General features: G+C 40.6%; 2 protein-coding genes across 2 annotated transcripts; both read right to left on the reverse strand.

The window, feature by feature from the left end:
- Nucleotides 1–928: 928 nt before the first annotated feature.
- Nucleotides 929–3,260, reverse strand: LOC122815116 (gastrula zinc finger protein XlCGF26.1-like). The gene has a single exon (XM_044087362.1). It carries the CDS (start codon nucleotides 3,245–3,247, stop codon nucleotides 1,310–1,312), a length of 1,938 nt encoding a protein of 645 aa, XP_043943297.1. The 5' UTR covers nucleotides 3,248–3,260; the 3' UTR covers nucleotides 929–1,309.
- LOC122815969 (zinc finger protein 181-like) lies at nucleotides 3,248–59,234 on the reverse strand (the record flags this gene model as incomplete). The annotated part of the gene is made up of 4 exons (XM_044088853.1): nucleotides 59,120–59,234; nucleotides 18,275–18,401; nucleotides 7,514–7,636; nucleotides 3,248–3,639 (listed from the first exon to the last, which is right to left on the reverse strand). Coding segments are annotated over exons 1-4 (654 nt in total), but the record flags the coding sequence as incomplete, so codon positions are not given.
- Nucleotides 59,235–72,089: the final 12,855 nt, after the last annotated feature.

Below are 72,089 nucleotides of genomic sequence, written 5' to 3' on the forward strand. Positions count from 1 at the left end.
ACTATAAACTATCTGCATAATTTTCACTATATAATTTGTATAATGCTAGAAGACACATTATTGTTCTAAAGTTCTTAGAACTGCTTGTGGATTCACTCTTAATGAGTAATACTGATTTTCCTGCTGTTAACCAAGTCAGTGTCTGTTCAGGATATGTATATAGGTAATTTTTACTTAAGGCTAAATCTTGGTGTAAAGATGTTAACACCTTTAGCTGTAAGTTAAGCACTGCACGTGGACCTCCAGTTTTCTGTTTAGAGGCTTTTTGTTAATTTTTATCTCAATTTCTCTGGCTGTTACTTCATCCCATTTCATGTCATATACATTAGAGCTCCTTACTGTTTCTTGTAATTCTTCTCTCCATTCAGCATCTTTGTTATACTCAACATACTTCTCCAGAATATACCTGCTTCCTTTTTTTTTGGCAGCGTTTCTATTTCTTTCGCTTTATTTCCCAGTTTGCTAGAAGACTTTTTTGGGTCATCACTGAACTACTTATTTTGTACATTTCCTTTACATGTGTATCATCTACGTTTTCCCATTTGGGCTGATATTTTCAGTTTATTGCTGGAAACAGTGTATGATAAATCCTGCTCTGTTTTGATATTGTTTGTTGTTTTTAGCATGTCTATCTTTCCAAGGATTCCTGATGATATCTTTCAACACTGACACTTCTTGCCTTTGCTGCTTTTGTTTTCTCTATTAAATGTTTCCATGGTTACATTCTCTCTTCCTTTCCTTTGTTATTCTACATTTTTATGTTAACACTTTATCCCATGTTCATTTAGCTGCACAGTAACATATCCTACTTCTGGTACATCACACACATTTCTCCTAATAGTCCTGATTACTGTGTTCATCTATTTTACCAGACTTCTAAATCTTTGAATCTTATTTACTTTCTGTAATATTTTACTTTCATCTATCTTAATATGTCTAGCTGTCTCTCAGGGCTAAATCTTTGTTTTCCGGTTTCTCCCCAGTGTAGGTGTCATTGTGGTATTTTCCAGTTTCTCCCCAGTGTGGGTGTCCTTGTGGTATTTTCCAGTTTGTCTCCAGTGTTGGTGTCCTTGTGGTATTTTTCAGTTTCTCCCCAGTGTGGGTGTCCTTGTGGTATTTTCCAGTTTCTCCCCAGTGTGGGTGTCCTTGTGGTATTTTCCAGTTTCTCCCCAGTGTGGGTGTCCTTGTGGTATTTTCCAGTTTCTCCCCATTGTGGGTGTCCTTGTGGTATTTTCCAGTTTCTCCCCATTGTGGGTGTCCTTGTGGTATATACCAAATGAGTCTTCGGTCTAAACCTTTTTGCTCATATTCATTTATGTGGTTTATTCCTTCTGTGGATATTCTCATGGGCTGTGAGATGGCTTCTCCTTCTAAACCTCTTGTCACACATTTCACATTTATATGGTCTATCATTCGTGTGGATTGTCTGGTGGTATGTGAGGTACTGTTTCAATGTAAAATCCTTCCCGCATGTTGTACATTTGTATGGTTTCTTTTCATTATGAGTTTTACTATGGGAATTCAGAAGCCACTTGTTTGCAAAGCTTTTGCCACATGTGCCACATTCATGTGGTTTCTCCTGGCTGTGGGTTTTGTTATGATATATGAGGTGAGACTTCTGTTTGAAACCTTTGCCACAGGTTGCACATTTATATGGTTTATTCCCACTGTGAATATTCTGATGATCTGTCAGGTGACTTTTCAAGATAAACCTTTTGTCACATGTTTCACATTTAAACGGTCTACTATCTTTGTGGGGTTTTGTATGGTATGGAAGGTTGACATTCTCTCTCTTTTTAATTTCTCCATTGCAGATTTTCTCTCCACTGTGGATTTTCTCATGGACTGTGAGCCTGTCCTTCCTTGCAAAACACTTTTCACATGTGGTACATTTATACAATTTTTCACCGGTGTGAATTTTCTCATGGACTCTTAGTACATCCTTTCTTGCAAAACTCTTGCCACATGTGGTACATTTATATAGTTTCTCTCCAGTGTGTGTTTTCTCGTGGTATGTGAGATGGCTCTTCTCTTTAAAACTCTTGCCACATGTTGCACATTTATATGGTCTGTCGCCAGTATGGATTTTCTCATGGCACTTGAGGCTTCCCCTTGATGCATACCTTTTGTCACATGTTGCACAATTATATGGCTTCTCCCCAGTGTGGGAGATCTGGTGAGAGGAGAAGGAATACTTCCACTGAAAACTTTTGCCACATATTGCACACGTATAAGGTTTTTCCCCAGTATGAGAAATCTGATGAGCTTCAAAGGAACGCTTCCATTGAAAACTCTTGCCACATGTTGCACATGTATATGGCTTCGCCCCTGAGTGGGAGATCTGATGATTTGTGAAGGAATGCTTCCACTGAAAACTCTTGCCACACACTTCACATTCATATGGCTTTTCTCCAGTGTGAATTTTCTCATGGGCTATGAGCCTGTCCTTCCTTATAAAAGTCTTGCCACATGTGGCACATGCATATGGCTTTTCCACAATGTGGGTTAACTGATGAGCTATAAAGGAGCGCTTCCACTGAAAACACTTGCTACATACTTCACATTTATATGGCTTCTCTCCACTGTGGATTTTCTCATGGACTGTGAGCCTGTCCTTCCTTGCAAAACTCTTGCCACATGTGGAACATGTACATGGTTTTTCCACAATGTGGATTAACTGATGAGTTGTTAAGGAATGCTTCCAGTGAAAACTCTTACCACATGTTACACATGTATATGGCTTCTCTCTATTGTGGGAGATCCGATGAGCTGCAAGGGAATACTTCCAGTGAAAACTCTTGCCACACACTTCACATTTATGTGGCTTTTCACCACTGTGGATTTTCTCATGGACTGACAGCCTGTCCTTCCTTGCAAAACTCTTGCCACATGTGGCACATGCATATGGCTTTTCCACAATGTGGGTTAACTGGTGAGCTGTGAAGGAGTGCTTCCAATGAAAACCCTTACCACATGTTGCACATGTATATGGCTTCTCCCTGCTGTGGAGTTTCTCATGGTACGTGAGTTGACTCTTCTTTTTAAAATGCCTGCCACAGATTGCACATGTATACACTTTACCTCCAGTCCGGATTTTATTACAAAATGTAAGGTAGTCTTTCCATGTAAAACTACTCTCGCACAGATTTGGCTTTTCACTATTTTGGAATTTCTCCTGGACAGCAAGGCATGCACTTTTCATAAAAGTCTTGTCATATGCTGAAAATTTATGGTGTTTTTTTCCCATATCAGCATAGTTTTCTATTTCCAGACTATCTCTATTACTCCACTCTTTAATTTCTTCAAACATTTCGCAATTTTTAATACTAGCGTGGATCTCATCTGTAGATCTCAGCCTAATATGCGCTTGACCGTATGATACAAATTTTTCAGAAAATGATAAACTGTCTTTACAATAATCATTTGTGCAGAGTTTCACCATTTCATGGGTCTGCATATGCATTTTGAACTCATTCTCCTGGTTTTTCCACCTGTCATATTCCATACTTTTATGGAATCCATCTTTCTTCCAAATTAATTCATGCCTTGCAGCAGACATCTGATCTATGAAGTTCTTCACATTTTCAGAACTGAGAGGCTCCTTCTTTGCACTCTTACTGCATTGTGTGCCCCTGCAGACTTAAAGAAACAGTTAACAGTTAATGACCTCATACAGGACATGACAATTATCTACACAGAATGTAGTTTATTTTCATATTAGGATTACAATATCATCTACGTGCAATGCAACATCACGAGAGGAATGTATTACCCATTTAAGCATGCTATACCCTATTTGTCTAGTATTTTATATGCAAAAATATAAGCTCTTCCAGCTGAGTGGGCTAACACTGAGACATAAGCAATCATAATGAAAAGTAACCCTGTCTCTACTGATACTGCATGATTTTTTGCAAATAACCTTTTCTAGAAAGTTAGGAGTATGGGAAATTCTAACAGTCACTGCAGTAGCTCTATATGTTGATGTTGCATCCTTTTTCTACATCTAAGCAAAAATGTTCAGCTGTACACAAATGCTTACTTTGAGCAGGCATGTTTAATATATTTTTGTTGTGCCGCATGGATTTTGTAATTAGTTTATGTGTAGCATGAGCTGAAAAAGGCTGAAAATTACTGTTCTAGAACAAGAACTGCTGCAAAGTTGAGATTTGTTCAAATTGAGAGAAATACATTTGTACACAAGTGTGACAAGTACCATACAGTTACATGAATTTTTATTTTTTCCATTTCATAACTCTCACATTATTCAAATACCACTACCATCAACTTAACATATAAACTCTATAAAACAGTGTTTTGGCTGTTCTGAATCTTTACATATCCTAACTGCAAGACTGTACACATATAAAATTCCAGAAACCTTCTGTGATGTGTCATTATCAAATGTATGCTCACTGAATGCAAAACAAGAAATGTAGATAGTGGTAAAATCTTCTTCCTTTAGCAATTACTAAGTGTGTTTGCTAGACATATTCAGGACTTCATCAGAATGCCAAGTAACTTACTCCTGACATTTTTAAACATAATACAAATCACATGCTTTTTATTTCAGCTAAGTAGCCCACATATATTAAAACACATCCTAATACATACTTAAAACATATTAAACCCATCATATTTTACTCAGCCAACTACTTTTTAATTCAGATTTTATAATAAACAGTTCAGCCAGTCCAGGTGTTATACAAGTACCCAGACATAACCGGCATTGCCTTTCCATCTGATGTCCCTTATATATATTTTTCCACCTCTCTCATTTACTTTGTCAAGAAAAAACATCTCTATAAGTGTTGAATTGATTAGAGTGTCTAAACAATGCATTGTAACCATTTTCCATTATTACCATATACATATGACCCTGATTCTTAGGAGATAGCCGTGCCCATTTTTCTTCTATAAAATGAAGGACTCCCATCACACTTAGCTAAATATACAACATTTTCTGAATGACAGATGTAGTTCTACCTTCCTCCAAAGGTTCTACCTGTCTGTTTGTGGAAACAGCATGTACTACTTAAAATAGGTTTACAGGCTTTACAAAAATCACAGGAAACTATTCATTCTGGATTCCTTAAATGTTTTCTGTAGTTATGTCCTCGTACTTTTAAAATTACTTCCCTTTCTGTAGGTATACCAAGGTTCTTCTACAATCACTCATAAAATGCCATTGGTTCTTAATATCCTCCAATTACTGATCTAATTACATTTTGTAGTACAATTTAAAATCATTCTGCATTCATGTTCCTTTTCTGCTATTACTTTTCCCCTTTTAAGTTCATCTTCAGTCAATGCTTTACTCTTCTATGATCCTGTTTACACTTTGTTCAGGATGCTCTCTATTTAGGAACATAATTTTAGTTCACGTTTACCCAAGTTGTAACCTTCCTTGTCTGTTAAGCTTCGTGTTCCTACTAGTGCACTTTCTGCACTATTTGTAACACTTTTAGCCACTATACATGTGTACTTTAACAGCATAAAAAGTTCCTTTCAACAAGTTTCCTTTCCTATATATTTTACTCATCAATCTATTATTTTTCTTAAACAGTTATGATCTAAAAATGTATGTACATTCATTTTTAACCTAAGAAATTCTGACAACGTATTAAGAAATTCATAAAACATCTTCTAGCATATCCTTTGTATTGCAACGGCTGAAACTAAAACAATTCTCTTTTCCTATTCAGCCATAATCAGGTTTGGGTAGCTGGGTGCCCTAATAGCACCGAATGCCACCAATGCCTTCTGCCTGCAGAGTTCTTTATTAAATATAAAACAACTGCTTTTGAAAATAACTTCCATTATCTATATTAACATTATACATTTCCCTTCACCTACAGTGTAAGCCATTTTAACCATTGCTGTACTAGCCATAACATACTAGTACATAGGATTCAGAATTTTACACTTAGCTAACACCATAATGTTTCCAATTTACTTATTTATGTCACAATCAGTTTCGTTAAAAATTGGGACACTGGATATAGTGGGGTACAGCTACAATAAAGGGGTGCTGCTAGTTACATCATATGCATATCATGTGTTCAGGTCAACCAAAATTTGTAGTAAACATTTTAAAAATTCAGTATTAAGGCTAAGTCATGCTTCATTACTTTGGCATTCTGGTATACTCTTAAGTAACATCTTACAATGTCACTTACGCAAATCCCGAGACGTGCACACTATGTATACAGAGATTTGTAGCTGTAAGCAGAGACAGGACATACAGTGTCATATGTACACAAAAATGTATTGTCATTCCACACAACATAGCAGTCATACTTGTTCAACAGCCAATGGTGGGTTAGCATCATTCAAAAAAGTCTCCTAACATTTCAGGATGATGGCCATAAACCCGGCTTTCAGCTCTCCTTCTTAGCATTGCCAGATGACACGATATGACAAAGAATGAAGCTAATGGTCATAAAAGAATAAGTGCCCAAAAAATATAAAAATGTGCACAGAGGTTTTGCATTAAATCACAGCTTTTGCCACTCCATCAAACGTATAAATTACCAGACCTCTCAAATGCCAGTGGTTTTCAGGGATGTACTTGATTTTTACTCAAATTTTAACTTTGTCCCTCTGAATCCATCCTAAAACTAGTGACTTTTAATGAAAAGATAGTGAATTACACTTAATAAATAATTACAGTAATTAGAGTTATAAACAGTAATTAGAGTTACAGACTCATTTTACTTCAGAAAATATATTTGAATTCACATACTCTTATCCTGCCAATATCTCAAGTCAATAATTGTAATATTTTAAAAGTGATCCTGGTTGTCCCTGATTATTTCTGGATTTGTCTCTGATTTTCTTGAGATTTGTCCTAGATTCAGCCAGAGCTAAGCTGGGCCTCTCTAAACAGTGTCGTCCCCATCCACAACCAGTGTACAAGTTTTGGTGAAATCACAGAATGAGCTGATTTTACTTTATTACTACTGAGTGTTATCCAAAAACAACAGTCCCAGCACTGAACTCTGACTGCTCATCTGGGTTTCTACACACAGCCCTTGAACTGCTATCTTTGCTTCCACGCAGGCAGTTTTCTGTGCATCCATCCATTCTGGCCGCAGCTGGAGATCATTTAATTTCTGTCACTATGTACTTTGAGGTTCACTTGCAGATGATTTACTGCACTTCTGACACACAACATCCAAAGTTTCTTCCTTGCTTCCCCTCACTGGAGAACTAGTCACTGAATTGGGGCAACTTTAGTCGTCAGAAGGGTGGTCTGCAAAGCCATGCTGATGGTCACCTGTAAAAACTGCAGTCTGAGATGCTATAAATCTGTCTTGCACATCCTTTCCCATAATCTTCCCTGAACACAGGTGATACTAAAAGCCCTTTAATCACAGTCTCCATGTTTAAACACACATTCGTTGTACAATTCAGCAAACTCATTAACAAGAGGTATTTCATCTTCTGTCACCTGATATATTCATTCTACATTTGTTATCTCACACAATTCATAATCCAGTCCTCTACTTACTGCTAGAGTAATCATCAGAACTGCTCTTCTGAGGTATGGTCACCGTTCCTTCCACAGAATTAGGTAAGACTTCCTCTTGTTTTTCAATCAGTAGCAGTAGTTGTTCCTTTGGGATGTTGAACCCTGCCAGGATAAATGACAAATTATTATCCTAAAACTATCATCCTAGGACTTGCTGTTATGTTAATCCCATCAATTTATTTTAAAACATGTGTTACATAGTGAAATACACTTAGACTGATACTCCATCCAATATGCTTAGAAAATCAGACAGCAAAGCTTTGAACCAGAACCTCACTCACAAAGCATCCACATCAAGAAAATATATACAGCATTAAACAGTCACCCTTTTAAGTAATACTTTCAGCACTGTTAACCCTTTATTTAAGGGTTACATCCTTTCAAATAAATAACAGTAGCTCAGCACTTAACATATATGTTTGATACTGAGAATATTAAAAGGCAGTAGGCTTTATCCTGACACAAGCTGCTTGAATGTAGTGTTCCTGTACTGACAATACACTGCACTACGAGGATGCTACCCTCCTGAGGTACCAACATTGGGATAACACATTAAATCAAGGTAGCATCTGCCTGAAACAGTGGTAGCTCAGGTAAAGGTAAAAGATCCCATGGGAATTATCAAAAAGAGTAGCGGAATTTCTTGGTGGTAATACAAAATTACCCCTAGAAAGTATGAATACCACAGTGGTCTTCCCTGAAAATGGGTCATGCCTAGTAGGACTAAAGTGAGGAACAACAGTACATAAAACTGTAGCTTAGCACTTTTATAAATGTATCTAACCCATCTAAATCCGAGATTTAAATGCTCTAAAACTTTATTATAACAGACACTGCTTCGGAGATGCAGTTATTAACTCAGTAGTACTGCAGATTGGTTTTGTTGTATATTCCCATTTTCTCTGAGCACGTCCATGTAGAAACTAAGCGTTGTTTGGAGCTGGCCTCCTTATGTGAGTAACTTACAAATTAGGGACAAGCAGTACAGAAAAGAGCAGGGTGTGAGAAACAAATCACACAGTTTGTGTAGGATACACTGTAAAGTAGATAGTAGACACTGTTTATCACTGTTCTGCGCACTCTCATCCATACTTTAATGCTGATAGGCATTATGTGAAATCTTGTGCTGTTAAACAGAAACAAAAAGTGCAACTGGCTAGTGGGGATTCTATTACTCGTTTGTTATCTGTGATCAATTTGGTCATAAAAGGAGTGCCATATATTTATATACATATATATATATATATATATATATATATATATATATATATATATATATATATATATATATATTACACACATATACACATAAAAATGCATTTGTGTCCGTGTACTTAAAATAATCCAACAGCATAACATCACTAGCAAAAATACTGATAGAAAAATGTAAACACAAAATACTGACAAAATGTAACCACATTCAAAGCCCCCCCCATACACACCAGTGAGGGGTTAACTCCCCACAACCCATGCTAATAATACATACAGACTACAAAGTTGCACAGTACTGGAGAAAGGGCATAAAACCCTTCCTTTTTAATTTCTCCAAATCTTTTGGGTTTCTAATTCTATGACGGGAATGAACCCCATTCCGAAGTCAAAGTACGATTAAAGTTCATGAAATTAGTATTGTTTCAATCTTTGATGTCAGCCAGTAGTGCTCTTCGCAGTACCCATAATATGCCCAGTAAAGTCTCCTTCTGCAATTTGTATGGGGTTACATGGACTGGTAACATATTTAAATATGACTGTAGATTATTTTTTACAAAACCCATTGCTCCTACTACTACTGGAACTGTCTGGGTATCTTTCTTCAACATTGCTCTCATTTCTGCCTGCAAATCCTGATATTTTATGACTTTGTGTTTCTCTGTACACAAGACATTGTAGTCACTGGGCATGGCGATTTCAATGATCAATGCTACTCTTGTCTTTTCTTGGACCACTACATCCATTTTTCTAGCATCTCTCTTTTGAAATGTTGGTAAGGGGTGATCCCATGTGATATAAACTTCATCATTTTCCTATGATGTTTTGTGGCTTATGTTTCCAGTGTTATTCAACCACTTCAATACCATAATGTTTTCACAATCCCCAGTGCAGCAGTCTTGCCACATTATTATGCCTTTCAGTATACAGTCCTTCTGCCATTAGTATATCACAACCAGCAACAAGGTGTGCGACTGTTTCTAATTCGGTTTTACAAAACCTACATTTCTCTCTCTCTCCCACATGTTCAATGGACTTTGCAAACCTGAGTGTATGTAGCCCACTATCTCATGCTGCCAAAATTAACCTTTCCTCTCTTGGTTTGAATTCGCCTCTCCTTAACTGTTCTTGCATTTGTTCCTGATCAACATGAGGTTCTTCCAGAAGTTTTCTATACTTGCAACTATATTTATGCATTTTCCACATTTCTTGCCTTCTCATCTGCTCCTTCACCTTATATTCTTTCTTTTGTTTTTTTTGGCACATTCAGTTGCTGCCTGATTTTTATCTACTTTTGGTTTGATTTCCATTCCTACTTGACGCCAATATGCTTCTACTAAATTAAGCAGAGAAGTCATCTTAGATTTATTCTCCTCATGTTTCAAAAGTTTCACTACATTTGGATCTTGTGAGGTCAGCAGATATGTGTGGAGTCCCATGATTGCAGATCTACACATGTAATCAATTTCAAGGAGGCCCATCAATCCTTCGGAATGGGGAATATGTAATCTTGGTATACACTGACTTTTATAAATCATTTGGTGAGGATGAAACATCCTTCTTGTTTTCCTATCTAATCTATCCAACACATTTTGGGGCCAGTCAACACTCCAAAACTGTAAGTTAGGACAGGAAGAGCAAATTGGTTTATAGCTTGGATTTTGTTCCTAGATATCAGTGCTGTTTTCAGAATTAATTTAAGTCTTCTAAAGTATTCTGCACTAAGTTTTATTTGCATTTGTTCATGTTTTATCGTTGATCCTTCATCAATTCCCAAATATTTATACACTCCCTCTTGCTCAAGTTCTTTTATATCACATTCTTGTCCCAAATTGATGTTTTCTGGTGCTGCAGTTTTCCTGTTTTAAAGGTTGTTCTGCACATTTACCAAGACCAAATGACATTCTTATATCATCTGAAAAGGTTTTGACAACATGCAGCTGTGCTTTCGGTTCCTCATCTGATGAGCTATACAGTTTTAAATCATCGACAAAGAGAAGATAAGAAGTCTTTACACCTTGTTGTTTTCTAGGAGCCAAATTATAGCCTTGACCTAAGCTGTTAAGTAGACAGCTTAATAGGTTAAGGGCTAGTCAGAATAACAAAGGTGACAGACAGTCACCCTGGAATATCCCCCTTTGTCCTTTATCCTGGCTTAACTGCAAAGTGGTCTGCCACTGTTTCATGGTGACTGTAATGTAGTCAATCAGTGTCGGGTGTATCTTATACATTTTTAAGCACTCTTTTATCCATGAATGTGGGATACTATCAAATGCTTTTTTGTAGTCAATCCATGCCATACTTAGATTATTTCTCCTTTTATAGTTCTCCATTATGACTTTATTTAATAACAAATGATCCTTTGTTCCATATGACTTTCTTTTATTGACCTTCATTTCTACTGCCATAATTGAGTTTTCTTCTAAATGACTATAAACTCTGTCAGCATCAATTCCTGTGTATAGTTTATACATTGTCGGAAGGCAAGTTACTGGTCTATAATTTTTAGGGTAGCTTGCAGGTTCACTTAAGTAGGAGCATTGTTTTTCCTGTTGTTAGCCAGGCTGGTGACTCTTCGGTGTGCGCATATAAACAGTTCTTACTCATGGCTAAATCTTTGTGCAAAGATGTTAATACTTTTAACCAGAAGTTAGGTACCGCGTCTGGGCCTGGTGTTTTCCAGTTAAGAGGCTTTTCTTAACTTTGTTTCAATCTCTCTGGTTGTTACTTCATCCCATTTCATATCCTGTACCTTTAAACTTCTTATTCTTTCTTTTACTTCTTCTATCCATTTGGCATCTTTGTTATGTTCCACAGGATCTTCATAGGTATTTCTCCAAAATATATCTATTTCTTCTTTTTTTGGTTGTCTTTCAGTTCTTTTTACTTTGTTTCCCACTCTCTAGAAAACTTTTTTGGGTCATCAATAAATTGCTTATTTTGTATTTTTCCTTTATATTTATCTGTGCATTTTCTAAGTTTTTCCACCCGTGCTGAAATGTTTAGTTTGTTATTTACAATACATGATAGACCTCGTCTGTTCTAATTCTGTGCATTGCTTTAATCACATTGGTCTTTCTTAGTATTTTTGTTGATCTATTCTCTCTTCTACAGTCTTCTAACAGTGACACTTCTTGTCTTAATTGTTTTATCATTTTCTCTATTCGATACTGCCATGATGGTATTTGATTTCTCCCCTTCCTTTCCCTCACTACCCCGTGTTCTTGTGGTAGAACTTTATCAGTTATTAATTTAGCTGCACAGTAATATATCCTGTTCACTTCTGTTATATCACATGGATCTCTATGAACAGTTCTTATTACCTGATTCATTGGTTTTATTAGACTTCAGACTTTTTGGATTTTATTGACCTTCTGCAGTCTATTTCTTTCAATGATATCCTTTGTCTATTAAATCAAACAACTCTTCTCTTAGCTCAGTTTCTTCCAAATTGAGGGCACATCCCTTGTTTTCCATTTCCTGTGGGCATTCCCATATGACAAAGCAATGGCTGGCACAGGATGCAATTGAAGAGAAGGTGCCACATGAAGATGCTATAAAACCCTTCCTTAGTATAAACTTCAAATTGTCAGTATTTTGTGTTTAGATATTTTTCATATACATTATATATATAATATGGGTCTACTTCATTTTGTCAAAAACTCATTTCATTGAAACTCAGATGACTGGGACCAATTTACTGAAAGCTCACTTCACTGAAAACTCATTTGACTGAAACTCATTTCATTAGATGGTAGTAGTGGCGCTGTGTAGAGTACTGTAAGACAAGTTAAAGGTATATGCCCTTTTCCCCACTGTAGTGTGATCCTGGAATTAGTATATATAGTAAGGGGGGGTGGGGGTAGTCCCCCACATAGTTTGGGTATATATTGTCTTTTGGAAAAAGTTATACATTGGAGTTCTAAGTATCCATGACTGTGTTTAAAATGTATAAAACAGACGGGGGGATACACCCCCTACACCCCCATCCTTACTATATATACTAACCCCAGGATCGCACTACAGTGAGAAAAGGGCATATACCTTTAACTTGTCTTACAGTACTCTACACAGTGCCACTACTACCATTCGACCAAATGAGTTTCAGTCAAATGAGTTTTCAGTAAAGTGAGCTTTCAGTGAATTGGTCCCAGTCATCTGAGTTTCAATGAAATGAGTTTCCAACGAAATGAAGTAGACCCATACATATATATATATATATATATATATATATATATATATATATATATATATATGTATGTATAGGGTCTATGTTATATATTCGAACGCTTAAATGTTTGAATCACTAAAGATCAAATTTTAGTGATCGAAAATTTAAATGTTCGAATATATTAAAATATTAAAAAAAAAAAAAAACAAACAAAAAAGAAAAACTAAAGGGTGCAAGCAGGGGGGCAAGCCCTCCTGCACCCCCCACAACCTCAGCTACTTAATTATACCAACTCCAAGATTGCACTACAGTGTAGGAAATGGGAAATTTTCCATTTCTGCACTGTAGCACACTGAAGTGCGATCTCGGAGTTGGTATATTTAAGTAGCAGGGGTGTGGTAGGCGCGTGGGGGGTGCCCCCCTGCTTAAACCCTTTACTGTTTCTTTTTGAAAATATTCTTTTTTAATATATTCGAACATTTAAATGTTCGATCACTAAAGTTTGATCTTTAGTGAGTCAAACATTTAAGCGTTCTAATATATAATATAGACCTATATATATATATATATATATATATAAAATGTCGCCTCACAGCAAGAGGTTGTTAGGTTCAGTTCTTGCCTGGGATGCCTTCTGTGCAGAGTCTGCATGTCCTCCGTGCAGTGATGTGGGTTTCCTCCCTGGAGACCCTCTTGGTGTGAGGCGACAACACTAACTGCTGCACCACTGCAGCCACTCTGCAGACCAAGAACTCTGACGATGTATAATTATTGAACATACCCATCTTGTAATTATGTTTTTTTTCTTTCTCAGAAAGGTAAGTGTTTTTTCTGAGACCTGTCTGAAGTTCAACTGTTAATATAATTGCATTGTGATGAAGCTTTTCTCTCCAGGCCTCGGCTGAAAATTGTGTCTGTCTATTCAGACTTTCCCAGTCAATAAAGACCAATGAATAAATACATTTATTTATGTATATTAACATCATTAATATAGCAGATCAAAACAAAACAAAACAATACACAGATAAAGAAAAATGAAACCATATGAAAAAAAGTGCTACAAAAGAAAAAAAAAAAAAGCAATGAAGCAGGGAATTAGGAACCAGAAGCGATCCAATGCAGTGCAGTACTTATGCAGGAAATACGCGGCATTAATCAATATGACTGCTGCATTGTCAAAGACATTTGAAAATATATACCGCTAAGACAGACAGACATGGTAAACTTTATAAAAAAGAGACTAGCAAAACAAGAATGGAATGCATTTTTAAGCAATAGATTAGTGATACAGAAAGCCAACAAAATGAAGCTGACAGTGCAGAGAATTAAGCTTAAGAGCTACTCATGAGAAGCTTCCTATAATCCACTGTTTGATTCCCTTGGTCTCCATCCTACTGTGTCACTCTGTTCTCTCAGCAAGTCATTTCCCCAGTTTTCCAGATCAACTGAGCTAGTCTCGTCAGTGGTCTCCTAGACTGAATTCCTAGTAACTATCCACGAAGTTATGAGGTGAGTGATGTGGGACTCTGAAACAATGTCCAAACATGCTTAGTCAATAAATCCTCAAGAAATAGAATGACAGAGCAGAATGCTTTTATCAAAGATATACCAGAATGCAAAACTTCAGAACCTTATCAGAAGAATTAAAATTCTTTTAAGGTTAAATGCCAGGAAAAAGACAGAAAACAGAAGTAAAAGAGTATGGTTTTAGTCAACAGAAGAATAATCTAAGGGGAGACCTTCACAATCTAATAGAAAGATATAAAGGATTAAAAAAAAAAAACACGGAAAGTGTGTAAGACCCAGAAAGTCAGAAGAGTAATTAAACAAAATGAGCAGACTAACCTGGACATTTAAAGCAGAATTATGTGATGCAGTCGAAATGCTTACAATACACTACTTTGCAGCTAAACTACTAGCAGATGATGTGTTGCCAAAAACTGCAAAATAACAAAAGAAAAAAAAAATGAAACAAGTAAAATGTTACAAGGGAGGCATTAATTAGAGAGGTCTACAACTCAAGTAAGATGAGAAATATCAGTGCTGGAAGAATACAATAAAAAGAATACATCATTAAAAGTCTTACAGAGAGAGACAGACAGACATGATAAAAGCAATACGCATTTAATAGATCAAGATTTAGACAATAACACATATATCCTGCAAAAGGATACAGCTGCTCTGGAACAGACTCCCCATCCCTGTTCATATTCAAACACAACTTAGATCTATGGATGGAAAAACAGAACATTTACCCCAGGATTGCCCCCTGCATTACTACTGGACAGAGGCAGATCCTAAATGCTTTATTCCATGCGTGTGTCCTCTCTATCTATGGTATGATCCCAGTTATTCTCAGTAGGGGTAATATATAATTGTCAACCATGGGGTGGGTAAGGCAGATCTATACCAAGTGGGGCAGGTTATTTCAAGCACAAAAAGGGCAATCGGCTGGGCTTAAAATAGCCCCCCCAAGGGCAGCTAGCCTAGAACTTACCCATGAACCGATAAAAAGTATGAAACAAGTAACTCAATAATGACCCAAAAACGTTGTATACGAAGCTAAAAAAGATAAAGAATACCAACACCACTAAATACAGACGTACATTCTGGAGAAGCATCGAAGAAGATTCTGGTGAACATAATAACGATGCTGAATAGATGGATACCAACACCACTAAATACAGACGTACATTCTGGAGAAGCATCTAAGAAGGTTCTGGTGAACATAATAATGATGCTGAATAGATGGATACCACCAGTACTAAATACAGACGTACATTCTGGAGAAGCATTGAAGAAGATTCTGGTGAACATAATAATGATGCTGAATAGATGGATACCAACACCACTAAATACAGACGTACATTCTGGAGAAGCATCTAAGAAGGTTCTGGTGAACATAATAACGATGCTGAATAGATGGATACCACCAGCACTAAATACAGACGTACATTCTGGAGAAGCATCGAAGAAGGTTCTGGTGAACATAATAACGATGCTGAATAGATCGATACCACCAGCACTAAATACAGACGTACATTCTGGAGAAGCATCTAAGAAGGTTCTGGTGAACATAATAACGATGCTGAATAGATGGATAAAAAAACACCACTAAATACAGATGTACATTCTGGAAAAGTATCGAAGAAGGTTCTGGTGAACATAATAACGATGCTGAATAGATGGATACCACCAGCACTAAATACAGACGTACATTCTGGAGAAGCATCTAAGAAGATTCTGGTGAACATAATAACAATGCTGAATAGATGGATACCAACACCACTAAATACAGACGTACATTCTGGAGAAGCATCAAAGAAGGTTCTGGTGAACATAATAACAATGCTGAATAGATGGATGCCAACAGCACTAAATACAGACGTACATTCTGGAGAAGCATCGAAGAAGGTTCTGGTGAACATAATAATGATGCTGAATAGATGGAAGAGGCAGAAGACACAGTAAGAAAGGTTAGGAGGTAACGACCAACCAAATTGTCCCAAACTGTGCGAATCTCACCCTTCTTCTCTTATAGATCTTCCCACTTACCCCATTTTCTCATCGGAAATACAAACACTTTTCAAGACTAAGAAAATGCAATTGAATGACTAAAGACAGGTGCATTTAAAGTTAAAAATGGCAGCTCAAGGGAGTGGACTTTGTGCATATTGTTTTACAAAATCTATTGAAATAGTGGGGGATGCAGACAACCGTAAGTTCTGCAGTACAGAACTAGAAACATTTCACATCTTGTTGCTTATTGTGATGCACCTATGGCTGAGGGTTTGCATACTAAATGTACAATAATGTTACAAGGTGGTTTCATTATGGATTGTTTAAGCACAACAGCATATAGGTAACCGAGATGCATGAGAAACTTGAACCACAAAGAATAACTGAAAATGAAACAGACAGTCTCCGTGGTGTCCCTCGAAGTCTCACAAACCCAGTATGTCAATATACCGGGTCCAGAAACAAAAAATGAGGAAACTTCTCGGTGTGGAAGATCTAAAATTCCCTACAGTTCAGGCACCTAATAAAAACATACTGTGAATATCCCACCTAATAACAGGTTGGATCGCTTGTTTGTGTGTTTTTAATAAAGAAGATTCGACTTAAACCAGCTTGTGCTTCTTTACTTTCATTAGTGGATTTATACTTTGGAAAGTTTTTAAAGAAAGTACTTATACCACTTATTATTAAGTGGCATATTCACAGTATGTTTTTTATTAATTGCCTGAACTTTAGGGAATTTTAGATCTTCCACACAGAGAAATAACTGAAAATGAAGTACTGCTAACTTGCGCCATCCGATACCAGCAGCAAGGAGACTGGAAGCAAGAAACACAGACACTGTAGTCAAAGAAGAAAGATAAAAAGCATCATTTCTTACGGAAATCGTTAAAGCTGGCGACTACTGTGTCCTACAGCACCAAGATAGTTCTAGTGGTAGTATGAATAACGGAATTAATAAAAAAATAATTTCCAACTACCCATAAATAAATATGTAATCAGTACAGGTAACAACATATAAACTAGAGAAGGAGGCAATTCTTGAGGCATTGTGGGAGCTGAGAAGAGCACCCTTAATAAATATATTAATAGTCGACTTCCTTTAATAAATATATTGAGATTCTACTTGTACTGATTTTGTGACCTGAGTTAGGAATTTAAAAATCCAAACACCAATAGAAATGATCAGCATTTTAATTGATACATTGTTTTAAAGTATTTTAAATCATGGTTCTTTGTTTCATTCTGTTTGGTATGATGAAGTGGGTTATATACCTGTGCAAGCGCTAACCATTTAATAAATAGTACTGCCCTGGCCATGTTTAGATTTGTTTACTTTTATTTTATTTTGCTAAAGCACACAGAACAGTTAAAAGGTGTAGCGAGAAGGATAGCATCATCCTGTGTAACTCTGTAGTCATCCTCCTTACTTACTGACACCGCATATTCGTAGATCGGTGTCACCATATCCTTGGGTAACTCTGTAATCATCCTCCTTACTTACTGACACCGCATATTCGTAGATCGGTGTCACCATATCCCTGGGTAACTCTGTAATCATCCTCCTTACTTACTGACACCACATTCATAGATCGGTGCCACCATATCCCTGTGTAACTCTGTAATCATCCTCCTTACTGACACCACATTCCTAGATCTGTGCCACCATATCCCTGCGTAACTCAGTAGTCATCCGCCTTACTAACTGACACCGCATATTCGTAGATCGGTGTCACCATATCCCTGTGTAACTTTGAGTTGACTCTCTTTACTTAATGACACCATGTGCTTGCAGTTCTGTGACATCACTTCCGGTGTAGCTCTGATACAATTCTCCTTACCTACAGACACCATGTGCTCATAGTTCTGCACCATCACTTCCTTGTACAGTTCTTTTTCCTGTTTGCTTAGCATCTTCCACTCTTCCCTTGAAAAATCAACAGCAACATCTTCAAATGCTTCTGGCACCTGAAATTACAAGGGATTTACTGAAGGTTTTGAACTAACAGTGCAGACAAAACTGGCACTTTACAAAAATAAGTTAAATTGTGATAATATTTCTACCAAAACTTCATAAATGTACTCCATAATTTAGCAGTAACAAATCTTGTTTTTATCTTCACCATAAGAATAGTTAGATGTCAGGCAAGTATCATAAGGGAACTCAGCATGTGTCCTAGTTATGGGGAGGGAGAAACTAGTCACAGAAAATATGAGGGCCAAAATACACAAGCAAGGAAGGTAAGACTAGTGTGAGAGCAATGTGCATCCATAAAACTATCAAGGTAGGAAGAAGGCAATTACCAGAATGTTCTGAAGCATGCTCAGAGTGGTATTTGAGTAACTGCCCAACAAAATGCCAGCTACAATGTGCATTTATGTGCTGGGCTGTACAGTAACAGTTGTAATTAACAACAGGAAGGCCTAGTTTAAGTAACTGTGCACATCAGTGGTTTTCTTACTCCTTACGTCTATCGGGGAATGAGTTCTCAGTAACAACAGGAAGGCCTAGTTTAAGTAACTGTGCACATCAGTGGTTTTCTTACTCCTTACGTCTATCGGGGAACGAGTTCTCAGTGAGGATCATTTAGAAGTAAGCATTTGGAGCAGTTAAGCAAACCAACACTAATAACTGATCTCACTATAGGAAAATGTGACAGAGGGGCATTATAAAGTAAATGCTCTTGGCACTCAAGAATGAAAGCTGTTGGAGGCAAATTTAATAAGCCATATCATCTTGTTTCGAAAAGTTATGAATGGTTTCATAAAAATAACATAATGACTTCACAGCACCATTTGTCAGCAAGTGTAGGGTAGAGACTGAAAGAATATTTCCATCATTTGCATAAGACAATGCCATTGCAATTATGGTCAATGATTCTATACCACATGGTTACAACATATAACATGGTTATTACTTTTTGTTGTATACCGAAGGGTACACACAGATGACACTTTTGTGTTATACTTAAAAAGATGGCTTTCTTCACTGAACCTGGGTATTCTGTCGATACTGTTTATGAAATTACTGAAAATAAGGCACATTACTTCTTCTTTGACTGTCTAAGCTTGGCTTCAGGTGTATAACAATGACAGGTACATGGTTAGGGAACTAAAGTTCTGCAATATATTGTAAGCATCAAACTATTTTACTAAATACCAGTCAGTAGTGAAATACAGTCTTGGTGATCTACACCATAACTATCACCTGTGGTAAATCTAAAGGAGACTCGAACATTCCCTACTCTGGGATCATAGATAAACTTACTAAGCTGGGCATAAATCTCTATGTCACTCGATGGGTTGCCAACTGGCTTACTGACAGAACCCACGCTGTAAAAGTAGCTGACTCCAAATCCAGCTCCAGACAAGTGGAGTACCTCAGGGTTCAGTCCTGGGACCGCTCTTGTTTGTCATCTACTTCTCTGAAGTACAGGCCAACACTAAGGGACTCTGGCTAACAAAGTTTGCAGATGACTGCAAACTGGGAGCCACTACTGAATCCCCAAATTATGTGGATATTCTACAAAAGGGCCTTACAGAAACATATGCCTGGTGCCAGAGCCATGGGCTCAAGCTTAATGCCAAGAAATGTATAGTTATCCCTTTTGGGAAAAACCATGTACCCATGAATTACCACATAGGTGGCAGTACACTAAACACCGAAAGTCTGATGAGAGACTTAGGGACACAGGTGGACAGTGGTCTCACCTTTAATAACCACATCACCACAACAGTCAGGAAATCTTTCTATATGGCACACCTCAACACTAAGGGCTTTTCATCCAGAAAAAAAGGAGGTCATTGTCCCACTGTACTCATCCCTAATTAGACCCATTATAGAGTACAACGCCCCATTTGGTATGTACCTCACAAGACATCTGCAACAGCTGGAAAGGCCGCAGAAATACCTCACTAAAAGAATCACAGGCCTAAAGCAGATACCCTATGCTGACCATCTAAAAAAAACTCCAGCTATACTCTGTGACATATCGTCTACAGAGAGGTGATCTCTGCTTAACATACAAGGCCATGTAAAACCCTGAGCTGTTGGACATGCTCCACTTAAAGAAATCCCAATCCCTCAGAGCCACACGCTCCTGGAATCTAATCCTTGTCATCACAATAAACAAAACATGCTGGAGGGATAGGTTCTTGACCCAGAGACTTCCCATACTCTGGAATAGACTGCCCATACTTGTCAAGCAGAGCGGCTCCTAGGCCCTCTTCAAAAGGAATCTTGACGATTGGATGGGAGACAGGAAATTTACCCCGCAGATCACGTCAGTCACCCTGCTAGACAGGGGTCCAGGGAAGTAAATATTGTGGGAAGAAATATCCAGGGAATTGTTATGGCTAGGCTTGTATAGGCCCTAGAGCCGATACCCTAGTACCAGCCTATGAACCTATGTATCAGTGCCTGCTGTATGTTATCTACAACATGATAAAGGAGGTGTGTAATGCTGCTACCAGTTGATGTTACACTGCTGCTTAAAATAATTCAATTTATTGACATTTACAAATACAAACTAAGCATGTCAATCACAGTTTCTGAAACATATTGGTTAATAATGGTACCAATGTTTTTAATCATATGCAGTATTTGACCTTCAGTCATGAACCGGTACAGGAAACTATGTAAGTTCACAAGACTCATTGCTAAAGCACCTGAGCACATACTTCATGCTACAAGAACATTTTCCGAATACATTTGTTTCAGTAGCTTAGTGCATTCATTTTACACAACTGCTGTAACCGACTTTGCAACAATTTCATTTCACTTTGTTAACACATTCAACAGTATTTGTTATTCTACTACTATTTTTCATATAATTCTTTTAAACTTAATTATTTCATTTCACAGAGTCCAGCTTCTGTTTGTGAATCTCTGCTTTGGAAGTGACTGTTCAGCTCTTTCTAGCACAAGTTAATAGTTAATTAAAGCCCACAGTTTTCCTCTGAGTTTAATGAACACAGTTCAAGAAAAATCAATCTCCATCCCTGTAACCACAACTTGCTGAGGCAGCAGGCAATTAAGGCTTCATTCAATAAATGTTTCTTTGGGTGGGTTACCGGTTGCTCCTACAACCCATTATAGTGCACACTCACTTTTTTAGATTTATAGTAGTTCAAAAGAAAGAATAGTTGTGTAAAATCTTACCATAACCATAGATGTCCTTCTCTTCTATATGATGCAGTATCCATAACATGGGGGAGTCTGCCTCTGGCTCACTCATACATCTGGCCAGTATACAAAAGTCTAAATGCTACTGTAGGGTATGTGCAACTCTGCACATCGGCTAGCGTAGATCAGTCATAGAGGCACTGGGTATAAAGCAGACGTCAGCATGTACCGTCCTCAGAACTGAATGCCACAATGTACCAGCCTGATAAGGTGAGAAAAAATATGCAACCAGGGACCAGGCAAGCATCAGGAGGAAGGCGGGGGTAGCAATACTGCAGCATATAGAAGAGAAGGAAATTTATGGTTATAGTAATATTTTACACAACTATTCTATGTTCTTCTATTCATATGCTGCAGTATTCATAACATGAGGGAGAGTGCCAAACTCATGCAAAAGAAGAACTGGGTCCACAAAGCCATGAAGAATAGCTCTGGCAAAACCAGCCCTAGACATGGAAAGGGCATCCAGTTTATAGTGCTTGGTGAAGGTGAACAGAAGACCAGGTATCTGCCTCCAAGATAGAGCCAGAGCCAGTGCCCAATCCTTTAAAGAAGGCCCTAGAGGAGGACACTGCCCTAGTGGAATGTGCCCTCACAGATTAGGAAAGATTCTTTCCATTGGCTGAGTAACAGAGAGAAATAGTTTTAGAAATCCAAGAAGAAATAGTTTGCTTGGAAACAGGTTGGCCCAGGGCCCTTGGGTGATAGGCTTAGTTTTGCTGAAGTCGTATCGGAGTTGCCTATGGTGCGAAGAATCCCATCACTGGAGGATTGGGGAGAAGGAAAAAAGGTAGGGAGATTGATAGACTGATTAAGGGGTGACTCATTAACCACCTTGGGCATAAAGAAAGGGTTAGTTCAAAGAGAAACTCTGTCCCTATGAAACACTGTGAAGGTAGAGGAGGACATAAGGGCTTGCAACTCAGACACCCTTCTGGCAGAGGTAAAAGCCACTAGGAGAATGTTTTTCCATGTACATTGTTGCAGGGAAGATGACATTGTTGGCTTAAAGGGTGGCAGGGTAAGTTTCTTCAAGAGAAAATTGAGATCCCAAGGAGGAGAAACTGGCTTTCTTGTGGTCTAATATGAAGGACGCCTTTTAGGAACAGCTTAACTTCCCACCTGGAAGCCAAAGGAGGAGACATCGGTAAACATGCAGAGATAGCAGAAAGATGTGCCTTGACTGAAGAATAAGACACGCCACTTTTAATTCACACAGGTAAGACAAAACCACTGGGACCTCTACTGACAGTGACTGGAAGTCTTTTTTGAGAAACCAGATGGAAAACCTCTGACATTTGGAGACATAACATTTCCTAATAGTGGGTTTTCTGGCCTCCTACAGCACTTGTAGCACATCCTCAGTATAAAGGTGTCTGAAGGGAATTAAAGCCCCATCACCCATGGTGTCAAGTTTAGAGTCAACACATGTGCGTGCACTAGAGTTTCCTTGTCCTGTGTGAGTAGGTCCATCCTGTCGGGTAACTTGTGACTGCCCTTGGGTAAATGTAGCAGGAGGGGGAACCAATGCTGCCAATGTCAAAAGGGGGTCATCAAAGATTTTTGGCTGTTCCCACTGAATTTTCAGCAGCACCTTCTGAATAAGTGGGAAGAGGGGGATGCATACAGAAACATACCCTTCCATGGAAAGGATAAGGCATCTACCTTCATGCCCCAGGATGTGGGTTCCTGACACAAAACTATGGAAGCTGGTTGTTCATATTTGCATCAGTAATTCCAAAACCATGCTTTGTACAAGGTTTTAAAATATTTCATCTTAAATCTTACACAGTGGCAAACTCAATTGCATTAGTATTCAACCTCTGTCTACTGCAGGTAAATAGATATTAACTGTCATTTTTATGATATTTCTTTATATAGATATAATTTTCACATTTTTCTAAATATCTTAACAACTAAGTAACACAGACATAACTCCTTAGCCTCAAATGAAAGATCTCAGCTAGATGAATAAAATGCTGCTGACAGTATATGTGTAAATCGAGTGGTTGCTGAGATATTGTAAGTTGTTTACAAAATATTACAAACATAATTGTTACTGTGTTTACTGTGACTTATACAATTCAGTTTAAGACCTAGAACCTAAAGAATACTATTACTATAAAAATAGTTTGTGCTGAAGGGTTTGCCATTTAAACTTCTTTCGTAACTGCTATGGTTCCGGAAATATGAACATTTGTTTGAAATGTGAGAACATCATTTGATTTTTGTTGAAAGGCTGAGGCTCTGCCCATTGGGAGTTACAGTGCAAACCTGAGCTCCACTGGAGGGAATGAGTTAACATCCACTCATGGGATTGAGTCATGGACCTGGTGAGAGTGTCTGCCATCACATTCTGAGCTGAGGGAATGTAAATAGCCTGACGAGAGACCTGGCTCTGCTGGGCTAGCTCCCAGGTGTGTAATGCCAGTCTGCAGAAGAGGTAGGACTTGTCTCCCCCTGTTTGTTGATGCACCATAGGATTGTGCTATTGTCTGTGAACCACCTTAGAACCCCTTGTAACATCCTGGACTTCAAGATTTTGAGGGCAAAAATCAGGGCCCTAATTTCCTTTATGCTAATTTGCTCCTTTCTCTGAGTTGGGGACCAGACATACCTGACCTTCTAGGGTTTCAGAGTTGCACTCCAGCCTGTGTCTGATGGATCTGTGTACAGATCCTGGGTGAGGGGAAGTGCTTGTAGGGGTAGGCCTGGATTTCCTGAGACCTGGAGAAGCCACCATTTTAACTCTTTTATCAAACAGGGTAGCAGGGGAACAACAAAATCCAGAGGGTGAGAGAGTGTTGCTTCCAAACTGTTCTCAGGAACCATTGGAATTTTCTCATACGTAGCCTGGCTAAAGGAAGCATGGGAATTGTTTGGGGCCATGAACCCCAGGAGGCGCAGGAACTCCTGCAGGTGAGAGATTGAAGAGGTAGCAGGTCCTGAAAGTGGGAGATAAGGGACAGGACCTTTTCTGAGGGTAAACAAGCTATCACCCTGTTTGTTAGAATCCTGCTCCCAAAGGAAGACATGATCTTGGGAAGGGATCAGGGAAGACTTCTGAAGGTTGATAGTAAATCCTAGCCTTTTCAGAAGGGACATAGTGAAGGAGAGATTCTCCAGAAGGGTGTCTGAAGATGGAGCCTGGAGAAGTAAGTCGCCTAGATATGGAAATATCCATATAGCCTGTAGTAGGCTATGACAGGAGCTAAGCATTTTGTGAATACCCTCGATGCCATAGACAGACCAAAGGGCAAAGCACAAAATGAAAGAAGTAACAAAAAAATGAAGAAATCTCCTGTACTGTTGGTAAATGGGGATAAGAAGGTAGGCATCTTTGATGTCCAATGACACCATGAAGGCCTGGGGAAGGATACGTGGGAAAAGAGAGGTAAAGTCAAAATGCGAAAGGTGGGGACTTTCAGAAAGGTGTTTAAATGGGAAAGGTCCAGAATGGGCCTCCAAGGGCCATCCTTCCTTGGAACCAGAAACATCCTGGAGTAAAATTCCTTTCCCCTTTGAGAATGTGTTACCTCTTGGATAGTGCCCTAAGAAAGAAGAGAGGAAAGGACCAATGGGAAGCATTCCAGTTGGCCTTGTGGAGATTGTGGGATACCCTTGAAGGAAGGAAGGGTTTACTACACCATGACTTAGCCTTGACTGATGATGGATAGGACACAAGAGTCCTGGGTTATCCGTTTCCAAGCTGGGAGGAAAAGGGAGCACCGAAGAGATAGGGGAGTAGATGAGTGTGGAGGCAGGTAGTCACAAACTACAAGGTTTGTTCTGAAAAGACTGTTTCTGTGAAGGTGTTGAAGAAGCAGATTTAGGAGGAGTGTGTCTCCTGGAATCCCTCTTACCTTTGGATGGAGGAGTTCTAGCTGCCTTCCTTACAAAGGTGGTTCTGGATGAGTAGTTCCTCTGGAACTGGGGAACAGGGGAGACAAATTGTGTTTTAAATCCTGGAGTTCCTTACCCTTTTCCTGAAGAGTATTAAAAACTTAAAAAGCTCTGCAGCTGCAGTGCCAAATAAAGCCTTACTGTCCAGAGAGGCATCAGTCTGAGCCAGGAATACCTCCCCAGAACCGACCCTGGCTGAGGCCTCCACAGCATCATAACTGCATTTGATGGAGTGCCTGGTAACCTGCATACAGGAATTTAGAATGGCTGAGAGCTTGGCTTTAGTGGGTGAATCAGGGAGTTCTGAATGGAGTTCCCTGCATCTGCTACAAGAGCCAGGGAATATCTGGCCAAGTATGTCTGATAGGTCATTACTCTGAAGGCCAAGGTTGCAGAAGTATTCACTTTTTCCCCCAACCTCTCCATGACCTTGCTCTCCTTATCCGAGGGAAGCAGAGAAGTGGAAGGCAAAAGTTTTGAAGCAGCTTATCTGCTGCCACTGAAATAATAGCTGGATCAGCAAATGGGTGCCTTAAAAAGGAACTTGGCATCCTCAGGCACCTTATAAAATTTGTCTGGATGTTTGGGAGCTGGAGGCTGGGAGTCTGGGCATTTGGAAGCTGCAGTAAAGGCATCTAGGAAGGCCGGCAGGACAGGAGGGATAGCTGATGGATTAGGAGAATCCTTCTGAAGGAGGTCATAGTACCTCTTCTGTATATCAGATACCTGGCAGCAGTCCCACTTAAAGAAGTCCTTCACCTTCAAGATAGTTTCCCCAAAGGAAATATCCTCCCCTGGGGAATCCGTATCATTAGATTCCTCCGCTGCTGAGGCATATCCCAGAGGAGGAGCAATTTGTGTGGAGTAAGTAAGGGATCCATCCCCTGATGATTCCTCGTCATCAGAAGAAATGTCCTCTGAAGGCCTCTTCAAACGAATAGCAGCAGGAAAGGCTGATGAAGAAATGGAAAGGGCCGAGGTCTGGCAGACGGCCATAAAGGCATTAACAAGGCCTTGGGTAAAGACCTGCCAGTCAGATGCTTGGTCCTGAGGTACTAGGGAAATATGTTTAGTTTTAAACTTCTTCTTTTTTGGAGCTTTGAGGGCCATGCAATGAAAAGTGGATAGGCCAGGCATTGAGCGGCATTCAATGATGTCTGTAGGAACATCCTCATGCACAATAATTTGTGTGAACCACGCGGGCCTTCAGTGATAACCAGCCGTGGTTCCCCTGGCATCCGTATTTGATGCCTGTGAATTTCTCTGGGATGTGCTTGTAGATACCTTGACGGCTTCCACTGTGGTACACATTGAAGGAGCATCTAATAATTCTGAAGCAGCTTCGGGACCTTCATCGGCCTCAGGAGGAATGCCCAAAATAGAGAGAGCAGCAGTTGGGTCAGGCCGAGACTTGTTGGCCTTCTTAAGTTGTGGCTAATCTGAAGGACCTGATGTCACCTCCATATCCTGTGTTAAGCGCTTAAGATATAACTTAAGAGAAGCTAAACGGCTGCAAAGGGTCTTTGGGACAAAGGCCTTACAGATAGCGCAGGACGTGTGGTCATGATCTGAGCCTAGGCAAAGCAAACAGAGCTTGTGAGTCTTCTATTCTATGTGGAATCTGCCTTCCAAACTGACACTCGCCCTTCCTAGTTGACGTACTTATTACAAAAAACAGTCCTTCTTAGTTGACATCTAGTTGACATGTACTTATTAAAAAAAAAACAACACACTAGCCAAACAACAAAAAAAATAATAATACTAAAGAAAACCCCCCAGTGGGGTACTTATCTGAAACAATGCACAACTTCTTAGGCGAGCGGCGACCGGATCTGGCAATCGGAAAGGCGGCAGAAAAGTTCTGAGGATGGTATGTGCTGAAGTCCACTTTATACCCGACATACGCTTGCTGTTGTGCATTGTCACATGTAACCTACAGTAGCATTTAGACTTTTGTATACTGGCCGGACGTACGAGTCAGCCTGAGGTGGCCACCCTCATGTTATGAATACTGCAGCATATGAATAGAAAAACATTTTTGTATTCATTCTGCCTGTGGTTACTGATAGGAGGATTTTATTTTTCAAGATTCTCTACCAATTACAGTATTTCAGGGAATTATTAACAGAGTGAGCATACATGCTTAGTTGCATTCACTCAGCATAAAACAAAACAAGCTCAGAAAATCCAAATCCCATCGAGCTACGCGCTCGAGAGACTTGAACCTCAGCACTGAAATAAATAGGACATGCTGGAGGGTCAGATTCATAACCCAGAGGCTCCCTTCACTCTGGAATAAAATCAAGATTCTCTACCTAAACTCAGTACAAAGACAAAATGATCGATTTTAACAATTGGCTAAAATTTTGGTGTCATTCAAAGGGGATCCAGTGTCTGTCAGCCTGGGATGACATGCTTGACAAGCCACGTTGCTTCGCTAGGGACGGCTTGCACCTGTCACCACTGGGCTTTCGGATATTGGCAAAGGCTCTTGCCACCCCCATAGTGCCTTTTTTAGGCAAGGTTCAAAAGTCAAACCCACCCCCATAGACAGCACAAGGAACAAGAAACTAAGGGTAATGCTGCTTAACGCCAGAAGTCTTAACCTCAAGATGCACGCATCAAGCTCTCCTCAGTATGGAGAACATCGATATCTGTGCAGTGACAGAAACCTGGTTCAAGGCTCCAGAGAGTACCCCAGCACTACCAGGCTATACCTCATATCATACTTTTCGGCCCCAAAACCCGGACCGAACCACAAAAGGAGGGGGAGTTTCCATATTTATCAAGGATATCCACACCTCCAGGTTAGTGGCATTGCACGAAGTATCGGAGACCATCCATGTGCAACTAACAGTGGGCAAGACTGCTTTTCAGTTTATAGCATCCTACAGACCACCCTCTCAAAGTCAGGAATCCCACTCGGCTTTCCTGAAAACATTGGAGAACATGAAGATCTCTCCGAACACCATTATATTGGGCAACTTCAACTACCCAAACATTGACTGGGAGCACTACTCAAGCCCCAGCACCTTGGCCCAAAGGTTCCTGGAAATTATAAACTCAAATGCTATGGAACAACTAGTCACCACTCCCACAAGAGGGGACAACATACTAGACCTGATCATTACCAACATGGGGACTCTATGCTCCACACCAGAAGTATATCCCTCATTGGTAAGATCAGACCATAAATTAATTTCACTGGATGTCCACATCCCGACCCCACCCCCAGCCCAGAAAACCACAGTGAAAAACTTCTCAAAAGCGAACTTCTCACTTCTCAAAACTGAAGTGGAATCCTTCAAGGCCCCAGGGCCAGTGGAAACTACGGCCCAAACTGCAGAATCCTGTATAAACGCATTCTACGGACATCTCCAGGAATGCATGGATCATGCTATCCCAAACAAAACCAAGACCCAATCATCCAAAGGCAGGCATCCAGTCTGGTGGACCCCTGCCATAAATAAACTGTACAACAGAAGGAGGAAGCTACTACATGATAGAGCAAAATCCCTAATAGGGAAGGCATCTCTGATCAGTACTAGCAAAAAATTACAATCCCTCATAAAATCCTCCAAGGCCAGCTTCGAGAGAAAAATTGCACAGGACACCAAAGACAATCATAAGGCTTTTTTCAGTTATGTTAGAAACCTGGGATGCAACTCACAGACTTGTTCTGAGTTGATTCTAAACGACAAAAAATACACTGAACCCACAGACATCGCCAATATCCTGGCAGACAGGTTCAGTGCAAACTTCTCCACCCCCCCCCCCCCACAAAAGAGCAAGTATCTATCCCAGCAGAAGGCTGTCTCCCAAACATCTCTGATGCTCAGGTGAAGGCTGCCCTCTCCAAAGCAAAAAACACTGCTTCCATGGGACCAGATGGCGTCCCAGGTTGCGTCCTACATGAACTCCAAGAGGAACTAATCCCTCAAATAAAACAGCTATACAATCTCAGCCTCACTACAGGATATGTGCCCACAGAATGGCGTACAGCAACAGTGGTCCCACTCCACGAAGGTGGAGCCTCTACGGACCCTGGAAACTATCGCCCCATAAGCCTGACTAGCTTAGTCTGCAAGGCTATGGAGAGGATCATCATGGAGCTCATAAACAAAGACATTGGGGACCTACAGACACTAGATCCTACCCAGTTCGGCTTTGTCTAGGGCAGATCCTGCCTTTTGAACCTGGTTGACTTCTTCGAAAAGGTCACCAAAGCCATAGATGAAGGGAAGGTAGTCCACACAGCCTATCTGGACCTTGCAAAGGCATTTGACACAATACCCCACTCGGGCATCATAGATAGGCTATCCAGCTTAAATATAAACCCCTATGTCACAAGATGGGTCACAAACTGGCTCAAAGACAGAACCCACAGAGTGAGAGTTGCTGGAGCCATGTCAGACTCGAAACCAGTCACAAGTGGCATCCCACAGGGTTCTGTCCTGGGACCACTCTTGTTCGGTATATACTTTTCCGAGGTACAGGCAAACGTGGGAGGACTATGGCTCACCAAGTTCGCAGACGACTACAAACTGGGCTCCATAATCAACTCTCCAGCTGACACAAACATCCTTCAAAAAGGTCTCACAGAGGCAGATAACTGGTGCCAGCGCCATGGTTTAAAGCTAAATGCCAAAAAATGTATAGTCATACCCTTTGGCAAAAACAATGTGCCCACAAATTACCACATAGGCAGAAACCCATTAAGTACAGAGAAAGTTATTAGGGACCTGGGGACCCAAGTTGATAGCAATCTCTCCTTTGAAAACCACATTGCCAAAGTGGTTAGAAAGACCTTCTACATAGCCCACCTCATCACGAAGGGTTTCACATCTAGATCAAGAGAGGTAATCGTGCCCCTTTATTCAGCCCTCACCAGGCCCATCATAGAATACAATGCCCCTTTTGGGATGTACCTTACCCGACACCTGCAGCAATTAGAAAGACCCCAAAAGTATCTCACCAAGAGGATCACGGGTCTCAAACAGATGCCATATGCTGCTCGGTTAAAAAAACTCCAGCTCTACTCAGTTGCATACCGCCTACTTCGAGGCGATCTATGCCTTACATACAAAGCTATGTCAAATCCAGAATTAATGGACATGCTCCACCTCAGTAAATCTAAATCCCTTAGAGCCACACGCTCGAGGGACTTGAACCTCAGCACAGAAATAAATAGAACTTGCTGGAGGGACAGGTTCATAACCCAGAGGCTCCCTTCGGTCTGGAATAGAATTCCAGTTCATGTGAGGCAGAGCACCTCACTGAATCTCTTCAAGAAGAATCTCGATAGGTGGATGGGGGATTGTAGGTTTGTCCCAGGGATTACTCCCGTGTCACTATTAGACAGAGGCACAGTAAACTAAACCTTAAAAAGGGCACAGTATACTCAAATCAAGGGGTGACGCAAGCCATACAGAATCGGGCTAGGCTTATAATTGCCTCAGGGCAGATAGCCTACTATGAACCTATGAACCTATGAACTAGTTTTCCTGAATGTCTCTAGTTTTTCCTGGCCCATTGTCCTTAATGATGAAAACCTCCATAATACGTTAATAGCTTCTACAAAATATACAGAGACTGCATTTTTAGGATAAGATAATCACCTTTACTTTAAGCACGTAGTCACATCACCAAATCCTAGCCAATTACACACACATTTCAATTAAATATTTTAAGTCCATTCTTGGAAGAAAAACAAAGCTTGGAAATTTCAACATGAGCTGTCATTGCAGTTCGATCTCTTTTATGACTATCTGGGGCAATCAGCATAAAACAAAACAAACTCACCATTGGTTAGTACATGTAAGTTCATGTTTTTTAAGTTACCTTTTCTCTGTCTTTCTCTTTCCAAGAGGCCTATTTTGAGTGTGTGTGTGTGTGTGTGTGTGTGTGTGTGTGTGTGTGTGTGTGTGTGTGTATATATATATATATATATATATATATATATATATATATATATATATATAATGTGTGTGTGTGTGTGTGTGTGTGTGTGTATATATATATATATATATATATATATATATATATATATAATGTGTGTGTGTGTGTGTGTGTGTGTGTGTATATATATATATATATATATATATATATATATATATATATATATATATATATATATATGTAGGTTCGTTCATAGGTTCATACTAGGCTATCTGCCCTAGGGCATTTATAAGCCTAGCCAGAGAGCGTTTGGCTTTCGCCACCCATTTTAAATTAATTTTGCTATGCCCTTTTTCGAGGTTAGTATACTGTGCCTCTGTCTAACAGTGACACAGAAGTGATGCCCGGGGTAAACCTATGATCCCCCATCCACTCATCAAGATTCCTCTTGAAGAGAGTCAATGAGGGACTCTGCCTAACCTGGTCTGGGATTTTATTCCAGAGTGAAGGGAGCCTCTGGGTTATGAATCTGTCCCTCCAGCATGTCCTATTTATTTCAGTGCTGAGGTTCAAGTCTCTCGAGCGCGTAGCTCGATGGGATTTGGATTTTCTGAGGTGCAGCATGTCCATTAATTTCGGATTGGACATGGCTTTATACGTCAGGCACAGATCGCCTCTGAGCAGGCGGTATGCCACTGAGTAGAGCTGGAGTTTCTTTAACCAGACAGCATATGGCATCTGTTTGAGCCCTTTGATCCTCTTGGTGAGGTACTTTTGGGGTCTTTCCAGTTGCTGCAGGTGTCTGGTAAGGTACATCCCAAAAGGGGCATTGTACTCAATTATGGGTCTGATGAGGGATGAGTAAAGAGGCACGATGACCTCCCCTGTTCTAGATGTGAATCCCTTCATGATTAGGTGGGCTATATAAAATGTTTTTCTAACCACTTTGGCCACGTGGTTGTCAAATGAGAGATTGCTATCAACTTGGGTCCCCAGGTCCCTAATTACTTCTTCAGTACTTAATGGATTACCACCTATGTGGTAATTTGTGGGCACTTTGTTTTTGCCAAAGAGGATGACTATACACTTTTTGGCGTTTAGCTTGAGGCCATGGCTCTGGCACCAGTTGTCTGTTTCTATGAGGCCCTTTTGAAGGATGCTTGTGTCGGCTGGAGAGTCGATTATGGTGCCTAGTTTGCAGTCATCTGCGAACTTGGTCAGCCACAGTCCTTCCATGTTGGCCTGTACCTCTGAGAAATATATACCGAACAAGAGAGGTCCCAGGACTGAGCCTTGTGGAATGCCACTTGTAACTGGTTTGGAATCTGACATGGCTTCAGCAATTCTAACCATGTGGGTTCTGTCCTTGAGCCAGTTTGCAACCCATCTAGTGACATAGGGGTTTATATTTAAGCTGGTGAGCTTATCTATAATGCCCGAGTGGGGTATTGTATCGAAGGCTTTTGCAAGGTCCAGGTAGGCTGTGTGGACCACCTTCCCCTTGTCAGTGGCCTTGGTGACTGTTTCAAAGAAATAGATCAGGTTTAAGAGGCAGGATCTGCCCTTAACAAAGCTGAACTGGGTAGGATCCAGTGTCTGTAGGTCCCCAATATCTTTATTTATTAGGTCCATGATGATCCTTTCCATAGCTTTGCAGACCAAGCTAGTCAGGCTTATGGGGCGATAGTTTCCAGGATCCATTGAGGCACCACCTTTGTGGAGAGGGACCAATGTTGCTGTATGCCACTCTTTGGGTACATATCCTGTGGTAAGGCTGAGATTGAACAGTAATTTTATGTTTGGGTTTAGCTCTTCTTGGAGTTCATGTAGGACACAGCCCGGGACACTGTCTGGTCCTACTGATGCTGTGTTTTTTGCTTTGGAGAGGGCGGCTCTTACCTGAGCATCTGAGATGTCAGGGGGGCAGCACTCTGCTGGGATAGATATTTGCCCTTTTGGTGGGGAGAGGGGGGAGAAGTTTGCGCTGAACCTGTCAGCTAGGGTGTTGACAATGTCTGTGGGTTCGGTGTATTTTTTGTCATTCTGGACGAATTCTGAGCATATCTGGGAATTCCCACCCAGGTTCCTAACATAACTAAAGAAAGCCTTGTGATTATCCTTAGTGTCCTGTGCAATTTTTCTCTCGAAGCTGGCCTTAGACGATTTTATGAGTGCCCATAGTTTTTTGCTAACACTAATCAGAGATGCCTTCCCTTTTTGGAATTTTGCTCTATCACGTAGCAGCTTCCTCCTTCTATTGTATAGTTTGTTTATGGCTGGGGTCCACCAGACAGGACGTCTGCCTTTGGAGGATTGGGTCTTGGTTTTATTTTGGATTGCATGATCCATGCATTCCTGAAGGTGTTCATAGAATGCGTTTATAAAGGATTCTGTGGTCTGGCCCGTATTTTCCACAAGCCCGGAGGCTTTGAAGGATTCCACCTCAGTTTTGAGGAGTGTGAAATTTGCTTTAGAGAAGTTTTTCACTGTGGTTTTCTGGGCAGGGGGTGGGGTCGGGATGTGAATATCCAGTGAGATTAGTTTATGGTCTGATCTTACCAGTGAGGGATAAACTTCTGGTCTGGAGCATAGAGTCCCCATGTTGGTGATGATCAGGTCCAGTATGATTTCCCCTCTTGTGGGAGTGGTAACAAGTTGTTCCATAGCATTTGAGTTTATAAATTCTAGGAACCTTTGAGCTAGGGTGTTTGGGTAGTTGAAGTCACCCAATATAATGGTGTTTGGAGAGACCTTCATATTTTCCAGTGTTCTCAGGAAGGCCGAGTGGGGTTCCTGGGTTTGGGAGGGTGGTCTGTAGCAGGCTATAAACTGGAAGGCAGTTTTACCCACTGTTAGTTGCACATGGATAGTCTCTGATGCTTCGCGCTGTACCACCAACCTGGAGGTGTGGGTATCTTTGACGAATACTGATACTCCCCCTCCTTTTCTGGTTCAGTCCAAGTTTTGGGGCCGAAAAGCATGGTATGAGGTATAATCTGGTAGTGCTGGGGTGCTCTCAGGGGCCTTGAACCAGGTTTCTGGTACTGCACAGATATCGATGTTCTCCATGCTAAGGAGAGTTTCAAGTGCGTGCATCTTGAGGTTTAGATTTCTGGCATTTTGTAGCATTACTCTTAGTTTCTTATCCCTTGTGATACCTATGGAGGTGGGTTTGTCTTTTGAGCCTTGCCCAAAAAAGGCACTATGGGGGTAGGAAGAGCCTTTGCCAATATCCGAAAGCCCAGGGGTGACAGGTGCAAGCCGTCCCTAGCGAAGCATCGTGGCTTGTAGAGCATGTCATCCCAGGCTGACAGGCATTGGATCCCCTTTGAATGACACCAATACTTAAGCCAATTGTTGAAATTGATCATCTTGTCTTCATATTGTGGCATCATTCCTGGTGAGGGTAAGATGCTACTCAAGGTCAGGGTCATACCGGCCTGGGCTACATGCTCAGAGAGCTCCTCTATGTCTCTTTTCATGTAGTCCAGGGAGGTACGTCTCAGGTCATTCACACCAGCATGGATAATGACGGAGTCATATTTGTACTTGCCTTGGAGTGACCTGAGTGATTGTGTTATGTGGCGGATCCTAGCACCCGACAGGCAGCTCACCGTGACCTTCTCCTTGTTCAGCCTGGTGAGCGGGACATCAGTGTGCCTGACGATAGAGTCACCTATTACAAGTGTATCAGGTGTGTTGTTTAGCCTTAAGGGCTGTGACTGTTTGGCACACTGGCTTTGTGAGCTATGTGTTGCACGTGTTTTGCTTTGGGGTAGCGGTTGCTTGGGTGTCTGCTTTGGAGGTCTCTGCTGCTTAGGCAGATTTTTATTTAGAGCCTCCGAGCATGTTTTTGTGTGTGTATGTGTTTGGTTTGCTGTCGTGGTAGGTCTATGTGAGACTGGAATTGTAGTGAGTGTGGTTTCCTTCTCCTCCTGACTGGTTACGCCATTACTGAGTTGAGAGAGCTTAGCCTCCAGTTTGGCTATATGGTTGCATCTCTCACGTGTTGGAATTTGTTGGGAGGAGGAGAGGGTTGTCTGTGTACATGAGGCAGTTGTAACATTGCCTCAAGATTCCCAGATTCACCAGCTGGACCGGAGAGGAGATTGACAACTGACCTTCGGACATGCTAGAATAGTATTGGGAATTCCTTTATAATTGAAAAAAAGGGCCAATGGGAAACAAGGTACTCAAGGGGAGTTTGTGAGGGTGTAGTGCTTTTAATTTTTTAGTGCTGACTTATATAATTGCTTTAGTGAGCAAGTGCCAGGTAACTTAAATGCAGTGTGTTACAGGTAACTTAAATGCAAAAACAACAAACAGTAACTTTCTTTCAAGTGAAACAAGGAAATAAGTACAGTAAGCAATGCAGATATCACTAGGGATCCACAGAAGCACTTAAAAGCCGCGTTTTAGGTGGAATTAGTGTTTCAGGGAAATAACAAGCAAACAAGCATACAAACAAAGCTAGATTCAGCAGGCCTGGGTCTAGTCTATGCTACAGCAAACAATATATATATAAAATGTGTGTGTGTGTGTATGTGTGTGTGTGTGTGTGTGTGTGTGTGTGTGTGTGTGTGTGTGTGTGTGTGTGTGTGTGTGTGTGTGTGTGTGTGTGTGTGTGTGTGTGTGTGTGTATATATATATATGTGTGTGTGTGTGTGTGTGTGTGTGTGTGTGTGTGTGTGTGTGTGTGTGTGTGTGTGTGTGTGTGTGTGTGTGTGTTAAGATTCTGCCTGTCTCTCTTTTCTCCCTCTTTGTTGCCCTTCCCTTTTCCCCGGAATGCTGGTGCAGCTTCCTTCACTCGGAGCATCTGTTGGGATCTTTCCATTCTTCCCAAACATTACAGTTCCACATACCACAGTGGTTTGTAGGAAACTGGAAGGAAGATACTGAGCTTTTGGCCCAGGACTGCATTTCACTAACTCTGTCCCTAACCAGTACGGTACACATAATACACCCTATGCTACTGCAAACTAAGGCATACAGTATGCAAATGTTATGCAAAGAGATGCAGTCATTAAACTGTTGTGGGAATTATCAGTAGTGCTGGTAATACACAAGTATGACAGAATTTAAATACACACAGAGAAAAGTAAATCCATCCATCCATCCGCGACCCCTTTATCCGGTTGTTCTGCACATGGGGTCATGCTTTAGAACAGTGCTATGGCACTATAGCAATGCAAACCAGTAAAGAGTGTCTGTTGATTATTGTTACACACAGGAAACAGAAATGCCTGATGGTGAGCTCAAACAAGCAGCAAGAACAGTAAGAATACACAGCTGTGCACTTTGGTCCAAGGAAATATACCAACGTCGTAAGCCACACTAAAAATACATTCTCTACAATGTACATGTCTGCCATGTAACACCAGTGACCTGATTCTAAAGTGGGAAGTGCTAACTCTCAGTTCCAGGCTCTGGGTTTCATCCTTATATCAGGGTATTCCCTCCTCCCAGCTTTAGATCCTATGTGGTTGGCTTTTGCTGGTGACCTTTCACCTTTACACTGGATGATATAGACCTTTTATGTCCCTTCTCCCAGCTTTAGATCCTATGTGGTTGGCTTTTGCTGGTGACCTCTCACCTTTGCACTGGATGATATAGACCTTTTATGATGATAACTTCTAGGTCATTTTCTTGCTATAGATAATTTAGTCTGACTCCTCCAACTGCACATTTATCCCTTTGTTTGTCAGCCCCAGGTTACAACACCAATCACTGAGAAGAGATTTTTTTTTCTTGATCCTCCCAGGACCTTGCTCAATAGCTCCACTATTGACACCCAATTGGTACATTAATTCTAAAGGGAAAATGAGCTGGGAGCTACTGAGCTGGGTGAAAGCAATACAACTTATTTGCTCTTGCAAGGGAATCCTGACCTTCCCTCCGTCCCTCACCAAGAATCATGCTCAGAGATTCTTCAATTCTATCAATGCAAATGCCTTGGAACAGCTAGTCGATACCCCCACAAGAGGTGATAATATCTTGGACTTGGTATTAGCCAGCATGATTAACTACTGCAGCACCCCTACAGTATCATCCTCCCTGGTAATATCCAACCATAAAGAGGTCACTTTCGAAGTCAGCATCTCCCCTGACCCCCCCTCTAGCTAGGGTCAAACAAAAAAAAACTTCTACAAAGCTGATTACAACCTCCTGAGGGATGGTATAAACAGCTTCACAGCCCCCTCCCCCTCTGTTGGAAATGGCACCAATGTCCAAATCTACACCAAAGTACTATATGAGCACTTGTATAGATGCATGGAATCAGGAATACCTGACAGGATAAAGTCATCCTCTGCAAGGAAGAGTAAACCTGTCTGGTGGACATCTGCAATAAATAAACTATATAACAAAAGGAAAAAATTGCTGTCCAGGACCAAGAAGGAGCAGTTGCACAATTAGAAGCAATTTCTCCTTAGTCTGAACAAGCAAATAAGAGCACTAGTGAAATCCTCTAAAGCCAACTTCGAATCCAAATTGGCCACATCTACTAGAGACAATCATAAGGCCTTTTTCACATATGTCCGCAGTCTCAAAGGAAGCACCCAGATCTGTTCAGAACTGGTGTTCAAGGACACCACATACACAAATGCTGACAGATTCAGTGAAAACTTTGCCCCTTTGTCCCACCCCATCAGTAAATCAAGACATCTACAGTACCTGCACCCCTCCCCTTATCTTTAGGGAACAGGTCATCACTGCCCTCTCAAAAGGCAAAAAATGCAGCCTCCATGGGACCCAATAACATCCGAGGCTGCATCCTACATGAACTCAGGCTTGAACTTGCAGCAACATTAGGCACCCTATTCGACCAAATCCTGAGTACTGGCTTTGTCCCAGCCAAGTGGAGGACAGCCATACACACAGGTGGAGCATCCACCGATCCGAGAAATTATTGACCCATCAGCCTAACTAGCCTGATCTGCAAGGCCATGGAATGGATTATCATGGACCTTATTAACAGGAACACTGGCAACCTCCAAACACTCAACCCCACACAGTTTGGCTTTGTCAAGGGGATGTCATGTCTGTTAAATCTGGTTGACTTCTTTGAGACAGTCACCAAAGCCATGGACGAGGGGAAGACGGTGCACGCAGCCTACCTTGACCTGGCCAAGGCCTCTGACACTATTCCCCACTCAGGCATAGTAGACAAACTCTCTCAATTAGGTATCAATCCATACGTTATCAGATGGGTAATAAACTGGCTCACTGATAGAACTCACCTGATCAAAATATGGGAAGCCACCTCAAGCAGTAGACCTGTAATGAGCAGTGTACCCCAGGGATCGGTCTTGGGGCCTCTGTTATTGGGTATATACTTCTCTGAGGTGCAGGCCAAAACCAGTGGGCTATTGCTGACCAAGTCTGCAGATCACTGCAAGCTGGGTGTGGTCATCATTTCCCCAAGTGAAGTGGACATCCTTCAAGAGGGTCTCACCCAAACAAATGACTGGTGCCAGAAACATGGCCTTAAGCTGAATGCCAAAAAATGCATAATCATCCCCTTTGGGGAGAGTGACGTCCCCACATATTATCACATTAATAACAACATCCTAGGCATGCAATCAGTCGCAAGAGATTTGGGCTCTCAGGTTGACAGCAACCTGACTTTTGACCACCATGTTGCTTCCGTTGTACGGACATCTTTCTACATGGTGCACCTCATAAGTAAGGGTATCTTATCCAGGGACAAGGAGGTCATAACATCCCTTTATTCTTCCCTTATAAGGCCAATTACTGTGTACAATGCCCCCTTCAGCATGTACCTCACAAAACACATGCAGCAGCTGGAGAGACCACAGAGGTTCCTCACCAGAAGAATCCAGGGCCTCAAACATCTACCCTACACAGATAGGCTAAAAGCCCTGTCCCTCTACTAAGTTTCATACAGACTCCTCAGAGGTGACTTCTGTCTGGCGTACAAAGCAATCTCATACCCTGCCTTGATGGGACTGCTGCAAATCCACAAGTCAAGCTCCATTTGAGTATACTGCATGTGCAACCTCAACCTGGTCTGTGACTTGAATAGGACTTGTTGGCAGGACAGATTTGCGCTCCAGAGACTCACCCCATCTGTGGAACAGACTCCCTCTCCACGTTAAGCAGAGTACCTCATTATCCCTTTTCAAGCGCAATATGGATAACTGGATGGGAAACAGAAACTACACCACTGGGATTCCACCTATGTCCCTGCTGGACAGGGGCTTTGGGTGCTAACTTGTCTAAACATGGGCTAAGCTCTCTGGCTAGGCTTATAAGGGCCTCAGGGCCAATAGCCTAGTAACTTCCTATGATTCTATGTAGGGAGTGGGCTAGCTCACTGGTTGAGGTAGGCAGACTAGCCTCACCCCACTGAGATCACCCTCTTCCCCCTCCTTAGTTCCAGCAACCCTATTACTGCAGTCTCCCAAGGGGAAGTCTGTTTCCACATTTTGGATTCCCCACAGCTTACTGGTGCCAAGCACCATAACTCTGCAGGCTTGTTTTCCTCAAATTATGCTGAATAACACCTAGTGTCTCCACCAGCTGTCACCCTTTGTGGTTAGCCAAGTCACCTCTCTCCCCCATAATGAGCAAGTGGGCAATGACTGTTTATTCCAATCCTCCCCTGCCTGCTCCTACAGGTGTCTGAGACGCTAATCAAACATGGGTCAGATGCACTATAGTCAGGGCTTTATTCTTTATGCCACAGAGTTGTCCCACCACTGGGCAAGAACTTAAGCAAAGTGTCCATTCCTTTGATTGTCAGTGCCTGTAAGTGAAACAGCCACCTTACAAGGCAGTCCTCTAATTACCTTAAAGCTCTGTTCCTGCTAAGAAACTGACCCAGTTTTCCATGAACTACATAAGTTTCAAGACCAATACATAAATTAGGCCAGGATCTGAGACTGCTCAACACAAGAGACCACTTATCACTTTTAGTGTTTTTTTTTTATTCATTTACTCTGCTCGCTGGATTAGTCCCACTAGGCCAACGACCTTCTTTCAGGGGATACCTAAGATGGTATTCATACAAACTAGGGGAAGTTTGACAAGGACACCAGGAAACTTCTACTTTTTTCAATAAGTTTCATGGGATCTTCCACCTGAGCTGCCACAGACACTGTCACGTGATGTCTTGGTTTAACATCTCATCCCTACTTTCTTACTGTCTGGTATGTACCCCATAACTGCAAATTTCTCAACAGTTCTAAAAGTTTGCTGCCCACTGCTATTCATCTCATATTAGCAAGAAGCCTAAATCAAAGAATATAGTAAAACTGAGCAATATAATATCCACAGAACCACCTCTCTCCATTTCCCAGTGAAACAGTCACAGAAATGGATCGGACTGGTTTGGCAGCTTCTATCAACTACTAAGTATTAAGATCAGTAATGTGTGCGTCATTTTGTCTATGAGTGAAATCAGCCTCACTGCTCTGTAATTTTCTAGGCCAGTCCTTGTTTTGCTACTATAGACAGGTAGCATTACTGATCCCGGACAGTCTGCACTTAGCGCCTGTAAACTGTATCATTATCCTTCCCCGAGTCACGCCTCACTCTGGGCATACAGACAGGTACCATTACTGTTTCCTGGGTCACTTTTTAATCTGCTCCCCCTGCAGACAGGTACCATTAATATTTCCTGGGTCACTCCTCACTCTACCCCTGTTGACAGGTGCCATTACTTTTTCCTGGGTCACTTGTCACTCTGCTCATGCAGCCACGTACCATTACTGCTTCCTTGGTCACTCCTCGCTGTCGTCCTGTAGATGGTTACCATACTGCCCCCAACATGTGAAGGGTATGGAGGCCTGGACCCTACAAAATTTTCATTTTTGCTTTTGTGGGGTTTTCATTGAGAGTAACATTGGGTGTTATTCTGCTCTAGTGTTTTCAATGAATGCAGACACTGTAGAATGACATGAATCCCCACCAGCAACCCTTCTGCTCCTCTAAGTTATATCTACCTGTCCTGCGCTCCACTGTGGTCTGCCTGTCTGACCACCCATTCCTACAGACTCTCCCCTCTCTCTCTTTTGTAGATGAGATTCTCCCCGATTCCTCACTGCATGCTTCTTCCCTGTTCTGCCTCAGATGTTTCCTCCTAGCTGGCCTGATCTATAGCTCCACCTCTCTTCTGCTCTCCTGTGCCCACCCTGCTTGTCTGCCTTATCTTATTACACCACAAGAAAGCTTCCTAGGCTACCTTTCCTACAATAAATCTTCTCCTTCACTGCTTTCTGCTCCTCCCAGCTGCCTTTGCTGTTCTATCATCTACTGTCCCAGTTGCGTGTTGACCTCTGACCTTAACTGCCCATCCGACTATCCTGTAATGACTTCTTTGGAATCTTTCTCACTTATTCCCTCATGCATTTTCCTGTTCCTTCTTTTGCAGTACTTTAAAATAACAGTAAACTATGGAATAACTATCTATTTTTTGTTCCAACTTACTATGATTGTTTTTAAACACCTTTATTATATTATCATTTAAGACATAAGCACACATACATTAATAGAAAAGAAAAGAAACCATATTAATATTTTGCATTTACATGTATTATATATTATACATGTTTTCTTTCTTTATAACAACTGCCATTCAATCAAACATTACAGAAATTGTTCATTTTCCACCTTCCATTAAACCTCACTCCTCCTCCTAAACATTAGCCTATATGCAGTGTTCCCAAAATTCCATACACATACACGGGGTTTGCTCCTTACCTTTTCTAAAGATCCCTCTTCCAGTTATTTTCTCTCTTTTACAATATTCATTACTCAGATACAGTTGGTTTAGATTCAGTTTTCTAGTAATTGCTCTTTTGGCAACCAACAGACAAACTTAATAAGGGCTTACTATGCCTAGATAATTCAGATTCTTGTCCCAGCTCAAAAGAAATTTTCCTATGCAGCCCTAATATTTTGGACAGACCACTTTGTAGGGAATTTTCTAAAATCTGCTAACTCATTACACTCCCGAAAAACTTGTTCCCGCTTAATTTTCCTCCCTATCACACCTCCAACATTTGCTTCTCTGAAGTCTGTTTGGGGTATAAAAACCCCTATGCAAGCACTTCCAAGCAAAATCCTAAACCTTCAGGACTTTGTTGCATACTTTATTTATTTAACATTTGTTTATTTAAGACTTATTTACCAGGAAAGTCTAACCTGGAACTATTTTCAGTGGAGGCCAGGGGAGAAACTCTCCAGACACATGTCTTTGTAACATGGAAGGAAACCGGAGCACCCAGAGGAAACCCACACGAACGCAGGGAGGACATACAGACTCTGCACAGAAGGCACCCTAGTTGAGAATCGAACCAGAGAACCTCTTGCTGTGAGGCGACAATGCTACTGCTGCATCACTGCGCTGTCTAAATCTACTTGGAAGCAATATATATCTCCTCTCATTGTTCTATTGTAAATTGCTTTTCCAGTCTCTCTTCCCAATCATTTCTTACCTCCTCTGATTGATTTTATAGCTATCATGCAATATCTTTCATGTCAGACTAATTATCCTTTTTAACAGCAGCTTCTGCTTCAGATTCAAGTAAACATTTTACTAGAGCTGGTCTTTCCCTTAGAATTCCCCTCCTTTTTTCTTTAGCTACTCTGATATCAATCCTTGGTAGGGAAGGCAGTCTGTAACCAAAGAAGTCCAAACTTCTTCTTGACCTTTTCCTCTCTAGTTATTTGCGTCCAATACCTTGGTTCATTTGCTAGTTTCTCCAATAAATTCCAGCCCTCTCTCTTTTCTATTTTCTGTATCTACTTGGAGTCATCCTTATTGGCAACATTTCATTTCTCTATTCCCAAGTTGGCTTAGTTGTTAACATACTTTCTGCAATGTTATGATTATAATATTCTCTGTGGCTGTTATTAATTCCCTTAAAGATCTACAACTCTCTCCTTATTTCTTGAACCCCCACCCCGTTTCATCATCATGTCTTTCCTCTTTGAATTATAACCTAGTACTGCTTGTGTTACACATATGAACCTTAACTGGGTAGCTCTAAAATATCCCTTCAAATCAGATAATCCTAAACAAATTTGTTCTATTGGGAGAATCAAATCTGTCCACAACATCTCCTCTGGTTGATAAAAATATGTCTGACCTGTATATAAAACTAAAGGAATTAAAAATATTTTCACTGTTTGCATCTTACTATCCATATCTATAAACAAGTACCTCCAGTTTCTCATTTTTTATATTAATCGTTTATTTAATCTCCTCCACATATCTTTAGCTGCCATAACAGAAGCCATTTAATCCAAACTCCTAAATACTTCACCTCACCATGTCCCCATAAATAAAGGTATTGCTGAAACAATTTGTATGTGGGTACATAATTTACAGATATAGTCTTCACTTTATCTTCATTAATTTTATATCCTGAAAAGACTTGAAACTGTCTCAAAATGTTCCACAATACAAAAAAACAAAAACAAATCCACAATAAAGAGATGTCCATTTCTGGATTTATCAAAGTACAAAATATTATCTCCTGCAGACAAAGCCAACTTTTTTGATTACCGTACTAATTATATCTTTGAATTTTTTTTTAATGTTCTTTGACAAGGGCGTATAAAGCAAATAACAAAGGAGAAAGAGGACACCCCTGTCTGCTTCCTCATTTTTTAAAAGGTATAGCATCATTTTTGCAAGTTTATGTGAGCAACCCAGAGAGGCTGAATGGAATCTGTTAGCTGTGAAGAGGTCAAGAATTGTCACAAGTTCCAAGCAATATACAGGTGTTTATAGATGCTTAGGAAAGAGTTAGTGCTGGCTACAGATGTGACAGAAAGTAAAAGAGAGTTTCATAGTTTAGGAATTACTACAGTGAACAGACAAATCACTAAAGTGATTGAAGCAATTAGCTTAAGATGCTTCCGGGATCTCAGTAGTTGTGGAGGTGCAGTCACCCTTATTAACATAAAGGGCTGGACATTGGTTTGGTTTGTGTAGTACTACATGAACTAATGTGAGCTATCGATAGGTAATCATAATCCATAATCCAAGCTAGTTAAAAGTCTTCAGAGACAGACAGCGGTGAGCTCTTCTGAAAAGATATGCTGCAAACTTAACTATTTTAGAGTAGGATTGCTCAAGCTTACAGACATGGAATTTGTTAATGTAGGTTACGTACTTATTAATTTACTGAAATTTGATTACTAGCAATGTCCAAGTGGGTAGGAGCACATTTTCAGAGGAGGCCCAGGGAGAAAGGCTCCGACGTATTACAAAACGTTTTAATAATAATAGTTTTACAGAAATTAAATACTACAAAAAAGCAAATGCAGTAAATAACTATACCAAGTTAGACATAATATGAAAACGTTAGTTAAGAGTAGATACAAGTTTTATGGCAATGATTTAACAGAGACATTTTAGCCTGTTTATAGAGAAATTAGAGGTAAGTTACTATAAAACAAACAGGACTTGCAATAGAAACTGAGAGAAAAGCAAGCTTATAGTACATTTAGAAAAAGCAGGGGAGAGAAATTGATAGAAATAATGACATGACTGAAGAAGGGAGAGTAAGGAGATGTGAGGTATGAGCTGCTACCTGTGAGAATAAGGAGCTGTGATATGTGGATAAGTATTTGTCCATATTTAGGGATACAGTTTATCTAGGTGTTGAACAATAACAAAGGCAGCTTTTGGCTAGGAAGTCTTTCGGAATGGCAGTGAGGGTACTGACCTGATGGATAAAGACAAGGAATTCCAGGTCTTGGCAACACAGTATGAGTACAGACCATGCCCAGCAGATTTGATAAGTTTGTGGATAACAGGAGTTTTTGTTCATTGGATCATAATGACCAACTAGGAACATAGTTGTTTAGAACGTCATTTAGTGCTGGACAAGCAGATGGATTCTGGATAATTTTATAGGTGGTAAGAAGTTGTGTATATGTTAGTTGATGGGGTAGTTCTAACCAGGTTAGGCTTTTCTGTGGAATACAGGGGTGGGTTATGAAAGGGGTTTGTGCTGCAAATTTTGCAGCTTTGTTACAGCATTACTCAGGTTTTGATTTTTGTGAAGCCTGAAGGTTAGTACGGATGGGAGCACCATAAAGTAAAAAGTAGTCTGGGGAAGGGATAAGTAGTGGCAAGTGTAGATTTATTTGCGTCTGTGAGAAAGTTTTTGGCTCTATAAAGCATCCCTAGTTTTTCATGAGTTGTTCTAATGCAATTTTGTATACGTAGGTCGAATTTAAGATTATCATCCAGTATCATCCCTAATAATTTGCTATGAGAAGTGACTTCAATGGCTGCGTTAACAACAGAGAAGACTAAATTTTGTTTTTTTCATGGGAGCGGAATTTTGGGGAAAAATAAGTAGTATTTTGTTTTAGGGGTGAACATGGGTTGTGAGTTACAAAGCCATCAAAGCCATGTTTCAGTTGTTAAAGATTCCTGAGTAATTGTTTGGTGATGTGTAAATGAGGGTGGCATCATCTGTGTACTGTATTAGGGAGGCCTGTTGTGCAGAAATGCCTGCAGTAAGTAATTTATGCAGCCACTTTAACACAGCCTAAAGTCCCCATTCACCCATTATTTCCAAAGGTAGAGATCACATTAGAGGCAAATGTCAGGTAATTTATTAGAGGGGTAGTGGTGGGAGGTGTGTGTGTGTGTGTGTGTGTGTGTGTGTGTGTGTGTGTGTGTGTGTGTGAGTGCACAGAAGTACAAGTTGTCTCAGGTGAGTGTGTGTTTGTCTGGGTGGTACCAGTCAGGGATTAGTTAGCAGATAGGTAGAGTGTGTGTGTGTGTGTGTGTGTGTGTGTGTGTGTGTGTGTGTGTGTGTGTGTGTGTGTGTGTGTGTGTGTGTGTGTGTGTGTGCGCGGAGAAGTAAAGTTGTCTGGGGTGAGTGTGTGTGTGTCTGTCTGGGTGGTATCAGTCAGGAATTAGTTAGCAGATAGGTAAAGTAGGTGTGTGTGTATGTGTGTGTGTGTGTGTGTGTGTGTGTGTGTGTGTGTCTCTGTGTGTGTGTGTGCATGTGTGCAGAAGTACAAGTTGTCTCAGGTGAGTGTGTGTTTGTCTAGGAGGTACTAGTCAGAGATTAGTTAGCAGACAGGTAGAGTAGGTGTGTGTGTGTGTGTGTGTGTGTGTGTGTGTGTGTGTGTGTGTGTGTGTGTGTGTGTGTGTGTGTGTGTGTGTGTGTGTGTCTGTACAGGGATTGGGTAAGTGAGACTGTGAGTGTGATCAGGTGACTGAGGTGTCTGATCTGTGGTGAAAGTCTGTGTGTGTGTGTGTCATGAGCAGTCTCAGTCAGGTGGGTGTGTAAGTGTGTCTCTGTCAGTTTGTTTATCTGTCTGCCAGAATGGTCACAGTGAGGGGGTTAAGAGATAGGAGGTGTGTGCGTGCACTTGGTGGTCATTGCCATATTGCACAACTGCCCTAGACCAATGAGCGAAGTACACAATACATGGAGAACACTGGACACCAGGAACTGTTAAATATTACTCTAAGTCACATTAAAAGTGAATAGAACGGCAATGTTTTCAGCACAAAGCATATTCTAAAGAATAAGAATTGGGAAACCCTGCCCTCTGACATTAATGACTGACCACAGTGTTCCATGAGGAGGGATAGGGCAGTTATAAGAGGATGAATTGTGGACATTCTGTAACATCAGGGGCAGTGAAGATGTAAGGCAAGTAGAGAAATGAAAGTATTTTCTTAGAAGTATATTCTTTTTTCTTAGTGACAAAATGATAGCATACAGTTTTTGGGTGGTTTGAGTGGCATCACTTTGTATAAGTATGATGAGGAGTAAGTGTTCAGACAACGACTTATCTCGTCCCATAATCCTCCACTCCATTCTGCCATTCTGTCAGTCTTATTACATGCACACACGTCAGTAGCACCACGGGTCAGTAACAATTCTCTTTTCTTTCTTCTTTTAAGTATAATTAGCAGAAGGAACATCTCTGTCTCGTATACTCTGCTTGTGGCTACAGCTGCTGGACAGTACATCCGCCAGCCCTTCATACAAGGCAGATTATGTCAAATCAACAGTCAGGAAGTATATCAGAGTAGCAAACAAAATGGATGCATTCTGTGTCCATATTCTAACTCTAAGTGTGCAAAACTATTTTTTTTTTTGCCAGTAATGTATCTGTTCTATGAAATGTATTGAAAATGTTGGTTCAAAAATATCAAAACATGTGAAAGCATGCAGCATTCCAACAGCTTAACTTAAAGCATCTCAAACAAAGATGGTAAGGCCTTGCTTAGAGCTTTGTCCAGGGCCATAACAGAATTCAACCAACCAAGGCAAACTATGACTCGAGTCTGTCACGTCCAGTGAAAGCTGATGTTAAACTCTTCTGGTCCATAAGTGGTGGAAGGAAAGGCTAGATTAGTTAAACTTCTCATCAGTGGTACAGCTGGTCAAAGAAAACAATCAAAGAAGACTTTTTGCATCCCCTTGCCAATTAAAATGTAAATTATACAGCCTCTCAAACACATTACACTAAATCTGCGTATTCTGTTACTGGTATTCCATTACTGGTCTTGGTCTAGTAAGAATTCATTCTATTATCCAACAGACTCCATTTCCTTAAAAGTGGAAATAGAAAAGCCTCTCCCACTTGAGTTGGTCAACTCTCTGGAATTATACACAAGCATAAAAAATATTTTTAAATTTTTTTACGTCTTCAGCAGACCACCACCACTGCACACAGATCCACAGAAACCAACCACAGCCCTAGTTAGAGTGGATTTGTGCTAAACAGGTCCCCACTGCATCTTCAGTGCAGCCCTTATAGGACATATTCACCATGAAAAAATATCTCTGACTTTCCTGCAAGGGTAGACCTTCCACTTCTGTGGAATTTGGCATTTTTTAGCCACTGGACATATGTCTTATTCAAGGCTGGGAACACTAATGTTGTGAAGCTGGGCCTGGGACCAGGAATGATGCCCCACCAAAAAACTATATACTACTCTGGATCGGATCTGGTGTGTGCAGGACAGGGTCCAGCCCACTGCACAGTATGTAGTGCTCTGCTCCAAACACTTTTTCCAATAAGGGCAACTTGATTTTCTAATGAAAGGATTAACTGTCCTGAAAGACTACAAAACAACTTTCTTTACTCTACCATATATAGACTCTAGCGTGGTGATTTCTGCCCTATGTTCTGGGCTGTGAAAGATCCTGTCCTACTCGATATCCTTCACTTCAGAAGTACTACTAATAAAAAAAATACTCACTCAGAAGACCTCGATTTTCACTGCAACGTAAACAAGGCCTCTTGGAGACAGAGAGAGAGAGAGAGAGACATACAGAGAGAGAGAGAGAGAGAGAGAGAGAGACATAGAGAGAGAGAGAGAGAGAGAGAGAGAGTGAGACTATACTTTAAAAAATATTACAGTGCCTTCCTTCAAGTTATACCATGACAGTTAGATTGGTACCCCTATGGGATGACAAGTATGGCCCTTCACTTAGCGGGGTGATAAACTCACCCCCTAAACTCTCTGAGGCTCTACATGGTCACCCAGGCTACCTGCCTAATAAGACCCTATGAATCTATTAAGAAGCATTATTAGCATTAGCATGACATCTTAAAATTTTCTGGCAATTTATCAAAGAATTATCAGGACAGTTTTCAAGAGCCACATCACAGAATGGTCAGTACCAAGACCTTGCTTTTGATAACTTATTCAAGGACCATATCTCTACTACTGTTATTACTGTCCTCCGTACAACCTAACTTCTGAATCTCTCATTCTCTGAATACTGCCCACATCTTACATATTTCCCATCCTTTCATTTTAGGGAAAATCTACTCTAACACTATCTATAAACTGCTGGAAAAGTCACAACTTGTGCCTTAAAACTCTACTCTTTATCCTGCAGTCCTCAAAATGGCTGCCCCAATATCACTAGGCTTCTTTGCCTCACCTTTAGTCTCTACACATACATTTTCACCTCACTTTAAACATGGAATTATGGTCTTCCTTTCAAAAAGTACCCCTCTTTTCTTACTACATGAATTATTTGGCCTGCTGTTATAAATATTTGAAAAACTGTGGTAAAATAGATCAGAGAAAGTATACTCGCAAATCTGCAGTTTGTTAGTAAGATGAGCATCTTAGTCAATGCAGATCTTGGTTTTCAAAAGGGCCTAATTTATAGTAATACAGACGGGGTGACTTTTTGGGGCCATTGTTATTCTTACTACAACAGCCTTTGAATCAATTGGTCAATCCCTACTCCTACGTAGGTTGGCAAATCTGAGTTCAGGGATAGTATAATTCCAGTACTACTTAGCAGATCAGGTTTCAAGTCATCTCAGGGATCTCCTCTTCAGATAAATGTACTTTCGAATCTGGCACTTCCCAAAGATCAGTCTTGGTATCAGTCCTCTCATATTTTCTACGAAACTTCTCCAGAAAGCTCCCAACCATCGATATAACTATGTGTGAGTGTGTCTCTGAGTGTGCGTGTGAGTGTGAGCATATGTGAGTGCGTGTATTGGTGACCTGCTCATCTGGAAGGCTGTCAGAACCACTGATGATGCACAACTAAGTTGTAGAAGGGTTTAACCTCTCTCTGGCATTGAGCAAATTAACTTTCAATACTGAAAACTCCACATTAATGGGTTTTAGCAGATCATTTTGGCCAAAGGATTAAGTTCATCATTCTACGTGATCTTCTGAACAGTTCTATTGCTCATTTCTTTAAAAACAAATACCCTCCCTTGGTACTTCATTAAATAACTTCTTTTGGGGACCATGTTAGTATCAATTGGTAAGTTGTAGCCTAACAGACTACGTTATGTGTCACACTTTGCTTCAAATTGAGTATCACTGTCCTGTAAGACTTCTTTCAAATTATGATACACTGGTTATTATGTTAGCTAGTAAAGCACCAAGCAAATGCACAGAGTTGTTTTCATAGATATAGATTTATAAATGACATAATAATCATTTTCCATAATATACTTTGTTAATTTTTTTTCTAAAAGGTGACCACTCCAGCACTTTAGACTTGTTACACAAAGACATAGAAATTTGTCTTTACTCAAAGGGAATGTGTTTTTCAATTAGTGTCTGCTGTTGACAGTTGCATCAGAAAAGTATTTTAAAAAGACCATCTTTTCTGCACAGGCAGTAGCAGGAGGAATATCAGTGTTTTACAGGTGTATGTCCAATGCTTCCAACAAATTCCAACACATGTGAGAGATGCAACCATATAGCCAAACTGGAGGCTAAGCTCTCTCAACTCAGTACTGGCATAACCAGTCAGGAGGAGAAGGAAACCACACTCTCTACAATTCCAGTCTCACATAGATCTATCAAGACAGCAAACCAAACACATAAACACACAAAAACATACTCGGAGGCTCTAAATAAAAATCTGCCTAAGCAGCAGAGACCTCCAAAGCAGACACCCAAGCAACCGCTACCCCAAAACAAAACACGTGCAACACATAGCTCACAAAGCCAGTGTGCCGAACACACCTGATACACTTGTAATAGGTGACTCTATCATCAAACACACTGACGTCCCGCTCACCAGGCTGAACAAGGAGAAGGTCACGGTGAGCTGCCTGTCGGGCGCTAGGATCCGCCACATAACACAAGCACTCAGGTCACTCCAAGGCAAGTACAAATAACACTCAGTCATTGTCCATGCTGGTGTGAATGACCTGAGACGTACCTCCCTGGACTACATGAAAAGAGACATAGAGGAGCTCTCTGAGCATGTAGCCCAGGCCAGTATGGCCCTGACCTTGAGTAGCATCTTACCCTCACCAAGAATGATTCCACAATATGAAGACAAGATGATCAATTTCAACAACTGGCTTAAGTATTGGTGCCATTCAAAGAGGATCCAATGCCTGTCAGCCTGGGATGACATGCTCGACAAGTCAAGATGCTTCGCTAGGGACGGCTTGCACCTGTCACCCCTGGGCTTTCAGATATTGGCAAAGGCTCTTGCCACCCCCATAGTGCCTTTTTTAGGCAAGGCTCAAAAGACAAACCCACCTCCATAGGTATCACAAGGGATAAAAAACTAAGAGTAATGCTACTCAACGCCAGAAGTCTAAACCTCAAGATGCACGCACTCGAAACTCTCCTTAGCATGGAGAACATCGATATCTGTGCAGTTACAGAAACCTGGTTCAAGGCTCCCGAGAGTACCCCAGCACTACCAGGTTATACCTCGTACCAAGCTTTTCGGTCCCAGAACTTGGACCAAACCACAAAAGGAGGGGGAAGTATCAATATTCGTCAAAGATACCCACACCTCCAGGTTGGTGGCACAGCACGAAGCAACAGAGACTATCCATGTGCAACTAACAGTGGGTAAAACTGCCTTCCAGTTTATAGCCTGCTACAGACCACCCTCCCAAACCCAGGAACCCCACTCGGCCTTCCTGAGAACACTGGAAAATATGAAGGTCTCTCCAAACACCATTATATTGGGCGACTTCAACTAAACATAGACTGGGAGCATTACTCTAGCTCCAACACCCTAGCCCAAAGGTTCCTAGAATTTATAAACTCAAATGCTATGGAACAACTTGTTACCACTCCCACTAGAGGGGAAAACATACTGGACCTGATCATCACCAACATGGGGGCTCTATGCTCCGGACCAGAAGTGTATCCCTCACTGGTAAGATCAGACCATAAACTAATCTCACTGGATATTCACATCCCGACCCCACCCCCCTGCCCAGAAAAACCACAGTGAAAACCTTCTCTAAAGCAAATTTCACACTCCTCAAAACCGAGGTGGAATCCTTCAAAGCCCCCGGGCCTGTGTAAAATACGGCCCAAACCGCAGAATTCTTTATAAATGCATTCTATGAACACCTTCAGGAATCCATGGATCATGCAATCCCAAATAAAACCAAGACCCAATCCTCCAAAGGCAGACGTCCTGTCTGGTGGACCCCAGCCTAAACAAACTATACAATAGAAGGAGGAAGCTACTACATGATAGAGCAAAATCCCAAAAAGAGAAGGCATCTCTGATCAGTATTAGCAAATAACTACGGGCACTCATAAAATCGTCTAAGGCCAGCTTCGAGAGAAAAATTGCACAGGACACTAAGGATAATCACAAGGCTTTCTTTAGTTATGTTAGGAACCTGGGTGGGAATTCCCAGATATGCTCAGAATTAGTCCAAAATGACAAAAAATACACCAAACCCACAGACATTGCCAACATCCTAGCTGACAGGTTCAGCGGAAACTCTGCCCCCCCCCTCACCAAAAGGGCAAATATCTATCCCAGCAGAGTGCTGCCCCTCTGACGTCTCAGATGCTCAGGTAAGAGCCGCCCTCTCCAAAGCAAAAAACACAGCATCAATGGGACCAGATGGTGTCCTGGGCTGCGTCCTACATGAACTCCAAGAAGAGCTAAACCCAAACATAAAACTACTGTTCAGTCTCAGCCTTACTACAGGATATGTACCCAAAGAGTGGCGTACAGCAACAGTGGTCCCTCTCCACAAAGGTGGTGCCTCAACGGATCCTGGAAACTATCGCCCCATAAGCCTGACTAGCTTGGTCTGCAAAGCTATGGAAAGGATCATCATGGACCTCATAAATAAAGATATTGGCGACCTACAGACACTGGATCCTACCCAGTTTGGCTTTAAGGGCAGATCCTGCCTCTTAAACCTGGTTGATTTCTTTGAAACAGTCACCAAGGCCATTGACGAGGGGAAGGTGGTCCACACAGCCTACCTGGACCTCGCAAAAGCCTTCAATACAATACCCCACTGGGGCATTATAGATAAGCTCACCAGCTTAAATATAAACCCCTATGTCACTAGATGGGTTGCAAACTGGCTCAAGGACAGAACCCACATGGTTAGAATTGCTGGAGCCATGTCAGATTCCAAACCAGTTACAAGTGGCGTTCCACAAGGCTCAGTCCTGGGACCTCTCTTGTTCGGTATATATTTCTCGGAGGTACAGGCCAACACATAAGGACTGTGGCTGACCAAGTTCACAGATGACTGCAAACTAGGCGCCATAATCGACTCTCCAGCTGACACAAGCATTCTTCAAAAAGGCCTCATAGAAACAGACAACTGGTGCCAGAGCCATGGCCTCAAGCTAAACGCCAAAAAGTGTATAGTCATCCCCTTTGGCAAAAACAAAGTGCTCACAAATTACCACATAGGTGGTAATCCATTAATTATGGAAGAAGCAATTAGGGACCTGGGGACCCAAGTTGATAGCAATCTCTCATTTGAAAACCACGTGGCCAAAGTGGTTAGAAAAACATTTTGTATAGCCTACCTAATCATGAAGGGATTCACATCTAGATCAGGGGAGGTCATCGTGCCTCTTTACTCATCCCTCATCAGGCCCATAATTGAGTACAATGCCCCTTTTGGGATGTACCTTACCAGACACCTGCAGCAACTGGAAAGACCCCAAAAGTACCTCACCAAGAGGATCAAAGGGCTCAAACAGATGCCATATGCTGCCCGGTTAAAGAAACTCCAGCTCTACTCAGTGGCATACTGCCTGCTCAGAGGCGATCTGTGCCTGACGTATAAAGTCATGTCCAACCCGGAATTAATGGACATGCTGCACCTCAGAAAATCCAAATCCCATCGAGCTACGTGCTCGAGAGACTTGAACCTCAGCACTGAAATAAATAGGACATGCTGGAGGGACAGATTCATAACCCAGAGGCTCCCTTCACTCTGGAATAAAATCCCAGTCCAGGTTAGGCAGAGTCCCTCATTGACTCTCTTCAAGAGGAATCTTGATGAGTGGATGAGAGATCATAGGTTCACCCCGGGTATCACTTCTGTGTCACTGTTAGACAGAGGCACAGTATACTAACCTCGAAAAAGGGCATAGCAAAATTAATTTAAAATGGGTGGCGAAAGCCAAACACACTCTGGCTAGGTTTATAAATGCCCTAGGGAAGATAGCCTAGTATGAACCTATGAACCTATGCTGTGTTGTCCAAGTTTAGTCGTGTCTGGTCACTTGCATTCGTAAACAATTCTAGACTCCCTTGATTCCTAGCCTCTTATGAACATCATCCTGTGTTTACTCGCTGATAATAGTGTGCCTGACCATCCTGAGGATTTTTCCTCATGTAAATATGTACATACAATTGAATGACTAACCATTTTCATATAAGACCACAACTCTTGTGAGATTGAACACTATAATTGTATCCTTGTATTTTGCCTTTGAATATTCTATCCCCGTAACACTAGTGTTTTTCTTTTGATATTTTTGTGTGACTTTAGAATCTATAACATCTCTTAGATATAATTTGCATTATTATTCTAACTACTGTTGCATCTAGGTTTATTTTATAGCAGGTTTTCCCTTATTGGGTTACAGAATATAAAATCCTGGATATGTAATATGTTATAAAGCTTTGTAATGCACCAATTTATATTGTAAATATCATTGTCTTGTTTTGTTGTTGTTTGTGGAGCTTTTCTCCCCGGGCCTCCACTGAAAATGGACATACATCCAGCTGGACTTGCATGGTCAACAAATGTAAAATAAAAAATAAATAAATAAAATAAAATAAACAAGGATATTCATCAGCAGTTCCAAATATAAAACACAAATATTTTTCTGATACTGTCCTGGTCTGTCTGCACTTTTATGTGTCTTCAAAGATCCTGGAAACTATGGGTGATATTCCTAAAGTTTGCATCCATTCATCCTGTATTAAATATTTTCTGCTCTGGGATTTTTCTCTGCCATGCCTATAACGGTGAACTATTGACAAACTCTGTACACCTACTTTACATAACTGCAGAGGGAAAGCATCTGCAACCATCATCTATGGTGAGACAACCCTCTTCTCTAAGGAAAAAAAACTCCAGCTGAGTTGCCATTAGTTTGTAACTTATGACCATCCTCAGACCTGCGCAGGGTTTTCATTAATTATACCAACTTCAACCAAGGACAAGGCCAACAAGTTTAAAATAGTCTGGCTACAGAGACCAGTGATGTTTATAGATATGAGATTGACTATTCATAGCTGGACCTTTTTCACTTCTACCTCATTCAATAATTCAGGCCTCTTCTACACCACACAGTTAATGATCCATGTCCCAGGATGCCTAAATCCATCCCTGTCACATCTGTCACCAGACCACAGAGTTAATGATCCATGTCCCAGGATGCCTGAATCTATCCCTGCCACGTCTGCCACCAGACCACAGAGTTAATGATCCATGTCCCAGGATGCCTGAATCTATCCCTGCCGTGTCTGCCACCAGACCACAGAGTTAATGATCCATGTCCCAGGATGCCTGAATGTATCCCTGTCACGTCTGCCACCAAACCACAGAATTAATGATCCATGTCCCAGGATGCCTGAATCTATCCCTGTCATGTCTGCCACCAGACCACAGAGTTAATGATGCATGTCCCAGGATGCCTAAATCTATCCCTGTCACTTCTGCCACCAGATTGGTAGTATAATCAACTACCATCCCTCACCTTGTAGATATTTGCTGTACACTATGGAAGATTTTGAGCAAAGTCTAGCTTGGTAACAAGAAAAACCCAGACCTAGTATTCACTAATCGACATCAACATTAGGCCTTGTTCATTGGCTGTGTCACAGTAACCGTATTCTGAAAAAGGTTTTCTTAGCTTGATTTTTTTTTCCTATTATGAGGGTGGGCCATTTCCTACCAATGTCCAAGAGATCTGCTTACCAAGTAAAACCCCTTCCAGGACCACAATGTTCCATGTAACTTTGATGTTACTGAGCTTACAACACCCTGCACCAAGACAAGGTGAGAATTCCTGACATAAAACGTTTTTGCACAGTTTGGATTCACTGTAGCTAAACCTCAGTGACTTGAGCCATGTCAGAAATCGGCTTTTAGCTGCACAACAAGGATACTGATTAAAGGCGCTTCTCTCAGAAACTGCTGGCCACCTGTGGCATGGCAGAAGGAGCTGCTTCTAACCGCAGTCACTGCAGGCGTCATGCAGAAGATCCAAAACCAGATCCAACGTGTACACCTGGGATTGTGATGGGCCAGAACAGGTGCTCATGGGGCTCAGAACAGGTGTGCTCATGATTTGTAATTACACAAGTATCTTGGAGATAACCCTGGACATTGTAAAATCTGGTCTCACCTACTAAACTTGAAACACCAAGAGGAATTGTTTTATGAATGTTTATCCTTTAGCATTACGAACTGCAGAGAAAGACTTCTGGACATTATTTTGTCCTGGATTAATGATGCCAGTGAGTGTCTGCCTGTAACCAATACAGCTAGGAGAACAGCCGACGGCAGTACTAGATTACAGAAAGCATTTTTACTACAGTTAAGAAGCAACTCTGTCACTGCACAGAATCCTACTCTATCCTTATGTACTCTGTCCTGTTCTAGTGTCCCCACCTTGGGAATGGCCTCTGGCCCTTAGAATGCTGGTGCAGCAAGTAACACAAAAGCCAGGGGGTTTATCATATATGACCAAGTAAACATGCCAAGTCCATATCTAATAAACACTGTTATCATATATGGCCAAGTAAACATGCCAAGTCCATATCTAATAAACACTGTTATCATATATGGCCAAGTAAACATGCCAAGTCCATATCTAATAAACACTGTTCAGTGATAGCATTTACCAGTGATGAAATTAGAATCCTTATAGTGTCTCGGTAGTATATGTAATTGTCATATAACAGAACTGTAACTTATGTAACTGTGTAACAATAAGCACCATATAGACCTCAGTTAACATAACATTATAATGCCAGTGTTTCAAACATTGCCTTTGTTAGAGTAATGACCCATTTCAAATTAGTTAAATTACTACCAGTTATATGAAGAATGCTTAAAACTTTGAATTTCTTAAGCTTTTAGTTGGTAGTAACAGATATCTATTGACAACATGTTCAGAACATTAAATTAAACATAGTTATGTAAACACTGGAAAAATGCAAATGCTATTTTTGTTTACTTCTACATGAATAACTATTTTTCCACAGTTCTTTTCAACACATTATAAAATGTCTAGTTTTGGCAGTGCAGCCCAGAGAGTTAAGACAACGAGCTGCTAACAAAGAGCAAACATTTTTCTACTGCCCTAAGTCTGATCCTTTGCTCTCCACTTGTGTGTTGAGAGACTGTAAGCAAGTCCGACCCACACAGTGCTTCCAGGTTAGAGGTCACCCTTACAAAGAGTATGCTATTAGTGAGCTGACATGGTAATTAAATCATTTTTTAAACAATAAAAATTCTTTCATTAATTTCCCTTCATTTACTCTGAACAAGCAATAATAATCATGAAATGTTTACTAGTGAGCAGAAAGCTAAAATATTCAGCTGGAGAGGATACTCTCCCAGTACTCTTGTGTTCATACATGAAGGCACTCATTGTAACTTACGGCAGTCAGTATAGCTGTGAGAGAAACGAGGAGAGAGCTTCCATTAAAGAAAACAGAAGGTGAAAAGGCAGGGCTGCTCTTCTATGCAAACGGATACAATTAAACTTATGAAATATGTATCATTTTTCTTCACATAAGTGTGTCCGGGGAACAGTGCAAAACTCTTTCATTTGGTTTAAATTACTTGGTAACATTTTAATTTTAGGGTCAACCAGGAGATTTTCCCATGCTGTAAAGTCATAAGTCATTTTTAAAGTAGAGGTTCCATTCTGGCTTTGGCTACACTAATGGCATGACAATTTAATTGTAAGAGGACTAGACTGCTTTCTTATGGCTTACTTACTTATTTACTTACTTGATTGATTTTTTTTTGTAATTTTCCATTTACCTTTGACTATTACATATATTTGTACAGGCATAAACATACAATGTAATACTAAGGTATATACAATTTAGCATGTAATCACTATATTATGTACACCACATAATTCATACCAGACTGTTAAGCTCACACACATCTATGGAACATTCAGCATTAATTTTAAAGACAGCCGGATAGATACAGACAGGCACACACACACACACACACACACACACACACACACGCACGCACGCACGCACACACACACACACACACACACACACACACACACACACACACACACACACACACACACACACACACACACATCATGTTAACTTTTAGCACACTGGCAAGACAGTAAATTATACAGTTCCATATTTTCTCCAAACAGTTAAAATTTACTTGAGTCTTGTAACCAGCAGATTATTATATGTGGTTTGGTATAATATAACTAGAAATATGTAAGGACTGATGCATAGTCCCATGATGTTTCTAGAAATGATACACCTTAATTTACGGTATATAGTTTATTAAAAAAATTCAACTGCATGCCCAAGAGGCAAAAAACAGCATGTTAAAAATGTACACCAAGCAGACAATAAGCATAATTATGTAAATACAATATAATACAAAATAATATTTACTTATTACATCATAGATCTTTGTCTTTTTTTCACTTGCATGTAATATTAACTATATTAGACCACATGTAAAGAAAGCTTGGTATTTCATGTAGAAAGATTGTCTGCACAAAGATATCTGTAATTTACAACTGTATTCCTTTTATGTATATCTACAAAATGTGTTTGAGTGAAAATGCAAAATGACTTCAAAACAGTACATGAGTGCAAAGTAGTGGAAATACAGACACTGCTCGTTGTGTTTGCAAACATCAGCAGCTGCATATCTGAACTACAGGTAAACAAAAAGTATGTACAGTTATGTTATAAATATTACATACCTCGAGCTTCATACTTCTGTTCACGCTTCACAAACAGATGCTGCTTTCAGAAATCAGATCCTCAAGATCAAAAGGCCAGCACCAAAAATGAGTCTTCTGGCAACATCCCATGAGAGAGTTAACATAAACACTTCACCCTCAGTCACTTCCTGTCCACCACTGAAATTATCCCCACCTACAACATGCAAATATGCTCATTAATATGTATATAATAGGATGGTCTTCCAACAGGAGAGGAAAGAGAAGGAGTGAACGGAAGATACTGGCCTGTACATTCAGCCCTTGAGCTGCTCAGCTGTCTGATGTCCAGTAATACTTCCTAACCTTTTCCCAGCTAAGTGTGTGACACAGTGTAAGAGATGTGCAAAACATGTGATGAGCGATCTAACTTGAAAGTGACATAAGGCACAGTAAAATCAAGTGCAACAATGTTCAGAATACTTATGTAATACAGACCATCATAAAAAGTTGTACATTTTATATCCTTTAAAATACCTGCGCAGCAGTGTAATAAAACCATTTCTTCCTGTACTGCAGTGTTTTTAGAGATGAAATGTGCGATATGCCTCATAATGTTTAACAGCTGAGAGGCACACAAGCAACACTACCATCTCAGTGCTCTAAGAGCAATGTTTTTTTCTGAATACATATTTTATACTACATGAGCCTTTGAGCTTCTCTGTTGTATGATATCCTACAGTACTTCCTAACCTTTCCTCAGCTACATGTGTGACACTGTAACAGATGTGCAAAAATATGTGATGAGCAATCTAACATGAAAGTGACATAAAACACAGTAAAATCAAAGGCAACAATGTTCATACCACATTTGCAGTACAGGCCATCATTAAAAGTAGTATACCACTAAGCAGTGTGTAAAATTGTTTCTAGCCAGACAACAAAGCCTTTTTAGAGCTGAAATGTGTGATATGTCTCTTACTGTTTAATAGCTGAGAGGAACACATCCCAGTTCTCTAAGATCACTATTTACTGTAAATTGGTATTTTTATATTACATTCAGACAAATGTTGACAAGTGCCAGAAGGTTACAGTCACATCTTCTCGTTTGTATTTTACATTATTGTGTAATGATGGGAAGCATTTTAAAAGTAAAGGACTGACTCATTTTCAGTATCCTTAACAAACAGTAATATTTTAATCTGCTCCACCTTATATTTCCATTAGTTCATTTTATTTTTGTTGTTTATCACTGAGGGTCTAAACAGGATATTGTTCTGCAACAATCTTTGTGTTTATTGTAAAACCACAAAAACAGTTCCTTATACCACAAACTGAAAAAAAGACCAGTAGTATCTTGTTCTTCTGTTGACTAAACGTTTTTTATTCCAAAGTAAAATTCTCTTAGCGCCTCGGCCACAATCAGCCTTTACAGAGTAAAATTTCTTTTCTCCAATAACTTCCCTCTTATATATTAACATCACAAAATTACTTCCAATTAATTAATTACACTCAATTAATTAAAACTCAAATAAATTTTTTTTAAAGATAAAACATCATTAAATGAAACTTTGCCAATTGCATTCTTTGTTCAAACCATTAGGTTGTAAAGTATTATATTTAATGATGAAAATAGATTCCTTTTTCCTAAGTAAATACTTTAACATTTCTACATTTCCAAACTGCTGTAAAACCTGCTCCAAAACTGTTACTTTCAAGTTCATTATATCACCCAGATGTGCTTTATTAAAGTGTTCTGCTATAGAATTTATGCTTTTATTTTTCTTAATATCTCTAATATGTTCTTTTATTCTCTCACTTAAGCTTCTTTTAGTTTCACCTATATAATATTTGTTGCATGAACACCCTATAGCATAAATAATCCCTTTACTAGCACATGTAAATGTTCCTTGTGTTTCAAACTTTTTACCTTTTATTTTCTCAAAAGTTTCTGTTATATGTTGACAAATGGAACACTTTCCACAAGGAAAGGTTCCTAAATTTGTCAAACTCTTAATAACTCTTTCTTCTGGTTTGAAATATTTACTATGAACCAGGACATTTTTTAAAGTCCGTCCCTTTGAAATGAAAACCTTAGTTCTATCTGTGACAATTATGGAACCTCTTTTTTTCACCTGTTTCCAATACTTAGGTTCATAGGTTCATAGGTTCATACTAGGCTATCTGCCCTAGGGCATTTATAAGCCTAGCCAGAGTATGTTTGCCTTTCGCCACCCATTTTAAATTAATTTTGCTATGCCCTTTTTTGAGGTTAGTATACTGTGCCTCTGTCTAACAGTGACACAGAAGTGATACCTGGGGTTAACCTATGATCTCCCATCCACTCATCAAGATTCCTCTTGAACAGAGTCAATGAGGGACTCTGCCTAACCTGGACTGGGATTTTATTCCAGAGTGAATGGAGCCTCTGGGTTATGAATCTGTCCCTCCAGCATGTCCTATTTATTTCAGTGCTGAGGTTCAAGTCCCTCGAGCGCGTAGCTCGATGGGATTTGGATTTTCTGAGGTGCAGCATGTCCATTAATTCCGGGTTGGACATGGCTTTATACGTCAGGCACAGATCGCCTCTGAGCAGGCGGTATGCCACTGTGTAGAGCTGGAGTTTCTTTAACAGGGCAGCATATGGCATCTGTTTGAGCCCTTTGATCCTCTTGGTGAGGTACTTTTGGGGTCTTTTCAGTTGCTGCAGGTGTCTGGTAAGGTACATCCCAAAAGGGGCATTGTACTCAATTATGGGCCTGATGAGGGATGAGTAAAGAGGCACGATGACCTCCCCTAATCTAGATGTGAATCCCTTCATGATTAGGTAGGCTATAGAAAATGTTTTTCTAACCACTTTGGCCACATGGTTGTCAAATGAGAGATTGCTATCAACTTGGGTCCCCAGGTCCCTAATGACTTCTTCTGTACTTAATGGATTACCACCTATGTGGTAATTTGTGGGCACTTTGTTTTTGCCAAAGGGGATGACTATACACTTTTTGGCGTTTAGCTTGAGGCCATGGCTCTGGCACCAGTTGTCTGTTTCTATGAGGCCCTTTTGGAGGATGCTTGTGTCGGCTGGAGAGTCGATTATGGCGCCCAGTTTGCAGTAATCTGCGAACTTGGTCAGCCACAGTCCTTCCGTGTTGGCCTGCACCTCCGAGAAATATATACCAAACAAGAGAGGTCCCAGGACTGTGCCTTGTGGGACGCCACTTGTAACTGGTTTGGAGTCTGACATGGCTCCAGCAATTCTAACCATGTGGGTTCTGTCCTTGAGCCAGTTTGCAACCCATCTAGTGACATAGGGGTTTATATTTAAGCTGGTGAGCTTATCTATAATGCCCGAGTGGGGTATTGTATCGAAGGCTTTTGCGAGGTCCAGATAGGCTGTGTGGACCACCTTCCCTTCATCAATGGCCTTGGTGACTGTTTCAAAGAAGTCAACCAGGTTTAAGAGGCAGGATCTGCCCTTAACAAAGCCGAACTGGGTAGGAGCCAGTGTCTGTAGGTCCCCAATATCTTTATTTATGAGGTCAATGATGATCCTTTCCATAGCTTTGCAGACCAAGCTAGTCAGGCTTATGGGGCGATAGTTTCCAGGGTCCGTTGAGGCACCACCTTTGTGGAGAGGGACCACTGTTGCTGTACGCCACTCTTTGGGTACATATCCTGTAGTAAGGCTGAGATTGAACAGTAGTTTTATGTTTGGGTTTAGCTCTTCTTGGAGTTCATGTACTCTCTTATTAATTCATTAAATCTGTCTGAGATTTGTGTCTTTGTGTTTAATTTGCTTTCTTCCAGTTTGAAGCCAGTGAGCACTTGTATGACATGGCATTTACCCCTCAGTAACAGACTGTCATGTATGAACAGATTAGAATTAGGAGCAAGGACCGACATAGACAGCCAAAGACAGACACTCAAATAATCTCCAATGGAAAAAAAAAACAAATATATGTGCAGATTTTGTAGCAAAAAATAATATGCATGTGAAATATATCAACTTTATTGTCTGAGCAGTTATTACAGAGGACTGACGCTACAAGCTGTTAATGAGATGCTTCTTGTAATCAAGGTGTGGGTTTAATTCTCTCAGCCTCCATTTGACCACTGAGTGACTGCGCAAATCACTTAACAAGACAGTGCTCAGGGTCACTCCTGAAAATGGCCACTTCTGCTCAGTGGATGTACCAGGTCGATAAATACATAAAAATGGATATAAATGCAAGAAATCTAGACAAAGTAAAAAATACTGGGGGTACATAGGCCCAAAAATAGAGTCAGATTTTAAATGTTGCTCTTTTAAACTTAGAAACTTGCTAGACTAACAGATTTTATGTTATCATGCATTTTCCAAATGGTATGAAGTCTGAAACTCAAATGCCTGTCTTTATTTAGTCATTTCAGTAATCTATGATTTTCAAAAAAAAAAAAAAACAGAAATTGTAAAATGACCAGACCAGATATATGAGGTAAAATTCTGGACCTTCTGTGAAAATCTGGACAGCTGAGAGGTATGGTGGAGGTGTATTCTGCCATTTTTATTTCTAAAACGTTCAGAAGGCAGCAGCTCTTTAAAAGTGTCAAACCTTTGTAGATTTGCATTATACATACAGGAGTACGACCGAGTCTCCAATTGTGACTAACTTGTTATGTGGTCAGGACACTGATGTCAAGAAGTTCACCAAAATAACAGAGCAAAGCAACGCTTGACAGTCTGCGTTGACAGCCTTGCCAGTAATACATAACAAGTGAGATCTATTACAATTCATTATAGTACAAGGAATGAAAGAACCAGTAAAAGCCTCGGACTCCTATACCAGAGATATGATGATTCCAGTAACAGTCTGTGATCCCCATACCAGCGGAATGATGGTACCACTAACAGTCTCTGATCCCATACCAGAGGTATGATGATGCTAGTAACTGCCTGTGATCCCATACCAGAGGTATGATGGTCCCAGTAACAGACTGTGACTTCCATACCAGAGGTATGATGGCACCAGTAACTGCCTGTGATCCCATACCAGAGGTACGATGGTCCCAGTAACAGACTGTGACTTCCATACCAGAGGTATGATGGTACCATTAATTGCCTGTGATCCCACACCTGAGGTATGATGGTCCCAGTAACAGACTGTGACTTCCATACCAGAGGTATGATGGCACCAGTAACTGCCTGTGATCCCACACCAGAGGTATGATGGTCCCAGTAACAGACTGTGACTTCCATACCAGAGGAATGATGGCACCAGTAACTGCCTGTGATCCCATACCAGAGGTATGATGGTACCATTAATTGCCTGTGATCCCACACCTGAGGTATGATGGTCCCAGTAACAGACTGTGACTTCCATACCAGAGGAATGATGGCACCAGTAACTGCCTGTGATCCCATACCAGAGGTATGATGGTACCATTAATTGCCTGTGATCCCACACCTGAGGTATGATGGTCCCAGTAACAGACTGTGACTTCCATATCAGAGGAATGATGGCACCAGTAACTGCCTGTGATCCCATACCAGAGGTATGATGGTACCATTAATTGCCTGTGATCCCACACCTGAGGTATGATGGTCCCAGTAACAGACTGTGACTTCCATACCAGAGGTATGATGGTCCCAGTAACAGACTGTGACTTCCATACCAGAGGTAAGATGGTCCCAGTAACAGACTGTGACTTCCATACCAGAGGTATGATGGCACCAGTAACTGCCTGTGATCCCACACCTGAGGTATGATGGTCCCAGTAACAGACTGTGACTTCCATACCAGAGGTATGATGGCACCAGTAACTGCCTGTGATCCCATACCAGAGGTATGATGGTCCCAGTAACATCCTGTGATTCCATACCAGAGGAATGATGGCACCAATAACTGCCTGTGATCCCACACCTGAGGTATGATGGTCCCAGTAACAGACTGTGACTTCCATACCAGAGGTATGATGGTCCCAGTAACAGACTGTGACTTCCATACCAGAGGTATGATGGTACCATTAATTGCCTGTGATCCCACACCTGAGGTATGATGGTCCCAGTAACAGACTGTGACTTCTATACCAGAGGTATGATGGCACCAGCAACTGCCTGTGATCCCATACCAGAGGTATGATGGTACCAGTAACTGCCTGTGATCCCACACCTGAGGTATGATGGTCCCAGTAACAGACTGTGACTTCCATACCAGAGGTATGATGGTCCCAGTAACATCCTGTGATTCCATACCAGAGGAATAATGGCACCAGTAACTGCCTGTGATCCCATACCAGAGGTATGATGGTCTCAGTAACATCCTGTGATCCCATACCAGAGGTATGATGGTCCCAGTAACATCCTGTGATTCCATACCAGAGGAATGATGGTAGCAGTAACAGCTTGTGACGCGTGCAAGAGATATAATGGTATCAGTAACAGCCAGCAGGTGTGATGATACCTGTAAAAGCCTTTGTCTACCATGCCAAAGATACAATGGTACCTCTACCCACACCTGGATCCAGTGCAAGGCAACCTAGGCAGCCACCTAGGGCTCACGGCTGGGGGGGGGGTCAGCCCTGGTTTAAAAGAAAAAAAATTCTGCTTTAAAAAAGAATCCACTTTAAATTGTTGCCACTTTAAGAAAAAAATGATGGACAGATGTACAGTCCAACTAGCACATAATATGTAACCCCCACCACAGACATCCAAGCGTTGCCAGCAGATAAGCCCCAGCATCTGGACTGTACATCAGGAACAGAATGGGAAACACAGCGTGAACCCTGGAGACACAATATGCAGCAGCTTCATGCCTGGAATGTAAGGAAACTGGTGCAGATTTAGCTCCAGAGGCAGCCTCAACTTATGTCTACGAAAGTAAGAATGAAGTATGAGAACACACGACAGCTTTGACATATTCACAGAAGATTGAAGTATGAGAACACAAGACAGCTTTGACATATTCACAGAAGATTGAAGTATGAGAACACAAGACAGCTTTGACATATTCACAGAAGATTGAAGTATGAGAACACACGACAGCTTTGACATATTCACAGAAGATTGAAGTATGAGAACACAAGACAGCTTTGACATATTCACAGAATATTGAAGTGTGAGAACACAAGACAGCTTTGACATATTCACAGAAGATTGAAGTATGAGAACACACGACAGCTTTGACATATTCACAGAAGATTGAAGTATGAGAACACAAGACAGCTTTGACATATTCACAGAAGATTGAAGTATGAGAACACACGACAGCTTTGACATATTCACAGAAGATTGAAGTATGAGAACACAAGACAGCTTTGACATATTCACAGAAGATTGAAGTGTGAGAACACACGACAGCTTTGACATATTCACAGAAGATTGAAGTATGAGAACACAAGACAGCTTTGACATATTCACAGAAGATTGAAGTATGAGAACACACGACAGCTTTGACATATTCACAGAAGATTGAAGTATGAGAACACACGACAGCTTTGACATATTCACAGAAGATTGAAGTATGAGAACACAAGACAGCTTTGACATATTCACAGAAGATAAGAATTGCAGCTTCAGAGATAAAATGTGAGCCAAAAGTGAGTGCATTTGATATGAACCAGACTCTTCAACTCAGGAGGTGTGTGTGCGTATGTGTATGATTCCCCACTTAAGGGAACTGTCTAGTAAAGTGATTTTGCTCAGAATCAAACCCTGAATCTTAAGCATTAAGAAGCAGGACCCTTAGTGCTCAACACCAACTGCCGAACCTCCATTTACCTTATTTTTGTTGCAAATCACTGAGGATTGTAGTGTTAATGTCAGTCATAGAGTTTGATAGGTTTTTGGTTTGTTGTCAGTGGTACAACTGGTAATATACTTGTCTTTGGTGCAGAAGGCTTTGGGTTCTAGTCTCACACCACGCAGATCAATTACTAAGACTGCAGGGCAGCATAAGAGGGGAGGGTGGTACACTCCTGTATGTGTGTCATCCTTTGGATGAGATGCTAAGCTGGGTCTCGTCTGCTGCAGTTGGTTGGAGCTCAGGTGGATGCAAAAAATACAGCATCTGTTGAAAAGAGTAGGGGTCTTTTATTTAACACAACATTAAAAAATATTCACATATTTACAAATTTACAAAGACAGGGAATGTCCTCTGAGTTTACAAATTTACAAAATGTACATAATTAAGCAGGGGACTGCATGCTGAGCCTATGCCATTTTGGTGAACGTCACATGACTGAAGAATCAACTAGGGTGTTACGTGAGGTGGACAGGCTCAGAAGGAGCCCTGAAAAATGGGTGGCCAAGACAGGTGGTACTCAGTCTGGAGAAAACATTCTGCAGGGTTTGCAACTCTCTCACATAAAAATATATACTGCAACAGAAACCACAAGAAGACAAAACTTAGTTTAACTCAACATGGCAGGAGAAAACCCAATTGCAATGTCTTTGACTCGGAGAACTTGCGACTTGATGAGGGGATCTCAAGAAAGCTAAAAGGAAGTTAGGTCCTTGATGAGGAAAATCCTGACTACTAACTCCATTACATGTATCAGCACTTGGAATGTTAGTATAGCCTATAGCAGAGGTAGATTGGCACATATCATACATGAGAGGAAGCAGTACATTCTATTGGTTATTGGAACCAGCAAAATGTGATGGACTAGATCAGGCAAGATTATTTCAGAAGATGTCACTGTTCTGTTTTCAGGCAGGAATCGGCATGAAAATGGAGTTGTCATACTGCTTAGCAAGGAGGCGTCAAAAACTTTAGTCAGTCGGGAACCAATCAGCCACAGAATTATTTCAGTACGTGTACAGAACCATTCCACCAAACTAATGTTACTACATGGTTATGCACCAACAGAATCTGCCACAGATATTGAAAAGGAAATATTTTATGAACAGCTACAAGATATGATGACCTCAGTTCCAGCTATGACCTTAGAATTGTGATGGATGATTTCAATGCTCAAATTGGAAGCAGCACAGTGGGATATGAACATGTCATTGGCTCCGCTGCTTTAGGAACCAGAAAGGATAATGGCTATAGATTACTGCAGTTCTGTGGTAACAATCACTTTAAAGTGGAGGGCAGCATATTCAAACATACAGACATTCATATGGCAATGTGGCATCACTTGACTCATACATAGTGAATCAGATCGAACACATTTATCTCATCAATGAGCGGGTATGCTTCAAGATGTCAGAGTACAATGGGGAGCTCATGTCGCATCTGATAACTCCCTTGTGGTTGTGTCAATGAAAACAAAACTCAAGAACTGAAAGAAAAAGCCAGTATCTCCTCAATGTAACACCGACATGCTGATATCACCTGACATGCAAATCAGATGCAACATCAAGGTCCAAAACCGATTCTCTGTCCTACAGAGTGTAGATGATGACACCGAACAGCAATGGGAATGATTCAAGTCAATCATCAAAGAGAGCACAGAAGTAACAATTGGGTATAACACAGGCAAAAGAAAAGAAGCGTGGATAAATTCTGAAAATTGGAAAGCCATCGATGCACAACGTGATGGCAAATGAATTAGAGAGCAGGCGTACCAAACAGGCTAGTCGTTAGACACTGTGATTGAAGAATATAAACAGAAAGATAAAGTGGTCAAAAAGATGTGCAAGAATGACAAAAAGCTGAGAAACTGGCAACAGAGGCAGAGACAGTGGCAGCATTCCAGGGCATTATATCGTGCTGCCAAAGAACTTACAGACGAGAATAAACAGAGACCACCTATTAGATTAGCAAATGGAAAAACTGCAAAAAACAGAAGACAAACAATTAAAGAAATGGCAAGAAAATTTTAAATCTGTGTTAAACTGCCCCCACCAGATGATTTGCATGGCTTCGGCAATGACGGCCAAGTGTCAACAATGATTCTGGATGTGAACTTGGCAGACATTAGTGAGACTGAAGTAAAGGAAGCCATAGCCAAACTAAAGAATAGAAAAGTTCCTGGAACAGACCAGATACAATCAGATTTGCTAAAATATGCTATGTCTTCAGTGGAATATTTCACACATCTCTTGGACAACATATTGACTGAAGAAAAGGTACTCAGTGAGTGGAAAAATGGTATAATCATTCCTCTAAAAAGGGGAGATCTTAGAGACTGCATGAATTGGTGTGGAATCACATTGTTGTCAGTCCCAGGCAAAATTTTACCAGTGTATTACTGACTAGACTGAATGGAGCAGTTGATGACAGACTTAGATAGGAACAGGCTAGATTTAGATCAGGTCAATCCTGCACTGACTAGATATTTGCACTAAGACAAATTATAGAAAAAGCAACAGCTTGGAAGAAACCAGTTATTGTCAGCTTTGTGGACTTCAAAAAAGCCATTGGATGCATACATAGACCATTACTATGGCACATCTTGTCAGAATGTAGGATTCCTCCAGAATTTATTACACTCGTTAACAGTCTATATCAAGATAGCAAGTGCACAGTTTGGGTGAATAATGAGCACAGTGACTGGTTTGGGGTGGTCACTGGTCTACAACAGTGATGTATACTGTCTCCATTGTTACTCGCAAAAGTTATTGATTGTGTCATATGGAAAGCATTACATGGAAACTCAGTGGGACTGTAATGGGTCATTGACAACAAGCTATGCGACTTGGATTTTGCTTGTGATATAACTCTAAATGATACAACATGGAGTGGAATGCAGACAATGACCATGTTAGTGGAGAAACAAGGTAGAAAAGTAGGCCTTAAAAAGAATCCTGACAAATGCAAAGTGTTGATAAGTGAAGCATGTAATGACAACAAAGACATAACAGCTGCAGGATCAATATTAGATACGACAGAGAACGTCTGCTACCTGGCAGTTTCATCTCTTATACAGGTAACAGTGAGAAGGAAGCTCTGGTTAGACTTGGAAAAGCAAGTGCAACATTCACCAGACTATCCAAAATCTGGAGATCAAAAAGCATTGCACTGTCCGCAAAGGTGAAGCTATACCAAGCACTGGTGCTCTCTACACCCTTATATGGCGCTGAGCTGTGGCCAATCACAGCATCAGCCATTAGACAATGTGAGGCTGCTCATCATAAATGAGTAAGATGCATTCTGGGAATATCATGGAAGGACAAAGTAAAAAATGAGAATGTCAGAGAAAGAACACAACAATGGAAACTTAAAAATATCATCATGGGAAGAAGACTACGTTGGTTTGGTCATGTTAACCACATGAATACTAGCAGGATTCCTATAGAATCCCTCAACTGGGAGCTTGACAGATACAAGAGAAGACTAGTCAGACCTCAGCAAAACTGGAAATGAGTTGTAACAAGAGACCTCCATCATCTGAATATCACTTGGGAGGAAGCTAAAACAGCAGCAGCTGATAGGACACAGTGGAGTCAGCTTGTGGTCCAATGCATCATCGATGTGAGGTGAACTGATGACCGCAGACATATTTATAGGCACACATATACACATTTTATTCATAGACACACACATGCATGCTTCATTCATAGGCACACACATACATGTTTTATTTATAGACACACACATACACGTTTTATTTATAGACACACATATACACGTTTTATTTATATTCACACATATACACGTTTTATTTATAGGCACACATATACATGTTTCTATTGTTTATTATTTATAGGTTCATCGGTTCATAGGTTGGTACTGGGCTATCAGACCTAGGGCCTATACAAGCCTAGCCATAACAATTCCCTGGCTATTTCTCCCCACAGTATTTACTTTATCATTTGTTCTTAAGGCATTCTTATTGTTATTCCTCCATAACTGCCCCCCAACACATTTTTCTATAACATTCCTTCTTTCAAATCTAATTTTTTGCAATATATCTGCCAAAATCCATTCCCCATTAAACAAAATTTCATTTAGTCTTTCATTCCAAATAACCCATACTACATAAAATAATTCTTATCCACCCTTTTCACATATTTTTTTATTATTATAGTATCCGTATATAATCCTATTCTTATATATATTGTTTATGTCATTAATATTCTTAAAAAATCTTCACATACCTTTGCCCAGAATTTAACCACTATTTTACATTTCATAAAACAATGCTCTGTTGTCTCTTCCTTCCCACAAATACACATTCTTTCAGCTTTCCTTTTATAAGACATATTCCCCTTTACTGGCAACGTATTTCTTACCAGTCTCCACCAAGGAAATCCTGACACCTTCCTACTTTGGTGCACCACTTTTCCTTTCTTTAATGGCTTTAATCACTTCTGCTAACTGTTACCATGGATTTACATAGTAATATTGTTTTGTCACATTATTATGGCACATCCTCCTATCTTTCTCTAGATCATCAATTTTTATTTTACACATTAGGATTTTTGCTTTATAATTTTTAATTTCTTCATTAACATATTTATTTTCTCATTTTCTTATTGTTGTCATCTCCCAGATCTTGTACTTGTATTTAAATATTGTCACTATTAATTTCTCATTCTCATTTTTTACCCTCATTAATACTCTACACAAGTTTAAAGAAGCAGAATAAACAACTGGATTTAGTAACCCTACCCCCCTTCATCTTCACTCATATACCGCACACATCTTTTCACTGAGTTTAATTTTTAACCCCATATGAAAGAAAATGCCAAATGCACAATTTCCTTTTCATATTTTTCTGGGATTATATAAACATTTGATATATATGCTATTTTCCATTAATACCAAATTCAGATAGACCTTGTTTCTGAATGCTAATCTACACATCCTCCACAGAAGACCTATTTCTCCCATTTCTTTTATCAAACCCTCCCATTGCATCATGGGTCTATATTGAATGTTTGAACATTCAAAATTTTGAGTGTCATATGGTCGACACCATAGGATTGGATTTTTGAATGTTTGAATGTTGTAACAGAGATCTCCGTACAGCGTGGAATGGGAAGATTTTCCTTTCCTGCACTGTAGTGCGATCTTGGTTGTAGTTGGCGATCTTGACACTTCATTCATTTAAAAATACCGCCCCCCCCCCCAGTTTTCTCCAC

This window comes from Protopterus annectens, chromosome 11.part0 (assembly GCF_019279795.1).
Source record: "Protopterus annectens isolate FY-2018-M chromosome 11.part0, PAN1.0, whole genome shotgun sequence".
Lineage (NCBI taxonomy): Eukaryota > Metazoa > Chordata > Ceratodontiformes > Protopteridae > Protopterus > Protopterus annectens.

Bases quoted from the DNA above. Each gene is read 5' to 3' on its own strand.
- LOC122815116 (XM_044087362.1), bottom strand. From the start codon at position 3,247: ATGGGAAAAAAACACCATAAATTTTCAGCATATGACAAGACTTTTATG.